The following is a 70,796-nucleotide window of genomic DNA, read 5'->3' on the forward strand; positions in this document are numbered from 1 at the left end:
ACTTGAACTCGGACCATCCGTCTTGGCAGCAAGAGCCTTTGTGCTGAGCCATCCCACCAGCACCCTGCTTTTCCTGAGGAAAAAAAAATCCCAGCACTTGGAAGGGAAAGACAGGAGGATTGCTGGGAGTTCAAAGCCAGCTTGGGCTCCCTATTAAGACTGTATTTCCGAAAAATACTCCCCCGACCAGGTGTGATGGCCAATCCTATAATACTTGGGAGACAGAGGCAGGAGGATTGGGAGTTTGAGACCAGCCTTTGAGTATGTGAAACCCTATCTCAAAAGAACAAAACAGTGGGGCCAGTGAGAGGGCTCACGGGGTGCAGGCGACTGCTGTGCAAGCCTGGAGACCTGAGTTCGATCCCTGGAACCCAGGTAGAGGTGGCTGGAGAGAACCAAGTCTACAAAGCTGCTCTTGGACCTATGCAACACTTGTGTGTATGCACGCACATACATACACACCGAAACAACAGATCACAAGATTCCCTGAAAGATAAGCTTTCTAGAGTCTAGGGCCAGGTTTGCCCTCGACCGGAGATCCTACCTCTGCTGGGGTCTTCACCAATCACACCCCACTCCTCCAGTAACGTTGTTATCCATTCTGGGTATCACCTGAGATCAGTTTCAGCGGGTGTCCGTTAATAGGACCGTGTTTATTTCTTTATTCCATTCTACAAGTATTTATTTTATGTAATTCTTACTTCATATAATTATATATATGAAATAACTTATATCAACATAATTTAAAATATACTAACTTTAAATTTTATTTCATATACTTTTAAAATATACTAACTTTAAATTTCATTTCATATACTTTTAAAAAATTAATAATTATTTTGGCTTTTCTGAGTCAGTGTCTCAAGTATCCCAGGCTTACCTTGAACTTGCTAGTTGAGTTTGGCCTCCTAATTCCTTGGGGTTCCAGGTGTGCACCCCCATACCTCGCTTTCTTAGAAGTGTGAACTGGCATTTTAACACATAGAAGAGATGTCTTTAGTTCCCCGTTCCCTTATACATCCAATTACTGATTTAAAAAATCATTTGTACAAAATTTTTATTTATTTTACATATATGAATGTATGTCTGTGTGCTACATATGTGCCTAGCACCCAAGAAGGCTAGAAGAAGGGGTCAGATTCCCTGGGATTGGAGTTACAGGCTGTTGTGAGCCACCGTGTGGGTGCTGGGAACCAAACTTGGGTCCTCTGAAAGAGCAGCCAGTGCTCTTAACTGTTGAGACATCTCTCCAGCCCCACTCAGTTTTTCAAAAAAAATTTATTTTTATTATTTTAGTTATGTGTGTGTGGGTATATGAATATAAGGACTGTTGTTTTGGACACCACAGGTATTGGATCCCATGGAGCTGGAGTTACAGCTGGTTATGGGCGTCCAGATGTGGGCTCTGGGAACTGAATTCAGGTCCTTTCCAAGAATAGCATGTGTCCTTAGCCACTGGACCATCTCTCCAGCCCTTTTAATTACTTATTTTTGTTTCTGTGCTATAGCCTCCCTTCTTAATCCCTATTAAATGTTTTATTTTATTTTCAGTGCTGGAGATAAAACCGAGAACCTTGTGCATACTAGGGAGGCGCTTTACTGTTGAGAGCTCTATCCTCAGACCCTCACTGGGGATTCTAGACAGGGGCTCTACCACTGAGCCACACCCCAGTTACACTTCATGCCTCTGTATTAAGCTGGAACCCCACAGTCTGATGCAAAGCCTCTTTAGGAACTGGCTCTGGCCCATCTATCTCAGCGCCCCCTTTACCCTCCCCTCTTCTGTCCTACCGCCTGCCTTTCTTGGAACACCTCCTTTTCTGGAGACACTCCTCCGAGGTTACTCCTCCCTCCCCAGCTTCCACACTTAGGGAGCCCACACTCCCAGCATTGTTTCTGTACCCTAAGGGCCTATCTGAAGTATGCTGGGGAGAGGGCACACCCTGTGGATTTTATTGATGTTGATAACTTGCCACCCAACTCTGGTGACTCGTGAGCTCCGGGTCTTAGTCTGCCACCCAGGACCGTGAACCCCTCCAGGGCAGGGAGTCGATCTCTGCATCTCTCAAACTCAGCACACAGTAGGTCAATATTTATGGACTGAATGAAGAGTCATGTTCCAGGTCCGTGAGTTCTGCTACCCTGTCTGCCTACTGTGTGCACGGGTCTGTGCCAGTATTTGAGGACCTGACCAGAAGTGGGAAGGAAGACATCCACGGTGGGGCTTGACATTGATCAAGGTGACTAAGCAGCAGGTGCTTCCTACCTTACCTCAGTCTTCAGACTTCGGCAGCGTCCTGTTCTATAGCTAAGAAGGGGGAGTTCTCAGAGAGAGGAGGTAATTTCCCCAGGGCCTCATAGCTGCCATTCCCAGAGCTAACATTTATACACCAGACTGTGGAATGCCTTTGTTCACACACCAGGCAGGCCCTGCTTCAACTTCATCTCCAGCCGCGAGTTGAGCTCAAATGAACACCCAGGGCTTCCTCCAGCTCCCAGATCTCGGTGGCTTTGCGTGACTTTTCATTGAGAACAACACTGCTCCCAGACCCAGCCTCGTTGGGTGTTTCTCTTCCAACTAAAAGAGCAATAAAAGACTCCGTAATTGGAAGACAAAGGCGTCTGCCTGCCCAGCCCGCCCTAAGGAGCGGACTGCCGGTAACTTGGGTGTGATCTCACCCGGTGATTCAGACTACAAAATTACAACCTTCCGTGTACAGGTGTGTGCAAGCCGCCAGGCGGGTGAAGAGTGAGCCAATGCACATTTAATACAGACAGTAAAAGCCAGACCTGTGGTGGGAAGTCGCAGTCACACACAATCCTTCTCTCCTACCCAGCCTGCCCGCCCCAGGGAGGCACTGCTGGAATACACAGTTTGCACGGTGGCATGCCCGGAGGATTTTAATGTTGGCATCTTGCCATCCATCTCTGGTGACCTGTGACAGCTCTGGGTCTCTGTCTGCTACCTGGGCAGACTGCATCTCTCAAACCGAGCACACACTAGGCCAACATTTATGGAATCCCTGTGGCATGCTAGGCTTGAGGAAGGTGTGGGAATTCTCACTTTCATATGGCGGCTGTATGTTATAGCTGGATGAAGGGCCTACCTTGAGGTCAGTGGAACAAGGCCTAAGAGGTGTCTGGCCATCTTGTTAGTATCAGGAAGCCTTCTTGAAGGAGGCAGGCTCTGGAATGGCACCTTTTGCCTGAAGGTTTATTTGTATTTTTTTTCGGTCGTGTGTATGTGGTATGTGGTATATGCACATGCGTGCAAGAGCTCACATAGATCAGAAACTGCTGGTGTTCAGGAGCTGCAGTGACAGATTTATTGTATTTTTATTTTTATTTATTTATTTGCGGATGTGAGTGCTGGGGATTGAACTCTGGGTTTTTGCAAGAGCAGAACACTGCCTAACAGCTGAGCCTCTCTCGAGCTCCTGGATCCATGCATCCCTTTGACTCCATCTATCCCATCTGAGTTGCTGCTGGGAAGGACAGTCACTAGATCACTAGATCCCGCAGAAAGCCAGAGCCACCTCGATGGGAGTGGGGCTTCTCAGCCGCCGGTCAAAGATTCAACTAGAGCCTGGAAACCAGCTCTGCCAATTTGAGTTGAGCCTTTTTTTTCATGGCCTCTGCGCCCCTGTCCCCATATCCAGCTGTCTTCTCCTTTGGCAGAATCCCCGCCTCCGGCAGTGAGATGCTCAGGATTGAACTATAAAATGTTTGTGGCCCTGAGCTCCTGAGAGATTTGTTGTTGATTTGAGACTGTACCATGGGCCTTCCTAACTTTTAGGGCTCCCCAAGCCCCAAGACTGTGGATTTTCTTTTTTCTTTTTTTTAGTGATTTACCTGTTCCATAGTTCCATATTGCTGTTTCCCTCTAATTGAAGAGTAAGTTCCTGTGAATCTAAGATGGTATCTAGGGATAAACAGACCACCAGATAAATACCAGAGTGCATTTATGTTTATTGACATGGCAGGTCACCAATTTTAATATCACTATAGAAGCTTGAATATGTAATATGATTCCATGGTCAGACTCCACATGGCTATTAACACACAGACTCATCCACTGAAATCCCAGTTCTGCCCGTCCACCACTCCCTAGAGAAACAGTTAATTAGTTTCTTGTGTTTCCTTCCAGGATTTCGTTATGCAAATGAATAAAGCAAGGTCTATTTGCATACATGGCTATTGTTTTGTTCCTCCTACCAAACACTGTATCTGGGAAACCATTGGGCATTGATACCAACAGAGGTTCTCCTTCCTCCTCCCCCTCCATCATCCTTTCCCTCTCCCTTCTCCAATTCTCCTTCTTCCTCCACCTCTCTCTCCTCCTCCACCTCTCCCTCCTCCTCTCTCCCTCCTCCTTCCCCTCTCCCTCCTCCCCTCTCCCTCCTCCTCTCCCCTCTCTCCTCTCCCTTCTCCTTCCCCTTCTCCTCTCCTCTCCCTCCTCCTTCCTCTCTCCCTCCTCCTCCCCTCTCCCTCCTCCTCCTCCTCTTCCCCCTCCTCCACCTCTCCCTCCTCTTCCCCTCTCCCTCCTCCTCCCCTTATCTCCCCCCCCATCCCAACAGCTGCCTACTATTCCACACAGCCGCTGGACCACACTCTAGCTTGGCCCTTTCACGCACATTTCTAAAACAGCTGGAATGTTGCCAGGCTTTCTGTTGGCACGCCTTGCAGCTTCGATGAATAAGCTTGTTCCTACATCACTTCTCAAGCGCGCGGGGATGTCTCTGGAGCAGATTCCCAGCAGTGGGATCGCCAGGTCGTGAAGTGAACACGTCTGTAACTCTGATAAGAATTACCCAATCATTTTTCATTTTGAGCGCTTGTACTGTTTTGCATTTCACCAGCGACATGGGAGAGCATCAGCCTGTGTTGTCATGCTTGTTTTTCTTTTGGATTTATGCCTATCTGATAGGTGAGAAATGGTTTTTTGAGATAGTTTTAATTCATCTTTCACTCTCTTGGGGTTTTGTTTGTTTGTTTGCATAGGACTTTGTGCTGTGAGACAGTGGCTCTACCACTGAGCCACACCCCAGCCCCTCACTGGGGGATTCTAGGCAGGGGCTTTACCACCGAGCCACTCCCCAGCCCCTCATCTTTTTCTCAGTGTGAGTGAGCTTGAGTAATCAAATATTTAATTCCTGCCTACATTTCTTTCCTTTGGAATGTCACAGTCATTTTTTTTTTGCCTGCTCATTTTTCTTTTCTCCCTCCTTCCTTCTTTCTTTTCTTTTGGTGTTTTTTTTTTTTTCTTTTTGAGACAGGATTTCTCTGTCCTGAAACTTGCTTTGTAGACCAGGCTGGCCTTGAACTCACAGAGCTATGCCTGTCTTGGCCTCCCAAGTGCTGGGATTAAAGGCGTGTGCCACATAAATTCACCCTTGGAGGCCAGAAAAGGATGTCCGATCCCTTAAAGCTGGAGTTACCCACAGTTCTGAGCTGCCTGATGTGGATGGGATGCTGGGGCGGCGGAAGGATGAACTTCTGAAAGAGTAGCAAACATTCTTAACTGTTACCCACTTCTCTGTGTCTTAGGGTTCTAGTGTTTCAATAAACACCGTGACTAAAATCAACTTGAGGAGGAAAGGATTTATCTCACACATCCCAACCACAGTTCATCCCTGAGGGAACTCAAGGAACGAATCTGGAGACAGGAGCTGATGCAGAGGCCCGGGAGAGGTTCTGCTTACTGGCTTGCTCCCTAGGGTTCCCTCAGTCTGCTGTCTATAAACTCTGGATCACATACCCAGGCACCACCTCCAGTGAGCCGGGCCCACTCATACCAATCATCAATCAAGAAAATGCCCCACAGACACATCCTCTGGCCAGCTGAGTGCCTTTTTCCCAGATGACTCCAACTTGGGTCAAACTGACATGGAGCTAGCCAGCACACCCGTAGTCTTTTCTTCTTGTCCCCCAGACATTTTTTATATATGAGAGAGATGCGATTCGACTGGGGTGTGAGCCGCGAGGATTGTGTCCTCTGACTCTGCTTGCCGGGCTCTTTGTCACATAAAAGATTTACTGTTGTTATTATCCTTATTATCGTAATCGCTCATCTCTTCTGTTATGGATCTTCGCTGGATGGCTTTTCCGTGCCGTCATTGTAAAGGCATCCACCCGTGTTTTCATTCTTCTATGCTTTTAACGTTTACCTCTGAATCATGGCTCCTCTCGCAGATTGTCCCAGTCATCTGGGGAGGAACCGGCACCGCTTCTCTGTTTTATTTTTTTCTTTTGACACAGGATCTCACTCTGTAGCCCATGTTTCCCACAAACCCTCCTGACTTAGCTTCCTGAGTGGTAGGACTGTGTATTAAAATGTAAAAAAAAACCTCTGTGTTTTTGTGCGCGTGCGCGCGCATGCGTGTACGTGCATGTATTCATGCGTGTACACGAGTATGGGCGTGTTTGCTTACAGTGACATACATGTGGAGATCTGGGAACTCTTCTACCTTGTTCAATGCAGTGTCCATTTGTTTGCCAACTTTCCACAAACAGGAGTCTCCTGGAATCAGGGAATGGGAGCCTCGGGTTGGGAACTGGCTCTGTAGGGTTGGCTGTGGGCAAGCCTGTAGAATATCTTCATGATTGATGGCTAATGTGGGAGGGGCCTAGCTCACTGCAGGGAGCGCTGTCTCTGCTGTCTCTGGGCGAGTGGTCCTTGGTTTAAGAGAGCAGGTTGAGCAAGCATGTAAGCTGCATCCACCATGGTTTCTGTTTCAGTTCCTGCCTACAGGTTCCTGCCCTGACTTCCTTCAATGACGCTGGACGCTGGAAGCTGAAATAAACCCGTTCCTCCCCAATCTGTTTTTGGCCATGGTGTTTATTACAGCAACAGAACCCTAACTAGGACCGGCAGAGTCTCTCGTTTGCTGATGCGTAGAGTAGGCTAGCCTGGCCCACGGCCTTCCAGGATTCTCCAGTTTCTCAAAGGAAATTGGGATTCTGGGCGCTGCTAACTTGTCCATCTTTCTACGGGTCCTGGAGACTCAAATTCAGGTCTTCGTGTGTGCACAGCAAGTGCTTGATCCACGGGACCATCTCTTGAGCGCTATCATTTTGTTTTGTTTTGTTTGTTTGACCGGAGATCTTGATATGTAGTCCAGGCTGGCCTCTAATGTAAAATCCTCTTGTCTCAACGTCCTGAGTGCTGGACACTGCAGGTGCAGAACCATGCTGAAATGAACTCAAAACTTCGAAGAGCTTCTGAAATTGTCCCAAACTCTCCCCCTCCCCCACCAGCCACCTCTCCCACAACAGAGCCATCAAGGCAAGAGTCACTGGGTCACCAGGTTGGTTGCAACTCAAACACCTCTTATGGGTAGTGAAGTGAGTTGTCGCCTCCTCTGGGAAGCCTTCTGGGACCTCTCCTTGCCCTCCAGGCAGAGCAGATAACTTGTTCAGCAGTCATTACTTACAGAGCTGTGTCATCCCTGGGTGACTGTCTTGGGCTTGGCTCTGCCTCCTCATGAATCAGTCAACACGCTTCTTACTCATTTATAGGGCAATAATTTGGCTACAGCCAGGGGTGCCATGAGAGAAGTGTTTGATTTCTTGTAAAGTGTCAATCAATCAGTCTGTGGATATGTTCTTATTTGCATTTGTGCACATGCATGTTTAGGTCTGTGCAAATGTGCATGCGTATGGGACTATGCATGTGTGTGTGGGTGGGTGTTTGTATGTGCATGTGTGTGTATGGCGTGTGTGGCGTGTGTGTATTGGTGTATGTGTGCACGTGTGTGGTATGTGAGTGCATGTATGTGTATGTGGTGTATGTGTGTATGTGTGTGTATAGCGTGTGTGTGTGGTATATGTGTGTATGCATGTGTAAGTGTATAGTGTGTGAGTTTGTGTGTATGGTGTATGTGTGTATAGTCTGTGTGTGGTGTGTGTGTGGCGTATGTGTGTGTGCATGTGTGTATGTCATGTATATGTACATGCGTGTGTATGGTATATGGTGTGTGTGGTGTGTGTGTGCATGTGTGTATGGTGTGTGCAGTATGTGTGTGTGCATGTGTGTGATGTATGTGTGTGTGTATATGTGTGTGGTGTGTGCATGTATGTGTGTGTGTATGTGTCTGTGTGTGCAGAGTACGTGGAGGTCAGAGTTCAAGCTTGGATGTTGTTTGTCAGGAAAGTGTTTTCAGGAGAGGGTCTCTCACTAGCCTGGAACTCACCTGGCTGACTAAGAAGCCCCGGGGGGATCCACCTGTCTCCATTTTCCCCAGCATTAGGATTACAAGCAGGTACCACAATACCCATTTTTAAAAAATGCTGTGGATTCTGGGAAGTGAACTCAAGTCCTCACGTGTGCAAGGCAAGCCTTTACTTACTGAGCTATCACACACACGCTTTTCATTTCAAAAAAAAAAATTTGACAGAGATTATTATGTAGCCTAGGCTAGCCTTAAACTCGCTATGTAACCAAAGGTGACCTTGAACTCCTGATCCTCCTGCGTCCACCTCCTGAGTGTTAGGATTACAGGCTGCTCCATCATGCCCAGTATGTGTGGTGCTGGGTTGGGAACCCCAGCACCTCCCACTCTAGTCAAGCATCCTGCCAACTGAGCCACCTTCCCAGCCCTCCACAGACATTTTCTGAGTTGCTTTGTGAATTTTGGCTCTAGGTCCCCTCTCTCTTCCCTGCTGTCCCTCTTCTTTTGGCCTTGACGATGTGGGACTGCAAGCCAGGCCTGCCCACTGCATCTCAAAGGACTGAGTTTTGAGACTAAGTGTGCCTGAAGACTCTCTGATCCGATGGAGAGGCTCACATCACTCTGTGGGGGAAGATGCTCCCATAGAATCTACAGAGGCTAGCAGAATCCAGCTAATGTGGTCACAGCTGTGAGGAGATGGGTGAAGAGGTCTTGAGGGGTAATGAGCTCCCTGTCATGGAAAGGGTACACAAGACTCAGATATGTGCTTCTTCCTTGGTGGAATCTGATTATTATTTCCTCCTCCTCTTCTCTCTCTTCTTCCACTCCCCCTCTTTTGAAACAGTGTCTCAAGCATCTCAGGCCGGCCCTAAATTTGCTGTGTAGTCCAGAACGACTTTGAATTCATTATCTTCCTGCCTCTGACTCTCTAGTACTGGAATTTCAGACTGTTCCACCACGGCCAGCTCTTCCTTTTGAGCCCAAGTCTCCTTATGGAGCCCTGGCTGACCTCTAATTCATCAAAATCCTCCTGCTCCAGCCTCTTGAGTTCTGGAATTATGGGCCTGCACCATCACACCTATTTCCGTTACCTTCTCTGTCCTCTGAGAGCTTGAGGCACAACTGAGCGTCAGACTTGAGGGGCCAGACGAGGCTGTGCAACACAGACACGAACAGATCAAAGGTGCAGACACTGGAGCCCTTGGGACCTGGGTTTGCCTCCTGGTTCTGCTGCACTAGCGAGCTTTGTGTCTTTGGGCAAATTACTCAGCCTCTCTGAGTCCCAGCCCATCTGCGTTGCCCTTACCACTTTGTGGCTGAGATGAAATGAGAGGATGGGTGTACAAACCGATGTCTAGCCTGCTGTACAAACCGGTGTCTAGCTTGCTGTAAGTGCTCTATAAGCAGAGTTGCTGCTGCCGACCTTCAGAACAGACACCTAGTAGCTGACCCACCTCAGGGGTGTGTGTGTGTGTGTGTGTGTATTAATATGTATTTATGTTTATATGTGTGTGTTTGTCCTTGTGAGTACTTGTGTGTGTGGGGTGCACAAACCTGTATATGGGTGTGTGCATGTATCTGTGTGTGGGATACATGCATGCATGTGCCTGTGTAGGTCAGTAGACAACCTGGGCTGTTGTTCCTCAGGTGCCTTCCACTTTTTGTTTGAAATAAAGCATTTCATTAGTCTTAACCTTAACCAAGGAGGCTAGGCTAGCTGGCCAGTGTGTTATGGGGATCCCCCTGTCTCCTCTCCCCATCTCCCCACCACTGGGGTTACAAGCATACATCACTGCACCTGGTTTTTGTTTCTTTTCCTTTCCCTCCCTCCCTTCCTTCTTTCTTTTCTTTTCTTTTCTTTTCTTTTCTTTTCTTTTCTTTTCTTTTCCTTTCCTTTCCTTTCTTTTCTTTCTTTTCCCTGGTTTCCGGGAATCCAAACTCAGTTCTTCGTGCTTGTGAAGCAGCTGCCTTACCTCCCGAGCCATCTCCTCAGCCCTGACTCCCTTTTTGCCCTTCAGGGGCGTAACTATTCCTCTCTCTCTCCGTGTCCCCTGCCCCTACCCCATTAGAGCCAGACTGTAAAATCTCCCGGGGAGGGAAGCTGGTGACATCTTTAGTGGTAACATTTGGGTGAAAAATTCATGACAATCAGTTACTCGAGGAAGACGGCGGAAAAATGAGCCATTAGCGAGGCTCAAGACCGAGGCTGTATCGGCTGCGAGTCCACAAATCTATTTTATGGGACCAGATCTATAGGCTAATAGGAGCTTATCACAGACTCAAGGAAAAGCCTGCAATAACGTGACACTCCTTCCCCACCTCTCGGCCCCACCAGGCGTCCTTCTGGAAAATGACTACCGTGGCGTGTCAGTGTCCAGGAGACAGAGATAGCAGGTGAGAACTGGGGCAGTTCAGAGCCAGGTTGGCAGTTCAGACCTGTAATCCCAGCCGTTCAGGAGGCCAAGGCAGGAGGATTGCAAGTTCAGAGCTAGCCTGGGTACAAAGAAATACTCTATCTCACTGCTTCCAAATATATACATACAGGCACACGCACATATACCTGCATACACGTGTTCACACACCCAACATATACATCCACATATCCACCCAACCATATGTGTGTGTACACATGTATGTATACATGTATGTACGAATGGGTATATGAACACATGTCCAGAACCTGGGGCCTAAAAACCCATAAGGCAGTCGTATGCGTCAGTTTCTTCTTTTCTTTTTTCGAGACAGGGTTTCTCTGTGTAACAGCCCTGGTTGTCCTGGAACTCACTTTGCAGGCCTGGCTGGCCTCAAATTCACAGAGATCGCCTGTCTCTGCCTCCTGGGTGCGGGGATCAAAGGCGTGAGCCACCACAGCTCCTGTTTGAGTTACTTTTACGTCACTATGGCCAAACACCTGACAGAAACCGCTGAAGGGTGTTCCTCCTGATGAAACACTGTGTGAAGGTGTACTTACTGCTCTAACTGGCCAACTGAAAAGCTGAATGGCCCAGAGCTGGGCAGGAGGGTGTAGGCGGGATTTCCAAGGCCCCGTTGAGATGCCAGGAACCATGGAGAGGAAACAGGGGGTGCAAAATGGAAGAGAGGTAATGGGACATGATAGAACGTAGATGAAAACAAATGGGCTAATTTAAGTTATAAGAGCTAGTTAGGAATAAGTTATAGGCCAAGCTTTCATAATTAATAAGAAGTTTCCACGTCATTATTTGCGGGCTGGTGGCCCAAAGGAAAGTCCAACCACAAAACACCATGACCAAAAGCAACCTGGGGAGGAAAGGGTTTATTTTAGCCTACAGATGCACTACAGCATGGGGGGAAGCTGGGGCAAAAACTCATGACAGGAACCTGGAGGCCGTGGAAGGATGCTGCTTTTGACTTTCTCCCCATGGCTTGCTCAGCCTGCTTTCTTACACAACCTAAGACCACTTGCCCAAACGTGGCAATTCTCCTAGTGAGCTGGGCCCTTCCATATTAATCATCAATCAAGAAAATGTCTGTTCTCTGGGCAGTGGTGGCACATGCCCTTAATCCAGCACTTAGGAAGCAGAGGCAGGTGGATCTCTGTGAGTCCAAGGCCAACCTGGTCTACAGAGCAAGTTCTAGGACAGCCAAGACTGTACAGAGAGACCCTATCAAGAAAAAAACAAAAGAAAACAAATGAAAAAAGAAAAGAAAAAGAAAAGGAAAGAAAGAAAGAAAGAAAGAAAGAAAGAAAGAAAGAAAGAAAGAGAAAAGGAAATCCCCCCAGATATATCCACAAGCCCGTGTGATAGAGGCGTTTTCTCAGTTCAGGTCTCTCTTCCAGATGACCTTAGCTGTGTCAAGCTGGCAAAAGAAGGTTAAATCAGCACCAAGTTCACGCTTTGAAAGGAGGCAGCCGTTGCTGGGGAAATGGATGCTGGTAGCAGTGTGAAGCAACCTGCTCATAGTTAGGTGAGACAGGGTCATGGAAAACTCCTATAGGAAGTAGAGCTCAGGTATAATTCTCAAATTTCACCTACCCTTAGAGAGCTGCTCCCAACTACCCCCCCCCAGACAGCACCCCCTTCTGGAGAGGACATGTTAGCTCCTGAGTCTGGCGGGTTCATTTCTCATTTAGACCAAAACAGCAATCAACACTGAAGGCTGGGGTGAGCTCCATAAATAATAGCCGGCCATGAGTCAGCCCGGTGTAATTGTTGTGTGGCCCCAGGCTGCTTGCCTGGTAATTGGATGTCTGAGTTCCTAGTAGGCAAAGCAGAGGAACGTGATTGGTCTTTGCACCTAAGGATTCATGAGGGGGCCATGCTGTGACTGAGGAAGCTGACAGGTTCCAGGGACTTAGTCCAGGGAAAGAAGCCTTGGGGCATCCTGATAGGCGGGTACCAGGGCAGATGGAGGACGGTGTTCTAGATGATACCCAGGTCAAACGAGGAATGTCAAGAGGACAAAACCAAAATGATTTCTTGATCAACCTGTATCCAGTCTCCAAGTCTCTGAAATGCTTACCGAGGGGTGGTAAGAAGGAATGTTTGATTTCAGGGACCTGATTCTCCAGGCTCGAGGACATTAGGGGACAGCAAGAGAAGAAAGAGGAGATCTTAAGCTGACGGTTTGCCCCAAGCCAAGGTGTAACCATATCAGTGTGGCCATGGGGCACAGGCACATGTACACGGGCTCTGCAGAAGCCAAAGAAGCTGACTGCCCCCCCCCCCATACACACACTTTTTTTTTTTTTTTGACACAGGGTTTCTCTGTGTAGCCTTGGCTATCCCAGAACTTTCTCTGTAGACCAGGCTGGCCTCGAACTCACAGAGATTCACCTGCCTCTGCCTCCCCAGTGCTGGGATTAAAGGCGTGCCCCACCACTGCCCAACTGACCGAGCCTCTCTTTGCTCTGGGTCCCCTGCAAGCCCCTCTCCAGCCTTGACAGTCATGATTGTCTGCCCCCTTCCTCTTTGCACCCCACACCAACTCTAACCCTCTCTTCTCTGTCTTTTCCCCTCATTTGCATATGATGTTTGCCCTGGTGGGACCCCATTTCCCATGAACGCCCTCCTTCTGGCTAACTCTCCACGTGACAGTTCAGAGACCATTTGGCTGCTCAGCCTCAGCCTTTGCTTACCTTTGGTTGAGTCAGATTCTCTTCATGTGACCCAAAACATCCTTCCTGCCCTCGGGGAGCTATGTGGCTCTGGGCTACAAAGGCCTATGTTCTTGCCTGCACGTAGGTTCCAATGCATAAGTGTCAATAGCCTTGCTGGCTTAGATTCCAACGTGCTTCTGGGGCGCAGTTTAGTGTACCTGGGAGCTGTATTTTTGTAGTTTTTAGAGGTACCCTTGGAGACCAGGAGAGGACATCAGATCTCCTGGAGCTGGAATTACAGGTAGATGTGAGCCAACTCAAAGTGGGTGCTGGGAACCGAACTCAGGTCCTCTGAAAGAGCACTACACGCTCTTCACCACTGAGACATCTCTAGCCCCAGCCTGGGCCCTGTTGAATGAAGAGTGAGGGTTCTGTCCTCTCTTAAGTGTTCACACATGACAATTACCAGACCCAATTTGGCACACCAAAGGCTTTAGAATAACAAGGTCATCAATGAGCCTTGGCTTTCAAGATGGCTAGCTCTAATTGTCAGTTTGATACAATAGAACTAACTGGGAAGAGAGCCTCATTGAAGGATTGTCCTCCTTGGGTTGGCCTGTGGGCGTGACTGTGGGGGATTACCTTAATTGAATCCATCAGTGTGGGCACTGTGGGCGGCACCATTCCCTTCACAGCGGCTCCTGAACTGTGTAAGAGCGGAGGAACCCAGCTGAGCATAAGCGAGCGAGCGCACGCACATTTCTCTCTGCTCTCGACTGTGGATGTGGTGTGACTAGCTGTTTGAAGTCCCTTGCCTTCCCCAACACGATGGACCGAAACCAGGAACTGTGAACTATAATAATCCCTTTCTCCAGGAAATTGCTTTTTGTTAGGGTAGTTTATCAGAAACGAACCTAGGATAACCTCTCAGCCACTGGGTTGGCAGACACTGTAACCCCAACACCATGGACAGAGCAGCCTGAACAAGGGGTGGTGAGGAGGACAGAGTCTTCTCTCTGGGTACCCCCATAGTTGAAACTGCCACAGAACAAACACAGGTGAATTGGCAGAAGGACTCGAGCCAAAGAAGTACTGTTTGGGGTTCATTTTAAATTCTGACTTACTTTTTAATTAAAGAAAATGTTTGTGTGTGTGTGAGCAGTAGCAGTCCTGGCTGTCCTGGAACTCACTCTGTAGACCAGGCTGGCCTCAAATGCGCAGATTCAATTGTCTCTGCCTCCTGAGTACTGGGATTGAAGGCGTGCACCACTACTGCCTGGTCCAGGGAAACTCTTTAAAATTTGGTCTCCTCCAGGGACACTTTGGGACCAGACACTCATATGGCAGATGTCAAGGGAGCTGGATGCCGGGACTGGCACATTCTCCAGGCTTCTAGAAGGAAAAGAAGAGCAAGGGAAGTATGGTCATCTTTCTTGGACATGCTGGACTGGTGACCTGGCAGCAGATGGCCAGGCCTCAGGTGCTGGTTTGCTTCGTGGCTAGTCTGGCTGGGGTGGAGGGGGATGAGGAAGAAGATGCTGCCAAGAAGGAGGGAGAAGGGGGAAGAGGGGACATGGCGGGAGGAGGGAACTGGAGGGAAGACTGAATGGTCTTCACAGTGGGAAGATGCCCCTCTTTGTATTTCTACACCTTCCTCCACGCTCTGCCACACAGCCTGCCCACCCTGGTATGAATGAAGCTCTGAGCAGAACCCAGAGCTGCCCTAAGGGCACAGACTCCCAAGGCCAGAGCAGACCTCACCCCTGCCTCCCCGCTTTCCTGTGGTTCCATTCTGGACCTGCTCTGTGCTCCAGGACTCTCGGTCAGAGACCTGTGGGCGTCTAGAGTCCTGCAGGGACTGGGCATTAGGGAGGCAGCCTGAGCTGACCCCGCCTGACCCAGTGTGACCCAGCCCTGCTGACCCTCACACACTCAGGGACATTCATCCCTGGTGCCATTGTTCTGGTGACAGCAAGGTAAGGCTGTCTGTCACTCACAGCTAATAAGGCAGGGTGATAGATAGGGTCCATCCCTAGGGGTGAGTCTTATGGAAGGAGATGGTGGGGGATACATGCTAAAGGTGGCGTCTGAAGTAGTCTAAGGACTGTATTGCACATATCTACATGTGCACATGTGTAGTTTCTTAATTTCAGTCTTCTGCCCTCCCGCTTCCCATTCTTTCACTAAACCTCGCTTTGTGTGCAGCTTCTGCTGTGTGATGCTGTATCAGTCACTTGACCTCTCTGGGCCCTGGTTTCATCACCTACACTAAGGCCTTTCTAATCTCACCCATGTCAGTTGAGTATGTGTGACATATCACAGGCTTTCCCAAGTTCTAGCATCATGGTTCTAACTTTGCCCCAGAGCCTGTCACTGACAGCTGGCCTCGCCTGCCATGTACCCAAGCCAAAGACTATGTTGGACCTTTTTTGACTGGGGACCCTCTACCATCGAGGGTCCAACTGAAGCTTCACTTAGGAGTCAGTCATGAAAGATTTCCTGTCGGAGATGATGCTGGACAGAGCCTGGGGTGAGGAGGAATAAATTAAAGCTTAATCTCAGCCCTGGGGGGCAGTGGGAGGCGGAGCTCTCTGAGTTCAAGGCCAACCTGGTCTACAAAGTGAATCCCAGGACAGCCAGCAACACAAAGAGAAACCTTGTCTTAAAAAAAAAAAAAAAAAAAAAACACCAACCAAACAACAACAAAAAATTAAAGCTGCTCTCTTGGGTGGGGCTAGCAGAGTGTGGATCTGTGCCTCCGACCCTTTAGTTTGGCGTAGTGGAAACTGTGGATCTTCCCGTCCCGGGGTTGGGCTTTGAAAGCATCACCCCGAACCAAGAGGGCAAAGGCAGATGCCAGGTACTGCTGTCCCAGGGGAGCAGAAAGGAAACGGAGTCCCTGCTGCTTCCTGAGCCCTCCCCTCACCATGCTTGGGGCAGGAGTCTCCTTTATTCTGTGAACGTGCGCCGATTTTTTCACTTATTTATTTTTGAGACAGGGTCTCACGCAGTCCCGAACTCACCTCATAGCTCAGGCCGCCCTTGAACTCCGGTTCCTCCTCGCTTCCGCCTCCTGGGTGCTAGGATTATAGTCAGCTGCCACATGCCTGGCTGCCTCGATCCCACTTTTAACGGAATTAACTTCATTTTCAGCGCCGTGCCGCCGAGATAGGATCCAGGGCTTTGCGGTGCCGCGCAGTTGCTCTGCTGCTGAGCCAGGCTATCAGCCCCCCACTAGGTGGTTGTAAGTAGCGGCTCTATCAGTGAGGCCCGCCCGGACCCTGCCTCTGTTCCTTTCTAAAGATGAAGAAGAAACTAAGGAAGGGGCAGACAGGGTGTGAACCGCTTAGGTGGGAGCGACCCTAACCTAACCTTGTCCCCGCTTCCATTTATCTGCCACTATAGAGGCAGGCGACTCGGGCCTTCGATGGAAGCTGAGGCTGGGACACGTGGGGATTGAGGATCTGGGGCGCTGTGACTTGGGTCAACTTGGCTGAGCTGGCCCTGCGGTCCACTCAGATCCTCGTTAGCGGAGCGCCACCTAGTGATGTTTGTAGGAACTGGTCTGACTTCCAGTTTCTTAGTCGCAAGGTAGAGAGAGGAGCGGCAGGGAGAGCTGGGAAGGGGGTTATCCCTCACCTGGGCTGTGGCTCCTGATACCCAGAGGCCAAAATAAGGAGGAAGAGGGCTGCAGGGACGGCAGGTGTTAACTAGACTTTGGTTCTTGGTCCGACCATGACTTTAGTGTCCCTGCTATCTGCTACTCTGTTCTTAGCTTCCTTTTGCAGAAGTCTCCTTGAAGGCAAACCACGGTGCAGCTAGCCATGTGGGGCACAGTTGTAATCCCAACACCCAGGAGGCAGAGGCAGGAGGATCAGGCGTTCAAAGTCATCGTTGGCTACATAACGCATTCACGGATAGCCTGGGCTATGAGACTTCGGCACAAATGGGACACGGGAAGGAAAGAAGAGAAAAAGGAAAAAGAGCGTTGACGCAGGGAGATTGCCTGTGAGTGTGAATCTGGTTATAAGTGTGTGCACAAATGCCTGGTGTTAGCATGTGTGTCTCTCTGTGTGTGTCTGTCTATCTGTTGTGTGTTTTGCCGGAATGTAATCTGTGCAGCACTGTGGATTTTGTGTGCGTGATTGTGTGTTGCGCCTATGTAAAGGTGAACACGTGTGTGCTTGTGTGGAGGCCAGGGGTGAACTTCTGGTATTCTTCATGATGCAGTGAATCTTCTTTTTAAGACAGGTTCACTCACTGACCTAGAGACCACGGATCTGTCTGGGCTAGTCAGCCAGCATGCGTTAGGGATTCGCTAGTCTCCCAGGGCTGGATTAGAAGTGTGTGCCACAACACCTGGCTTTTTGTGTGGGTTCTGGGGTAATATTCTGGCCTTTGTGCTTGTGTGGCCAGCGCTTTACCAATAGAGCCGTCTCCCAAGCCCCAGCAATGAGTTCCTATGGTTTTCTCCAGCAGTGGTCTGCAGAGGAAACCACTGAGTCATCTGCCAGGTGCCCATTGCTGGAGAGCAGTTGTGAAGCACACCTGTGGGTGTGTAAACATGCACATGTGTGGCTGTGTGCATGTTTTGTGTTTGAAAATGCCTGGCAGTACATGTGCTTGTGTGTGCATCCTCTGGGGGTGTGCACTGATGTGTGTGGCATGCTTTGAGTGTGTGCACACAGCTGTGCATGCGTGAAAGCATACAGCTTGTCGGTGCATGTCTTGTATGTACATGCGTTGGTATGTATACTTTGGAAGTTTGCACTCACATGTGCACACACGAGGGTACATGTGCCTGTGCTTGTGTGCTTTGGATGTGGGGAATCATGAGCGTGTGTATCCGTGAGTTTGTGTATGCTTGTGTGTGTGTGCACTTGTATGTGTGAGTGTGTTTGTATTTGAGTGTGTGCATGCTCTGAGCATGTGCACAAGCATGAGTGGTGTGGGTGGGTGCATGTGTGGATGTGTGCACACTTTGATTGTATACTTGATGTATGCATGCTCTGAGTGTGTCCATGCATGAGTATGTTTGTGAGCTTACACTTATTTGGATGTATGCACTGTGTGCTTGTCTGTGCAAGCCTGTGTGTGTGTGCAAGCAGGTGTGTGCTTACATTTTCAGTGCGTACTTGTATGAAATTGTAATAGCATTTCCCCAGACTGCTTCTGTCTCCCTCAGCCCACCTCCACTTCCCACAGGGTGGTGGCCTGCATGAGGCAGCTGTCAACTGTCCCTGGGAGGAGGCCTCTGTGTGTGTGTGTGTGTGTGTGTGTGCTCGCGTGCGGCTGTGTATTGAGATTGGCAGCCTGGCACAAGTCACCGGCCAAATTAACTCAAGTTTCCTTTGGGGAAAAATATCATCAGTTATTTCATTTGGGTCCATTTTAGCGAATTAACTTGTCTAGTATTTCCTTCTTATTTGTTTTATTGGGCAGAGCAGGGGATGTGAAAATAGGAGGGGCCCAGCAGGGACCAGAACCCAGGCGGGGACAGCTGCTGGGGGAGCTTCCCCTGGGGTGTGTGACTGAGCTGGGCTGCGAAGAGAAGTGGACCTGGGCCCAAGTGGGGTCTGGCAGCAGGTGGGGTCTGCTCAGGGCCTGGGGTGGAGCCTACACCGGAGACAGACTTCAACAGTCGTGTGTGTACCCACTTGGAGAGCAGATAAAAAGATTTCTAAGGTCCGATGAGGCCTCCTGAGACACATCGACTCTTGGCCAGAAAAAAAGTTCAGAAGATTCTGTCAGGGCCACTCTAGGTGTCTGATCTCACTGTGGTCACCCCCACAGGCACTGAGCGGCTCAGGCCTGCCTTCGATAACCCTTCCCTCTCCCTCCCACCTTCCCTTCTTCCCTCCCTCCCTCTCTCCCTCTCTCTCTCCTTCCCTCTATCCTTCCTTCCCTCCGTCCTTCCTTCCCTCCCTTCCTCCCTCCCTTCCTCCCTCCCTCCCTCCCTGCCTCCCTCCCTCCCTCCCTCCCTCCCTCCCTCCCTCCCTTCCTTCCTTCCTTCCTTCCTTCCTTCCTTCCTTCCTTCCTTCCTTCCTTCCTTCCCTCCCTTTTTCCTTTCCTCATTCATTCAACTTAGAAAGAGGCTCTCGATGTATCCCAGGCTGACTGGCCTCCAGCTTGCCACATAGTCAAGGACGACCTTGAACTTGTGATTCTCCTACCTCCTGCTGATGAGGTCACAGTCGTGTTCTACCACACCTGGCTTATGCCATGCTGGGGATGGAAGCCAGGGCCTCATGCATGCCAGACAAGCACTGTACCCGCTGAGATCCAGCCCCAGACTGCTCTTTCTCTTTCTGTGTTCTGACCCTCGCTCTGTAGTTCGGGCTGGCCTCACGCGTCACCCACAGCTGGGCCCAGGTGCCCATCACCACGGACGTCAGCTGTGGATGTTAACGGCGCCCGTGACTCTCGAGCTTTGTTTCCGAACAGAAAGCAAGAGAAACATCCCGGCGCTTGCGCAGGAGCTGGCAGCGGCGTGTGACCGAGTGGACACCACCATCGGTCCATCTCACAGCTGTGAATGTGGAATCTGGACCGGCATAGTGAGCTGCAGGGGTGTGCAAGTCCCCGTTGACCCCTCCTGTCTCCACACCCCCTCTTGTGTGTGTTGAGACTGGCAGCCTGGCACAAGTCACCGGTCAAATTAACTCAAGTTTCCTTTGGGGAAAAATATCATCAGTTATTTCATTTGGGTCCATTTTAGCGAATTAACTCATCCAGTATTTTCTCCTTATTTGTTTTAATGGGTCGAGGGCGGAATGTGGAAACAGGAGGCTCACGCCATGGCCTTGGGGGCAGCCTTCCCAGCTTTTCCCTCACGACAAGCCCTCATCTCTGTCGGGAACTTGGGGGAAATGCTGCTTCTCTTGGGCTATGGGGATATAAGCGGGGTTGCATAAAGCGTGAGGACCTGAGTTCAAACCCTGAGCATCCACGTAAAAGCTGGACAGGGTAGTACATGTCTGTAACTTCAGTGTGTGTGGGGGGCGGGGGATGAGAGAGAGGAAATCCCTGGGGTTCTCTGGCCAGTCAGTTCTGGCAATTGGCTAGTCCCGGGCTCAGTGAGAGACCTTGTCTCACAAAATAAGATGGAGGAGCAGCGGGACGCCCAGCAGGTAAACGCGTTGGTGACCTGATGGTGAGTTTTTATCTCCAGGATGAAGTTGGTGAAGGGAGAGAGAACTGACGTCTGAGAGTTGTACTCTGACCTCCAGATGGTGTGCTTTGGCACGTACACAGCATAAATAAAAAGGCAATAAAAATATTATAAAATAATAATGTGGAAACACCAACGTCGACCTCCGGTTTCAATTTCTTTTTCTCTCCAGCTTTAGCGTTTGTTGGGAACTCACCGACAGAGTCCTGAGAAGCCAGCAGGATCCTGGTTGTTTGACCTGACAGCCAGGTCCTTCCAGCTGGCCTCCTTTGGACCACGCAGGAGCCCGGGAGGTGTGGCCAGATGACCTCCTGTGACCTTGCGCGGCTCAGGCACCCGCGTCTCCCCTCCCACTTCCCATTGAATCTGACTCGAGACTGTCTATTTTTTCGCCCACTACCTTTCAACTCAAGTTATGGTTTTATAAATAATATATACTGCAAGCCGGGCTGGGGAAGGACGTTCATTCTGCCCTGAAATATTTATAGCCCACAGTGTCTGCTTTCTTTGCCTCGGAGTCATTTTTTAGAGTGGCGGGTGGAGAGAGACCGCGCCAGGCACATCCTTGACAGCGGCACCTGGAGGAGGGTCCTTTCAGCCCAGCTTCGGGCTGATCTATCCTGTGGCCCTGGAAGGGACGCAGCAGTTGTGCCTGGGGACACTTCCTTGGCCCAGAACTCTTAAATCATCTCAGATGGCTCAGCGCTGTGACAGACTTAGCGCCGCTGTCCTGGGGATGGACGGGCTTTGTAACATGTGTCTGGAATAATAACACAGTGCATCAGGAGTTGGGATCCGTCTGGAATCCTGAGTCCTGTCCTGGCAGGTGGGTGCTAGAACTAAGTACTTTACAGAAGGGGAGAGGAGGCAAGCACAGAGGGCAGGGCACACGTGATGAGTAACAAAGCTGCGTGTGTCTGTCTGCTTTCCTGTGGGGGTGACTACAGTGTGACTGGACACGTATGCTATCCCTGATGGAATCCCTTCTTGTTTAATGTTGTTTTCAGTTCTAGGGATTGAATCCAAGGCCTCCCTATGCTAAACTATTAAACCATGCTTCTAGCCCCTCACTGGGGGTTCTAGGCAGGGGCTCTACCACTGAGCCACACCCCAGCCCCTCACTGGGGGATTCTAGGCAGGGGCTCTACCACTGAGCCACACCCCAGCCCCTCACTGGGGGATTCTAGGGAAGGGCGTGGAGGCTGAAAAGGTGCTGAAATAGTCAGGAAGGCACTGTGGCCCTCTCAACTCTGTTAGCCACTGCTGTGTGGGCCTGAGGTATTTACCCTGGGCAGGTGGCACAAGTGTAGTCCCAAAATGTGGGAGGTTGAGGCAGGGGGATCATGAGCTTGGGATAAGGAAGGAAAGGAGGATGAAGGAAAGGAGGAAGAAAAGATAGAGGAGAAAAGGAGGAGGAAGAAGAGAAGATGGAAGAGGAACAGGAGGAAGGAGAGGAATGAAGAGTTTTGTTTTTTGATACAGGGTTTCTCTGTATAACTCTTCTGGCTGTCCTGGCATAGCTCTGTAGACGAGGCTGGCCTCAGACTCACAGAGATCCACCTCCCTCTGCCTCCCAAGCACTGGGATTGAAGACATATACCACCATCACCATGGCTGTTATATTTAGCTGATGGGAACCCAGGTGTCCTCTTTTCTGACAGGCGGTCTGAATGTAGGCAGACCCTGACTCAACCCTCCAGTCCTTCTGGGGTACCTTGGAGTCATCCTTCCTCCATATGTCTGGGAAGAGGTGCAAGCCCCACCCACACACCTCCAGATCTGGTCACACCCAAATAAAGAGGAACTGAAATGAAGAAGCAGAGCCCCTGAGTTCCAGAGCGGGGGTCAGATGGATCCACAGGGAGGGTCACTTTAAACACAGGGCGTAAGTATGAGTCTCCTGCGTGTGCGTGAGGAGCCAAACACTCGTCACAGAAGATAGTCGCAGGAGAACTGAAGATGGGAGCGTGATTCCACCAAGGCGCGGTGTACGCATCGCTAGTGGATACCTGCGTGGGCTTCTCAATCACGGGAGAAATTAATAACCTGAAGCTGGAGACAGAGGCTTCCAGAAGGGACATGATGCCTGTCTCTCTTCTTATAGCTCTGTCTCTCCTCCCCATTTCCTCTCTCCCTCTCTTCCTCCCTTCCTTCCATGCTCCTCTGTGTGTTTGTGCGTGTGTGTTCTGCGTACATACATAAGCACATGGGGGCCAGAGACCTACCTCTCTCCAAATTATTTTTTGAGACAGGGCCTCTCACCAAACCTTCAGCTCACCAGTTCGGCTAGACTGAGCAGCGGGATCTGCTGACCTCTACTTGATCTGGGGCTATAGATGTGCCCCCATGTACAGCGTTTTACCCAGGGTTGGGGATTCAAACCCAGATCCTGAGGCTTGTGTAGCAAGTGTTTACTGACTGAGCCACCAGCTGGACACAAAGCAGGTTTCAAAGCATCTACTGCTGTTCCAGTTCTCTGGAGGAGAGGCGAGGGCACGGGAGTCAAGTAGATAACCACCATATAAACAGTGCTTATGCACTGTGTAGATTCAGTATATTTCACAAATAATTTCACCAAAAACCTCAGACACAGAAGCAGGAAGGTGGCCCAGTCAGCGAGAATAACGAGTTTCTCTCTAAACAAATAAATTGGGATGGCACCCAAATCAGTAGGAAAGACGAATCGGTCCTTTTGAATTTGGGCTTTTCCCCCAGATAGCATTGACTTCTGCAGACAGTGTAGGCAATATCTCCACCTAAGAGCTTCATTTCATCTTAAGAGTCTCTTTGAACTAGGCATGGTGGAGGCGCACTCCTACGTCACCACGGTAGGCGCTGGGAGATGCTTCCGCTGGTAAAGTATTTCTTTTGCATGAGGATCTGAGTCTGATTCCCCAGAGCTAACTTTGTAAAAAGTTGAATTTTTTTCATATATATAAAAGCATGATAGCACACACCTTTAATCCCAACACTCAGGAGGCAGAGGCAGGCAGATCTCTGTGAGTTCGAGGCCAGCCTGGTCTACAGAGCAAGTGCCTGGACAAGCTCCCAAGCTACCCAGAGAAATCCTATCTTGAAAAACCAAAGCTTCATTTCCCTCTTGGTGCCTAGGTTTTGGCCACAGGTCCTATTTTTCTTTCTTCTCCGTCTCGTTGCTCTTATCCTATTAATTTTCTCAGGACTTTTTTTTTTTTTTGGATGGGGGAATTTCTTATCTTTTGCTGGTTTCCTGCCAAGAGCTCATTGCTCCTGGGTACGTGTACAGTCTCCAGTCACAAGCATCCCGAGGCAGGGAACTCCTTCCTTCTCCACGGCTTCCTTATTTGAACATTTCCTTCCCCGAAGCCTTTCACCACTGTTCAGAAATCTGGGACAGAGACCAAGGCCCAGTGACACCCTCTCCTTTGGCAGATGTTGACAGATAACAGCTGGATCCTCCTCACAGGAAAAAGGCTTCCGTGTCTCACACCTTGTTACTGCTGTTCACTCCAAAGCCGGTTCGCCTCCCTCCTATCTCTGCAGCAGCGTGAGGACTTTGGAAACTTGGGGAAATGTGTGTCTAGGACTTTGGGTGGGCTCAGATGAAAGGCTGACGGGCCAGGGGAGGCAGCTCAGTCAGCCATGTGTAACGTTCTTTTTATCCCCATATCTCACATTTAAAAAAGACAAACAAGCCAGGCATGCTTGTTTGAGATTGTAGTCCCAGAGCCTGCAGACAAGCAGATCCCCGGGGCTCACTAGACAGGCAGGAGATGTGGCTCAATTGATAGAGTGCTTGTCTAGCACACGCAAGGTCCTGGGTTCGATCCCCAGCGCCCTATAAATTAGTTCTGGTGATTCAGTCCTCTAACCCCAGCACTTGGGAGACGGAGGCAGAGGGATCAGAAGTTCTAGGTCATCCTTAGCCACAGAGTCAACGTAAGGGCAGCCTGGGTTACATGAGACTCTGTCTCAAAACAAAAATGAAGCAAACTAAGGGTGGACAACATCAAAGGAATGACACCCAAGGGTGGCCTCTGGCCTTCACCCATATGCACACATATGTGTACTTGCACATACATAAACAGGTATGTACAGAGAGAACACAGACATACACATAGAGACAGACAGACAGACAGAGACAGGCAGAGACACACGCAGAGGCAGAGAGTGTGAGATGGGGGAAAGGTAGGAAGCTGGACCTGGACTTCTGAGGGATCTTGAAACAATAGATAAGGCAGAGTGTGGTCTCCGGGTTCTATGAGGCCCAGGCTGACTTTGCAGACTTCTGAGAGGTGTTACCCGAGGAGGAGGAGAGTAGAGGAAGTAGGTCATTAAGGGTGGGTCTTCAAAGACTTGTCTGCCTGGAATTCCTCACTCACTGTTGCTCCTCTTTCTGCTTCCTGTTTTTCATGAAGGGTGCAGCTTCCTGGGTTTTCCATCACATTACTCTGCCTTGCCTCAGGCAAGACAATGGAGCCGTCTAACAATGGACTGATTCCGTGAGTCAGAACAAACCTTTCTTTGTTTCACATGTTTGTATCAGGTGTTTTGTTACGACAATGAAAGGCCTAACAACGTGTTTGGAAACTTCCTGGTCAGAGGACTGTAGACGTAACTTGTTTCCCTTCCTGTCTCCATTTCCTGAAAAGATTTTTTTTTTTAATTTATGGGTGTGAGTGTGTGTCTGTGTATGCCGTGTCTGAAGAGGCCAGAAAAGGATGTCAGACCCCCTGGAGCTGCCTGACTGTGGAACTGAACCAGGGTCCTCTGGAAGATCAGCAAGCACTCTTAACCACTGAGCCATCTCCTCAGACCTAGTCCCCCATTTTTAAAGACTCCAGAATGCTGACAGCTTAAAATACTCACACCATGTTGTTCACAGCAAAGACATCGGCTTGTGTTATGTTTCTGTCCACTCTCTTTCTCATTTTTCCCTGTCTGCATCTGTCATTGGAACTCTTCCACTGTCGTCGTTGAGAATATTTGCCTTTTTAGCCTTAAACTTTCCTTAGCCCCGTCCATAGGCTGAGTAGGAAAACTGGAACTAAACAACGTGTTTGTTGCTGGGAATATGTGAGTGCTGCCTACTGGGAAACTCGGTGGTCTGTGAGCATGGTTTGTTTTGTTGCTGTGGCCTTTGAAGGGCTCTAGCAGGCCTGATCGTGGCAAGCATGGCTCTGGCAAACCTTGCCCTGCCCCCATTCCCTCTGCCTTGCTAAACCATTAGATCGTGTTTCTAAAGCTAGCCACCAAGGTCTATCCCCTTATTTGGCTACTTCTTCCTCCTGAGGCTGACCACCAAGATCCAGCTATCAAAGTTCTGAAGTCCAGCAATCAAGGGCCCTCTTTTGGCTCACCTAATTAACATGTCCAAGCAAAACAAAACAACTTGTTGGTGTTAGCCTCTCCCACCCTGGAGGTGGCAGTAAATATTCCTTCCCCCTCTTCTTTGTTCCTTTTTCCTTCCCCCTCATCCTCTATCTCCTGTCTTTGTCTCTTATTCCCTGTTCTTTGTCCCTCTGGGGCAAACAAATCTTTGTGCTGAGAACTTGGCCTTGGTATGTCTTGTGCTAACGCTGGTCTTTTCAGCTTTTCCTCCTGTTCTTATTCATGACACAGATTCTAAATGTTCTTTTGCTTCGATTAGTTGCCTTTTAAGTTGTTCTAAAGTTTCAGGAAAAGTATCAGATCTATAAAATCCTCCGTCCTCCCTGGACTCTTTCTCACTGCCGTTTTGCTCTCATGTATCCTCTTTGCTAATCTGGATCCTGTCATCCAGGGCTACTCTTTGTTATTCCCCTGGGCTGGGCCACTTTTGTGTGAATCCCATTTCCTTCTCTTTCTTGAATTGTTTATTCTTTCCTTCCTCTGGAAGGAATTGACAGGTGTTTTGAAAGTTTGCAAGTCTCAAAATCCACCTGTGGTGCTGGCTAATTTAGTTGGGTATAGAATTCAGGGTTGCTGGCTAGTTTAGCTGGATATAGAACAGGCATACGCTACTATGTCCCACGACTCTTCATTTTTTTCCCCTCTCCTTCCACGTGATTCATATACCCAAGGACCTGTTGGAGTCCAGGAGCCTCTACTGTGGAGGGTCTCCAACCAAGTATCAGGTCATTTGCAGATCTTGCTAGTACATGGTTTTCAGACACAGAAAGACAAATACCATGAAAGACAAGTATCACGTGTGTTTACTTGTATAGAAACAAAATAGTTGATCTCAGAGGAGAAAAGGTATGATAGTGATTGCTGAAGATTAGAAAGTGGCTAGAGAAAAGAGAAGATTGAATACCAAAATATATTTCCAAAATACAGTCAAATGGGAGAATAAGTTCTGGTGCCCTACAGCACAGTAAATTGACTATCATTTACAATGACTTATATATTACATGTATAGAATATTATAATATATATGTAAATGTTCTGATATTGATGGTTTAATATATGCACAGTTCTAAATATACAATATACAGGCTTGTGCATGTAGGGCTCTCATGATTATTATTATTATTTTTTTTTTTTTAGATTTTTGAGGCAGGGTTTCTCCATAGCTTTTTGGTTACTGTCCTGGAACTAGCTCTCGTAGACCAGACTGGCCTCGAACTCACAGAGATCTGCCTGCCTCTGCCTCCTGAGTGCTGGGATTAAAGGCGTGCGCCACCACCTCCCGGCCCTCTCATGATTATTCTTTCACTGGGACACCTCTGCCATCTTTACTCACCAGCTACTGCGAGAGTGAAGAAGGTTCATGAAGGTAGTCTGCCTTGTTTGGATAGGAGAGTGGGGATACATTAGGGTATGTATGGAGAGCCGGATTAAAGAGGCAATGATGTTGGCATACATTCTAGAGCACAGAGAACTCCTGGAGCCTTAGTTTGACTACTTCAGCCAAAGCCTTACCTGGAAAAGAGTCCAGATGGCTGGGAGATCCATCTCTGTGCATGGTGGTTACCTACTCAGAGTGCAGCTGGACAGCTGACATCCCAGGGTGTGTGAACTTGGCTGTTTTATGGTAAAAATAAATGTTATTGTAAAACATTGCAGGTCCCCGAGTAGCAGCAGTGGGCAGTGGGAATGAGACTACGGTGGTCCACAAAGGCAGCTGGTCCCAGGCAGGTAGATAGAGGCAGAGATCTATTAGAGATCTATCACCATACAGAGTGAGGTTGGATATTTATTTAGTGGGGTTATGGAGGGGAAAGGGGGAAGGGGAGAAGGGAGAAGAGCAGAGAGAGAGAGAGAGAGAGAGAAAGAGAGAGAGAGAGAGAGGAGGAGGAGGAGGAGGAGGAGGAAGAGGAGGAGGGAAGGGGAAAAGTAGGGAGAAGGGAGAGAGGAAGAAGCTGCCTCTTTGGGAGAGAGACAGAAAGGAAGGAACTCAGGCTGGAAGTGGAAGGAAGATCTGCTTGCCTCAGCAGACAGGGGCAGGAATGGGCAGGGCTTGTCTCTTAAAGGGACAGACAGACCATTACATTCTTATCTCTTTTTTATAAAAAAAAAAGGTGGGAGGTTAGCACAACAGGTTAAAGGAATTGGGATGGTGGATTCTCAAGACTGCTTTCTGCTTATTTGTGGGTGTCGTCTTGTGGGGAGGGGCCTGAGAAAACTGGGTGCTGGTCACATCCTGGCGTAGCTGGTCTCTTTGCTCCTGTCTGGTGTTTGTGGTATGAAAATGTCTGGTGTCTCTTATACCTGTTTAAGGTATTGGCAGAACAGAGGACAAAGTTAAGCTTTAGGGCCAGGGAATTGAGGGGGGTGTATTTGACCTGTTTAAGGTGGGTCCTTCAATTCAACTCCCTGGAACTCACAAGAATTCTTTTGGCTTGTGAAAACATCAGAATGACTGTGACAGATGTTTTTGCACAATGAAAAGTGTTTTTAAGACTATGGAAGGTAGTTTGAGAGAGATTTGATATCTAGTACTTGTTGAAATTTATTTGGTGAGACTGTCCTTTTAAACAACAAAACCTCTCATCTGTCAAACTGCATCAGAGGTCTTTGAGAAAGATAAAATTTTACTTGAGTTATTGATTAAAAAACAACAGAGAACTTACTTGGTTGGCACCTATGGTCGCTGAGGGTCATATATGCCTTTTGCTGTTTAGCACAGGGCCTGCCAGGCTCCAGATGATCCCGTGGGCTAAGAAATCTGTTAGAAAACAGGCCTACCTTGACCTGAGCAGCTAGGCTGTCGATTCCAGCAATTCTGTCCGCTGACTGGTGATCTTCAGTTTAGATGAAAGGCAGTTTTGCCCAGTGATCAGCACTTGACAGTTGAAGCGAATTATGGATGGACATTGCTTTTTGCCCATTTCTTTTCTGTCTTCTTTGGAGGAAGTAGAGTGCTGCTGCTAGGAGCCAACCTGTCTTTTTTTGTTATGAAAAGTCTTTTAATAACTAAATAGTTAAATGCCATATTCCCCGGATCGCTGAGCAGTCGAGGGCTGTTTACTGGGTATAGATGAGCTATAACTACAGTATAGGAACTGCCTGGAGAGCTGAGACCAAGCTTGACCATACCAGCTGTCAATTTAACACGTAAAGCAGGGATGGATTAAGAGACTTAAAAGTACATACCAATTTAAAATATGAGACTTATTGTTTTGTAGTTTGGAATGAGATACAATGAACAGACAATTATAACATTTAACAGTAAACATAGGTGTATTTAAGTTACATGTATGTACACATAGAATGAACAGGAATTGGGCAAAGTGGATGCTTTTGGTGGGTCCTACCAAAGGCATGCCACTGCACAAAACACACATGCAACAGAGCCAGCACCAGGGAACCAGGCAGGAAATACCTCATTAAAGATGGCAGGACTTGGTCACCTGACCTGGTGGTGAAGTCACCTTACCTCACTTAAGATGGTGGTAAGATCACCTGACCTCAGTCAAAATGGCAGCAGTCACCTGTTGCATGAAGAAGCCAATTTTTTTGAGACACATGAGTTTTAAACATAATAACAAGAGGGACCTAGAGGTGTGATCTGCCCTGTTGCTGAGCCATCACGCCACAAGCTGCGGTGGGGAGCTAGAATTGAAAACAATTGCCTCATGGACTTGCCTAATCTTGTCATTTCCATGGGACCAGCAGTAGCGGTGGCAGGGACAGTTTGAGGAAAAGCAGAGCCGGTGGGACACCAGCAGAGCATTCATAGGCAGGTGGCTGAAGTTTGAGGGTTTACACCATAGCTGAAAGTGTGAAAACCCGCAAAAAGACCACAGGGCCTATAGCAGGACGGCTCGTCTCCATAAGCAGGGTGTTGGTAAAACGGCGACACTGCAAAGCCTGTAGGAATGTGTCTCTTCTTTGTAGGCGGGGTGTTGAAGCCTGACTGACTCCGGTCCGGGCAACTCAGAAGCTAGAGGCTGCTCTGAGCAGTCTCTCATGGCGGGGACCACTTCTGAGTGGTCCAAAAGAAAAGAAAAAAAGAAAGGAGACAGAAAAACCCAAGGGACTGGGGCCCCAAATCGCATGCACCACATGCACCATACAGTGTGCAGTGCTAGCATGGGAGGCCATCCTGCTTAGTCTGGTCACGTTTTCAGCTGTGGGAAGCAACCAGAGATGAATGTCAGTGAAGGGCTCAACTGTAGCTGTGAAGGCTGTGGTTGGGGGATGGAAGGAGAGAACTCACCACCGAAGCCACTAGTAGATAGAACACAGAGCTGTTGTAAAGAAACCTGGTTCCAGAGCCCAGGGTTCCACGTGCCCTCAGCAGGCCCTCCCGCGGGCAAGAGGGAACATGGAGAGAGCCTGGCTGAGTCCTGAGCACCAAATGTTATGGCAAAAATAAATGTTATGGTAAAACGCTGCAGGTCCCCAAGTGGTGGCAGTGGGCAGCAGGCACAAAACCATGGTGGGCCACAAATGCAGCCACAAAGGCAGCAGGTCCCAGGCAGGGAGCTGCACAGCAGGTGAGAGGCAGAGACATGGACAGGTATGCCATGCAAAGTGAGGTTGGATATTTATTTAGTGGGTTATGGAAGGGAAAGGTAGAACGGGGAGAAGGGAGAAGAGCAGAGAGGGAGAGAGAGAGAGAGAGAGAGAGAGAGAGAGAGAGAGAGAGAGAGAGAGAGAGAGAGGGGAGGGAAGGGAAGAAGTGGGGAGAAGGGAGAGGGAGAGAAGCAGAAGCTGCCTCTTTGGGAGAGAGACAGAAAGGAAGGAAGATCTACTTGCCTTGGCAGACAGGGGTGGGAGTGTGAGGGGCTTGTCTCTTAAAGGGACAGAACAAACCATTACAGGCTGGATACCTATATTCTGTAATCCCAGAGGGCCATGTCCTTCATATCAAGAGTCACCACGGTAGGAGCTGGGAGATGGTTCTGTTAATAAATAATTTTCTGTGCAAGCATGAGGACCTGAGTCTGATCCCCAGAACCTATTTTTTTTTAAAGCTAGATTTTAAAAAAGCAGGATGGTGCAACACCTTTAATCCCAGAACTCAGGAGGTAGAGGCAGGCGGGATCTCTGTGAATTCAAGACCAGACTGATCTACAGAGTGAGTTCCAGGACAGCCAGGGCTACACCGAGAAATCTTGCCTTGAAAATAACTCCCTGTCCCGCAACCAACCAATTAAAAAACTAAAAAAAGTTGACTGTGGTGGAGTCCTCTTGTAATCCCAGAACTTGGGGCAATGGAGTCAGGCAGATCCCTGGGGTTTAGAAAACAGCCACCTAGCCTACCTGACAAGTTCCAGGACTGAGAAACAAAACAAAACAAACAAACAAAAAAAGTGGATGGTGTCTGAGGAAAAAAACACACCCACATACACACGCACTCACATGAACACACACACACACACACAGTCATTATTGTATAATGGATCGGGAAGTATGGGAAGCCATGGGTACTCCCTGTGAGCCTAGGTACTCCGGGGTGTGTGTGTGGGGGGTGGTCAGAGTTCTGCCCTGGTGTAGTGGGTGGGGTGGAAGCAGATTCTATACCATGTGACTCAGGGCTGTTATGTGGGTATTTATTGGAACAAACAGGTTTTGTGTGCATTTCGCGATCTTAGCATCTTTAATTTGTCGCACAACAAATTGGAGAAGATTTAGCATGTATTTAATTAATTTGACGAAAATAGTTCAACAACTGTAAACAAGGCTGAGCAGAGACACTTGCATGTTCCCTGGAAAGCAGAACCTTGGCTCCTCCAGAGAGCAGAGAGGGCCGGGTCTTGAGATGGATTACTGTGCCTGTGTTGGCTCTCTGTGGAGGGGGGCACAGGCTCAGCACTAGGGTGTGGCTAGGGAGCTGGGATGGAGGCTTAGGTAAGTCTTGGTAGCAGGTCTCCTGACAATCCTGACCTTCTCATGAGGAAGTGATAAGAACCCCTGTTGGACCTCCTGGGTCCTGGGCATGAGGCCCAGTGTAACTTCCTGAGCCCAGATCGAGTTTGGGGACCCGTCTCTGGCTACCCGACCTAGGCCCCCCTCTGCCTAGACACCACTAATGTGGCAGAAGATTATTGGCCCTTGTTCCTTGATCAGCGTTGGCCCATCCCAGGCTTCTCCACCCCCATCACAACCCTATGTAAGTCCCTGCTTGATACCCTTAAACAAGTCTGCTTTGAAAGACTCCTGATTCAGTGTGTGTGTTTCTCCCTGGTTCCCCGGGTGGGGGGGGGGGAGGCCTGGGTCACGACACTCACCATCCCCTTCAGCCCCACGGAGAGTCTGGCGGGTCCAGCTCTGCCTGCCCCTCCCCCCTCTTGCTGTCAGAGAAGCCCGCAAACCCCTACCCCACCCCAGATTTCTGGCGCTTCCCGGAATCAGTAGCTAGAAATTCCTAGAGTTCATTGAGCCTCTGTCCTTCAAGGAGAAGTTTCCCCCCAAATAGTCCATATTAATTGGGGATTGAGTTTGGGGGTTGGGGAAATGGCTGTTCATAAAATGTCTGCATGACAAACATGAGGGCCTGCGTTTGAGCCCCAGGACCCACATAAAGAATTGAGCACAGTGGTACACTCTTGTAATCCTAGTGCTGGGGAAGTAGAGACAGGATCCTCGGGCTCACTGGCCAGTCAGTCCCTAGTCTCAGTGAGAGACCCTACTTCAAAAGCCAAGTTGGGGCTTGGGGAGTGGCTCAGCAGTTAAAATGCCTATCGCAGAGTATGAGGACCCGGGTTCAGGTCTCCAGCACCTTGTAAACAGCTGGGCATGTGGCATGCATCTGTAACCTCAGCGGCAAGGGGTGGAGACTGGAGGACCCCTGGGACTTGCGGGCTAGCCATTCGAGGGTCTTGGGTGACCTCCAGGTTCAGTGAGAGACACTTAAAACAAAAACAACTACAGCAGGGCTGAAGAGATGGCTCAGTGGTTAAGGGCATTTGTTGCTCTTGCAGAGGACCCAGATTCAGCTCCCTGCATCCATATGGTGGCTCACAACCATTCATAATTCCAGCCCTGGGGGAATCCAATGCCCTCTTCTGACATCTGCAGGCACTAGGTACACACGTGATATACAAACATACAGGCAGGCAAAATAGTCATAAAAGTAAAATAAGTCTAATAATAATAATAATAATAAAGCAGAGATTAATAGTGGAGACATCTGTCTTTATGGGTGAGCACCTCTCCCCACACAAAACAAGGTGGATAGCTCCAGAGGATCAGCACTTGAGGTTGACCGCTGGTGTGTGTGTGCGCGCGTGCGCATGTGCTTGTGCCCAAGAATGGTATAAACAGTGGGGGAACTTGGCATATAAGAAGTCCTGAGATAGAAGATTATATATATATATATATTAACTTAAAAATTATATATATAATATATAAACTATATTATATATATATTTCTACAATGGCCTCAGTTCCTCTTTTTTCTTCTCTTCACGCCTTTAGGCACTTGCCTCCTATCTTGTATCTTTAAAGCCCCAAGACAGCTGCTCCATCCACATCTCAATTCCACACACAAACAACGCAAGCTAAGACACACCTTTCTAGAAACAGCATGCCATGTCTTTTTACATGACATAGGCAATGATTTAATCACCTTGTCTCTGTCGTCATTGGGGGTGAGGGCTGTAGTAGCACTTTTTGGGGTTCACTAGGTGCCCAGGATGACCTTGAACTCACCCAGGCCTGCAATTTGTTCGGTAGCTCAACCTATCTTAAGCTTCTCCGACCTCAGCCGCCTGAGTAGTTGGGATGAAAGGCTTGGACCACCAGGCAAGACTCAAAAAACAGAAGTAAAAGTGGGTTGGGGGCATGGCTCCGTTAGGTAGACCACGTGTCTAGAATCTACCAGTGAGGAGCTGGGGGTGTGGCTCAGGGGTTAGAGCCCTAGTATTAATAACCCCGAAAGCTAGCTAGGGCTGGGGCAGGCTAGTAGAGTCTCTGCAGTTTCTGTATTAATCCAAACTGTTCCCAGGTAAAAGCTGTGTGCTGGGGATGCGCGCCTTCTTTGTTCTCTCTCCTGTCAGGCCCCAGCTTGTGGTGGGAAGCTGGGCTCAAAGAATGGCTAGAACGGCTTGGGGTCAGGCTGCAGGAGGCGTCTGTACCTGGGGAGAGGAGTCTCACCTGTGGGTGTGAAGGGGCTGGGTGGCTAGGCCCAGAGTGTGTCCTTCCCCATACCTGGCAACTTGGCTAGTCGCTCAGTCAGGAGGGCGGATGTGGCTCAATATAATTATAGTTTGTTCGGTTCATAGACTGTCAGCTGGGGGCCCCCAGGGGAGGGTGGGAGGAGGCTTTGGGCAGCATAAAGCTCCCATTAGTACAGCAAATTGGGCCTGTTTGGCAGTCTGTAGGTCTTGGGGAGGCCTCAGACCCGGCCCTGACTGAGCTGCCCTGTGTGGAGGATGCTTGCAGGGTTGGTATTGATTGAGATCCTGGGTTGTTCGGCTCCCTTTTGAGATGGATGGGCTTGGTCTGCACTAGAAACACCGTGGCCCCTTGAATGCACCCACCTATATTCCAGGCCTCAGTTTCCCCAGCTGCCCAAGGAATAAGGTTTACCTGGCTCTTGGGGGAAGAGAAAGAGAATCAAGATCTGGGTTTGGCGGTACATGGCTGCCCTCTCAGCATTTGGGAGGATGAGGCAGGAGGATGGCAATTTCTGGTGGATTCTGGACTACCCAGCGTGAGATTCAGGCCAACCTGGGTTATATAACGAGACTCTGTCTCACAAAGCCCCAAACTCAAGTCTAGGGAGATTGTTCAGTTGGTACCGTGTTTGCCCTATAAGCACTGGGGCCTGGGTTTGATCCCTAGCATCTCTTATACCCAGATCCGCAAAGCCCCCCAAAAGCCAACAAAGAGACCGAGCCAAAGCAAAGAGCCTTTATTTTAATCAAGTTTGCAAACTTGGACTTTCTACATGTCCAACATATTGGAATAAACGGAGAGCCCTGAGCTCAGTTAGAGTTGCGTTTCTATAGTAGTAAAGGTGGGGGTGAGGGGTTTCTGAGTTCAGGACCCCTGATTGGTTGACATTTGTCTAGGGGTGTCCTGGTGAGTGGGCTGGCAGGTGATCCTATCTACAGCGGTTGGAACATTAGGAACATTAGGCATTTCCTTTGGATGGTCTGTTCTTGGGTGGTGCTCGGGAAATCTCAGTTTGTGGTCCTTCCTGCAACCAGGTATTGCTTCAGGGTAAACTACTGAGACCCAGGCCTCCATTAAACTTATCTATGGCTGAGTCCTCCTCTTGCAGGTGATAATGGTTGGAAGTAAAGAACTTCCTTTGGGTGGTCTCTTTTTATTTAGCTTAGCATGGCTGGCCCTATAACACCCACATGCAAAAGCTGGATGTGGTGATACCTGTTTGTAACCCCAGTGAGAAGGCAGAGATGGGGTGGGGGTGGGGAATCCCTGAGGATCCCTGGAGTTCCCTGGGGCCTGTTCTAGCCAGCCTAGGCAAATGGAAAAACCAGGCCATTATAAGACCCTGTCTCAAAGGACAATGTGGACAGGAATGGCACCTAAGGTGGTCTTTTGACATTCATATGCACACACACACACCATCTCTGTGAGTTAGAGGGCAGCCTGATCTACCTGAGGAGTTCCAGGACAGCAAGGACTCCATAATGAGACCTTGCTTCTTTCATAAATAAAAAAGTAAATAATTTGAAAAGAAAAAGAGGAAAGATAGGAGACAAGATCTCAGGTAACCCAAGTCATTGTGTGGATGGAGATGAACCTCTGATCCTTCTGACCCCACCTCCTAAGTGCTGGAACTACAGGGGTGCAACCACTGTGCTGGGTCTACATGGTGCTGGTTATCAACCAACTAGCGTTCTGTGCATGTTAGGCAAAGACACTACCCACTGAGCCACATCCACAGGCCTGATGGGAAATACTTCAGATTGAAACCTTAACAGAGCCGTATATGGTGCTTCATGGCCTAAAGCCCCTGCACATGGGAGGCAGAAGCAGGAGGATTATAAGTTCAAGGGCGGCCTGGGTTACACAGTGAATTGATGCCAGCCTAGGCAATTTAGTGAGATCCCGTCTCAAAATAAACAAAACCAAAACAAAATGAAATCATAACAGGACTAGACCCCTCATTCCCACTCTCGGCTCTTTGGAAGCACAATCTCTCTTGGCTTTAGAGAATGTCATTACCATCAACTGTCTCTCAAGTGGTAGTTTCCTGTTCTTCCTGGGTTGGCTTGGCCATGGGAAGATCCTGAAGAAAGTCCCGAGTTTGAATTTCTACTCCACAACCTGTCGGATCTGTGAATCTGCATTGCTTTCTAAGGGTATGTGAGTCCAGGCTGGCCCCAGCCTTCCTTGTTGCTGGTACCATCGCTGCTTTGGCCAGCGAAGGAGGGCAGAAGTATCAGCGCGAGGTTTCTGAGGCTCTTCCAAAGTTGTGTCCTGGGACATTCCTGCTACAGCCCTGGGCCGCCATAGGAGAAGCCTGACTATCAAAAGGCAGCCATGGGCTGGAGAGATGGCTCAGCGGTTAAGAGCATTGCCTGCTCTTCCAAAGGTCCTGAGTTCAATTCCCAGCAACCACATGGTGGCTCGCAACCACATGGTGGCTCACAACCATCTGTAATGAGGTCTGGTGCCCTCTTCTGGCCTGCAGACTTACACACAGACAGAATATTGTATACATAATAATAAATAAATGTAAAAAAAAAAAGAGGCAGCCATGTTGTAATGGAGCCCAAGTCACAGTGTTCTGGTCAACCTACAGTATCTTTTCAGCCCAGAAGACAAACAAACATGATGCAGCCTATAATGATTGATGTTGATGGTCTACTTGACAGCACCTAGAGTCGTTAAGGAATATCTTGTCCTTGTGTGTCTGTCTGTAAGGAAGGTGGGAAGAGACCCCTGACTATGGGTGACACCATCCCATGGATTTGTGTCTTATACTGAACAACACAGGAGAAAGTGAGCTGAGCACCAGCATCCTTCTCTCCCAGCTTCCTGACCGTGGATGCCATGGGACCAGCTGCCCCTCCCCCCCCACTCCTGTAACTATGTCTTCCTGACCATGATGGGCTGTATTCTCAGTCTGTGAATCCAAATCAACCCGTCTTCCTTCCTGAAATTCTATTTTCTCACACCAGTGAGAAAAGTAGCTAGTTCATACTCCCAGGTGGTCTCTGCTTCCCGTGGGAGGTTTTGAGCTTAGGCCCGCTTTCTTCTCTAAGCCCCTTCTGACTTTCTAACTCACAGCCCCTGTAGACACCCCAGGGCTGTGAGTTGATTCTATCTGTCTGTCTATTTGAGATAGGATGGGCTTGAACTCTCAATCCTCAGTCAACGGGGTTCTGGGAATTGTAGAATGGTTCTTTACAAAACCATAAACCATTGCCAAAGCAATGATACTGTTTTTTTCTTTTTACATCTGTTTATTTTGTGTGCATGTGTGATAGAGATGGGAAGACAACCGTGGGAGTCAGTTCTCTCCTCTCACGATGTGGGTCCCATGACTTGAACTCAGGTCATCAGGCTTGGTGGCAAGCACCTTTACCTGGTGAGCCATCTCTTCATCCCCGAAAGCAGTGACATCTGCGTATGATCTGTGAGGGGTCTGGATGTACAGATGTTCTCCATCCCCCAGGTCTCTGAGGCCCTGCATAGGTTGATCGTGCAGTTGGATATACCCAGGTTCTAGTCCTTATGTGACTACAGATCTTTCTTTCTTTATGTATAACATGGATGAGGTCATTTGTCACCGTGTAGGGTTGCTAGGGAGTTCAGAGAGGCATCTGCCTATGGAGGTTCCGTATAAACCTAATCGGAAAATTGCTCGCCTCGCTTCCTAATGCCCTGGGTTTGAACTCCAACCGTGTATAACCCAGGTGTGGTTGCACACACCTAAATCCCAGCACCCAGGAGGTGGAGGCAGGAGGATCAAGAGTTCAGGGCCATCCTCAGCTACTGGGAGGCCATGATACTGGAAGTCCTGACAAAACAAACAAATGAGTAAGAAGTCCTGGCTGCAGATCCCGTGTGGTGTTTTTGGTGGTCAATGGTAGGAGACAAGATTGCCTATGGCCATATGATCCTTACAGTCTGAACGCGACACTCTCCTGCCCCAGGCCTCCATGTTTGAACGCTCATTCTCCATCAGGAAGCGATGTTTGGGGAGGTTCTCAGACTTTCAGAAGGTGGGGTTCATCTGAAGAAAGCCATCATAGGAGTGGGCCTTGAAGGTTATGCCAGGACGGTGCGTCCGGTTTTGCTGTCTCCACTCCCTGGCCCACCACAGTGTGAGGACAGGTCCCATCAGCCTGATGGACTGGACCCCTCTGAAATCCTGGGCCAAATGTTCCTGCCATACCTTCTGTCATGAAGACATGAGACTAATACAATCTCGTACCAAGATGAACAAGTCTCAGGTTTCTCACACTTAACCCCTCTGCTCCATGCCTATCTTGAGGGCGAGGCAGATGCAAACTGTGTTCACTGTGGCCTGCCTTTCTGGGGAAGGATGACTCCTTGGACATCCCTGTCCTTCATTCCCAACAATGAACCATGGTTTCCTTGGGACCACCACCATGGCTCAGGGGACACAGTGGGCTGCTTCCACAGTAAATACCCCAAAGTCATGAATGGTCATGTTTCTGACCCCGTGATAGTTAGGTTTAATTGCAAACTTGACACAGCTTAGAATCCTCTAAAAGCAAAGCCTCGGTTGAGTAATTGTCTTGATTGGGTTTGCCATGAACGTGTCTATAAGGGATTATCTTCATTATTAATTGATGGACGAGGGCCCAGCCACTGCGGGTGGCACTATGCCCTAGGCAGGTGGTTACGTGAAAAGTGATATAACTGCTGTGCTGGAGAGAGGTGGTTCAGTGGTGAAGAGCCCATGCAGCTCTTCTAGGGGGCCCGAGGCCAGACTCCCAGAACTCATATAGTTGGTTCACAACCTCCTGTATCTCCTGCCATCTTCTGACCTTTGTGGGTTCTAATAAACATCCCAGACACACAGGCACTATCTGTCCTCTCTCTATCTATCTATCTATCTATCTATCTATCTATCTATCTATCTATCTATCTCCCAGTTCCTGGCTTGAGTTCCTGTCCTGACCTCTCTTGATGATGGATTGTGACCTGAAAGTATCAGATTAGACAAACCCTTTCCTCCCCTGGTTGGTTTTTATCAACGTGTTTCTATCACAGCCTCAGAAAGGAAACTCTGAGCTCCAGATCTGTCCTATGTTCAGAGAAGACATCTCCCATAGTCCTGGGCTGCCCCTGGGAAGCACCTGGGCTCCTCATCCACCTGAACCGGACTAGGAGTCAAAGACTAGATCTTGCAAAGAGCTTCTCCCACACAACAGTTTGTATCCAGGTAGAACCCCAACTTACAGCCTAATAGTCTTCCTTTTTTTTTCTTTCTCTCCTGACCTTCCTCTCATCCCAAAGGACATGGCTGCTCACCTCCGTCAACTTCTAATTCCCAGGCAATGTTTTGAGGACAGCTGGAGAGCCCTCTGCTTTTCCCCGAAGCCCCTGGTGTTGCTTCCTTCCCAGCTGCCCCCCTATCCTCACCAAGAAGCTTCCTCTCATTAGAACAGGCAGCAAAGCCTTTAAAACCAGAAGAATGTCTCCCAGAATGCCTCACACCTGCTTTATGGCTGTGGCCACACAAGGGTGAGCCAAGTCAGGGCATACACACTACAGAAACACGCAAGGGGAGTCTGTTCAAAGGACCTGTGGCTCCAGACATCCTGCCGTAAAAATAGCTGTGGGCTGATGGCTTCAAGGGGGAAGGGGCAGGGGCGGTTTACATCATTTGAGCTCCTGAGGGAGTCTAAACCAGAAGAGATGGCAGTTGATGCCAGGCCTGGGAACTCTTCTCTGGGTTCCTTGTGGGATGGTGTGTGTGTGTGTGTGTGTGTGCAAGTGCATGTATTCCTCAGTAATTCTACATCCTATTTTTCGAGGCAGGCTCTCTCCCTTGGCCTGTAGCTTGCTGATCAGCCTGGCTACCTGTCCAGCAAGTCCGAGGCTCTGCCCGTCTCTGTTTTCCCGGCTGGGATTGTGAGAATGCTCCCATATGCCTGGTTTGTGTGGGGATCAAACCCAGACTGAGTCATCTCCCCAGCCCTGTATTTATTGCTGTGGTTTGTATTTTGAGGCAGGGTCTTGCAATGTCACCTAGGCTGGCTTTGAACCCCCGATCGCCCTGCTTCCTTGGACCCTGGAGGCTTCTCTTTCATTATCTATGTCTCCCCATTTAAACATGACCCCTCATGCTTTGTAACTTCACACCTTTGTTGATGTGCTAGAACATTCAAAAACTTGCCTTTTCTTTCTAAGCCCACAAACGAAACTCACCATGTCCTCAGTATTCTAGGCCCAGTGTGGGGACATCCTCCCAGGGAAGCCCCTCTGAGTGAGTTCTCTGGTTCGGTTACTCTCAGAGCCACACTGGTGTTATTCACCCGAGGGCTTGGTGACTCAGAAAGTCCTCAACAAATATTTAATGCTTGGATAAACTCCATAGGCACCGTCTAACTAGGTCACTAAAATGTTCCCAATCTTAGGGTCATTGAGCGTGAGTTCCAGCCCAGCAGTCCGTGCAGATGCTCAACTGAATTGCTGAGAAGACAAGCTTGGGAAATGCGCTCCCTGTCGCAGCGGGTGAGCAAGGAGAGCCCGCTTGAAAGAAAGTCCCCAAGGGCGCTGTGCCGGTTGCTTTTCTCCCCAGGGTGACACCGTTTGGAGAGGAAAGATTGATTATGCCTCAGAGATTCAGGGGACGCAGGTCCATCAGGGCAGGAAGGCATGGTACGCGGACTGGCTCTTCATGAGGTGGAAACTTGTAAGGGGATCCTCTCACGTGGCACCAGACAGGAATCAGAGAGCCAGATAGGGTGAGGTAATTCCAGCACTCGAGAGGTTAGGAGGTCAAGTCATCCTTGGTTACAAAGCAAGTTCAAAGATAGCCTGAGCCACATGAGTTTGGCCCGTGGGCCTGTTCTGGTTTCCTCTCAGTTTCTGGTACCAACTTGGGGAGGAAAGGGGCTGTTTGGCTTACATTTCCAGGTCACAGTTTATCAACGAAGGAAGTCAGGGCAGCAAACTGAAGCAGAAACCATGGAGAAGGATGCTTGCTTGCTAACTCACAGGTTCATGTTCATCCAGTGATCTTATACAGCCCAGGTTCACCTACCCAGGAAATGGTTCCACCTGCAGTGGGCTGGGTGCTCCTACATCATTTCATAGCCAAGACAAATCTCTACAGACTTGTTCTCATCCAATCTGATCTATGCAGTTCCTCAACTATGACTCTAGGATGTGTCACACTGACTGTTAAAGGACACCAAAAGTAAACAGTAACAAAAGGAAGCCGAGGGCGTGGCTCAGTGGTAGAGCCCCTGCCTAGAATCCCCCAGTGAGGGGCTGGGGTGTGGCTCAGTGGTAGAGCCCCTGCCTAGAATTCCCCAGTGAGGGGCTGGGGCGTGGCTCAGTGGTAGAGCCCCTGCCTAGAATCCCCCAGTGAGGGGCTGGGGTGTGGCTCAGTGGAAGCGAGATCTCTTTAACTGTTAACATCCTCCTTCCCTTCTGTCCTTGGCACAGTTAGCTTTACCCTCAACAGCCAGGCTCCATACCCCAGTGCTTCCACAACCTTCCAAACAGCTTTGCACACACTGAGGCCCCAATAATAGCAGACTCAGATGGGTTCCTTAGGCTCATTGGCTCTTGCAGAGCAGAAAGTCTGCCGGACAATTGACATATGGAAGGCTGTGTGTGAATAGCGCCCTGGAAGCCCAGCATGCTGCTACAGAGCTGTATCCCCAGTCTTTCTCCTCCTCCCCTTCTCTTCCCTCCTCTCCTAGTCTTCCTTTTCTTTTTTCACCTTGAGACAACATCTCACTAACTCAGGCTGCCCTGGCACGGAACTCACTATGCAGCTTAAGCTGGTCTTGAACTCAGTCTTCTAATGCCATGGCAGGTGTGTGCCAAGCACGGCAGGAAGATTTTTAGCATGGGGGGCGCTGGCTGAGGTTGAGGGTGGGGAGACTAGGGTCGCTTGTTGATGGCAGGGAATTAGGAGATAATTCAGTGTTTGCCAAGCAAACACGAGACTTCAGTTGGATCCCCAGCACTGATAGGTCTGGACGAGCAGAGACAGGAGGCTCTCTGGGCTCGTTGGCCATCTTGCCTAGTCCAGTTGGCCAGTTCAAGGCCAGTGTGTGACTGTTTCAAAAATAATAGGTGGTCAGCTCCTGAGGAACCCTCACAGTTGATGTCTGGTGTCTGGTATACAGACACACACACAGAGGCACGCGTGCGCACACACACACACATACACATGCGCGTGCGCACACGTGCACAAGGGAGCAGGCATGGAGGAAGAGTTGAAAGGAGGAATCACCTGTTCCAACTGGCCTCGGTGTGGTCTGAAAAACACCTGTCTCTTTCCGGGCAGACATCCCCGGACACCTCACTGTACTCTCTGGCATTTGCAGGGCTCCAGCTAGGATGGAGCTTCGCTGTTATTCCCAATGGCACTCCCGTGGGCAGCCTGTGATCACTCTGCTTGCTCAGAGCTGTCCTGGGCTTTTCAAAGTTAGAGGCCAGATGCAGTCATCGTCCCCCTCATGGATCCCAGAGCCAAGAGGAGCCAGGGTTAGGCTTATGGCCCGGCGAGGAAAGACAGTACCCCGTGGCTGGCACAGAGAGCAGCCACCTGCGCCATGTGTGCCCTCAGAAAGGAACCAGCACCTGCTGCAGTCACACGGCCTGTCTACCCACCCATCAGTCTATTGTGGGCAAAGCTTAGATTCCAGGGCTTCTTCCATAGCCAGGGTCACCTTCAGCGGGCCAAGCCTACTGAGGGCCTGTGGAGTATGAGGTGGCTCTTCTGGGGTTCTCTGATGATGCCATGGAAGGACCTGGCCAGTATAGGTGAAAACCCAGCGAGGAACGGAAATGTGACTCAATGTTAGAACACTTGCTTAGAACCCCAGCCAGGGGAGAGGGCGTGAATCTGCAGGAGAGGACCTGCCTACAGCTCCCCACAAAAGGATGGAAGCATGGCTCAGTGGTAGAGCCCCTGCCTAGAATCCCCCAGTGAGGGGCTGGGGTGTGGCTCAGTGGTAGAGCACCTGCCTAGAATCCCCCAGTGAGGGACTGGGGTATGGACCAGTGGTAGAGTCTCTGCCTAGAATCCCCCAGTGAGAGGCTGGAGGTGGGGAACGCCATAGAAAGTGAACAGAATCTGCTTTAGTCCCAGAAGATTAAGATACAGGCACGAGGAGAGGGTTGTTTATATGGATAGAATCTTCTAGAAGTTTCTTTATGAATCTGTTTGAGAGGGCCTCTCTCCTTAGCTCACCTCCTTTTACCAGCCATACCAGTTGTGAGGATGTGACTATGTGACTTGGCCCACCGGTCCCTCAATTTCCTCACCTGGCGAGTGGGTTAAAGTTTGACTCTGGTGGGGTATGGTAGCTCCTGCCTTTAATCCTAGCATTTGGCAGACAGAGGCAGGCAGTTGGTGCTCTGTGAGTTCAAGGACAGCCTGGTCTACATTGTGAGTTTCAGGACAGCCAGAACTACACAACGAGACTCTGTTGAAGGAAAGAAAAGAAAGAAAAAGAAAAGAAAAGAAAAGAAAAGAAAAGAAAAGAAAAGAAAAGAAGGATTAACTCTGTCTCCGAAGATCTGTTTTAGAGCCTGGTGTGACCTCCGGGTTTATAAATATCAGGCACTCTTCATTTGATTAGTATCATATTCTCTCCTCTCAAGGCAGGGATCAGCCGTACCAGGGCCTGCAGGCTTGAGGCCAGCTCCGGGGACAGCTAAGCTCTCCAGCTCTTGGGGACCTGGCAGCCAATCACATGTGGTTTCCCCACTCAGCAGCCAACTCGGCTAGCTGGAGTGGGGCTGCCTTTGAGAGTGAGCGGGGGCCACCAGGGCCACACTGGACACCTGAGGAGGCTGCTGGCAGCAGGTGTGAGCTCTGCTTGGCTCAGGGGGAGAATTCTTGGACAGAGCCTCATCCGGGAGATGGGTTTGTATGCGTGTGTGAATAAGTCTTTGTGATGCTCCCTCATCAGGGCCAACTACGCGCTTCTTTTGTTCTCTCTGTAGTAGTGTTCTTTCTCAACACTACTCTGTGTGTTTTCTTTTGTGCCCTCGCCCCACCCTGTGTGTGCGCGTGTATTGTACTAAGGATTGAATCTAGTACATGCTAAGCAAGTCTTCTACCATTGAGCCACACCCCTAGCCCCTCACTGGGGGATTCTAGGAAGGGTTTGTCTGCTGAGCCACGCCCCCAGCTCTCACTGGGGATTCTACACAAGTGCTTCAGGGATGAAGTACCTTTCTAGTTGCCCTTTCATTGTTTTGGGACAAGATCTCATGTAGCCCAGACTGGCCTTGGATTTGCAATACAGCCATGACGACCTTAAACTCTTGATCTTCCCGCCTTCACCTCGCTCTGCTGGAGTCACAGACATGCACTAGCCCTCCTAGCTTCACTTCGTACATTTTCAGGTTCTGAAGAGGGAGGGACCTGGGCCAGGGTGGATGAGGATGGCCCTCAAGCCCCAGAGCAATGTGGAGCCACCTTTTCTGCATGTGCAGATTCAACCAAATGTGTTCAGAAGTTTTAGGCAAGGATAAAAGGTGTGGACAGGAGGGAAATCTTTGCCTGCATCTGAAGCTTGTGAGTTCGATCCCCAGCACCAGACATTAATCAGTCAATCAATATATCACACAGAAGTACCTAGCTTCTATGCTAATAACACATCCTCTATATAAAGGATTTGAGTATCTGTAGATTTGGGGGGTATGAGGTCCTAGAATTCCAAAGGGTGACTGCAGTCATGTGGGTTGAGAGACCCTGGGGGACCACACCAGACCATACTACAGGTAGCAACATCACAACCTCTCCCATCATGCCTACGAGAGGGCTGAGCATCCCAGAGGATGGTGTCTCACACAGAACCCTGAAGCTCACGAGTGAGTGTCTGGTACCAGCTGGGGCGGTGCCTATACTTCCAGAAGCTCTTCTGACCCTCCTGGGTCCAACTGGTCCCTGGCATTGATATATCCTTCATGTCCTTGGCCACCTGCCCCCTTCCTGGTCCATGGTCTGTTGCTGAGAGAGAAAACAGTTGGCTTAGTGATGTCGGAGATCCCCATGGCTTAGACAGTCTCCACACTGGTGGCCTCTGCCACCCACTCCCCACAGCCCCAGGGAGATGCCTGGCTTGAATGCCCCTCATCCTGTCCTTGGTCACCTTCCAACCTGTTGTCTAGGGCTGGAACAGTGCCTGGCTTGGAGGTGCACTATTTAAAGAGCCACCCGAGTCGCCTTGTCTCCAGATCTGCTGCAGCACTCAAAAGCACACCAGACCATGGTAGGCTGGGGCCACCTTCCCTGCACAGTCCCCATGGGGCTCAGCACCTCAGCTTTGGTCCCCTTCCTGCTTCCCTCCCAGCTCCAACCTCAGTCCTGGCCTCCTTGCTCAACTCTAGTCTCATCTTTGGGAGCTTGACTTTGTGTATAATTCCGAGCTTTTCTTTTTCAATTTTCACCTTGTTGCTTTCAGTGGTTCCCTCAACTGGCAGCTACGGGCGGACTGACTTTGATCCTCAAACTTGGCCGATCCTATGTTACCTCTGTTGGGTGACAGTGTCTGGGGTGTCCAGTTTCATCTGTGTGGCTTCTTTTTGTATGTGGTGTGTGTTTACATGTGTTCTCATGTGTGCAACTGTGCGTGCACCCATGTGTAAAGGTCAGAAGTCGCCTCCAGTGTTGTTCCTTAGGTTCATTCATCTTGTTTTTGAGACAGGGTCTCTTACTCTTAGCTGGAGATTACCAATTGGGTGAGGATAGCTGCCCTGTGAGGTCAAAGGATCCTGTTCCCTTTCTGCCAGCACTGCACGGCTTCTGGTTCTCACACATGCAAGACAGTCACTCCTCAGAGTTAGCTGTTTCCCAGCCTCTCATCCACGCGGGTTCTGACTTGGTGATGTTCTTTAATTCCACAAGGATGGAAGTTGGGGGATAAGGAAGAGAAATGTGGACAGGGATCAGTGCCCTGGTCTTACTGGCTTCATAGACTGTAGGGTTCCTGCTGTCTGCTGGGCAGAGGCTCAGATTGCAGTAGGCTGGAGGTGTGGGTCTCTCTCAGGCCCTGTGACTGTCCCCTGCCCCTGTGACTCAGCATCTGTCCTTCCTTCCATCACCTCTTATTAATGGCCTACCTCCTATGGGACTATAAGCTCTTTGGAGACAAGAAAGGGGGTTGATTCCTCTCAGGGTCCTGGGGACCAGACCCAGGCTTTGACTGGAGGTTGGCAGGTGTCTTATAATCATTCTGATGTTTTGAAGTTGGCATTGTTCTTGGTTTTATAAGTAAAGGCATTCTGGGGTGTGGCTTAGTTCAGCATCCCTGAGGTTTTGTGCTCCATCCTCAGCACCACACCAACTGGGCACGGTGACACATGCCTGTCATCCCAGCACTTGGGCGGGGGAGACATAAGGATCAGAACTTCAAGGTCATCTTTTGCTACATGATGAGTTTGAAGCCAGCCTGGGCTTCATGAGACTCTGTGTACATAAAAATAAAAAGTTAATATAAGTAGGGAAGTGGAGACTTATAGAATGTAAGTGTCTTATGTACGCTGGTGCACCTGTGCGCATGTGCAGAGAGGACATCAGGTGTCCTGTTCTGCCCCTCTCCACCACATCCCCTTGAGACAGGACCTCTCACTGAACCTGGAGTTTGTCCAGCCTCAGCAGTCTCTTGTCTCCGCCTCCCCTAGCATTGGAGTTCCAAGTGTGTGGTCAAATGCACCTGGCTTTCCATGTGACTTGGGAGGATTTGAACTCAGGTCTTCCTGCATCTCCAGGAAGCACGCTTACCCACTAACCCATTGCCCCAACCATGTTAACTGAGGTCTGGGTGACCCTGACTTCTTGGGAATGTTCCCTTTGAGCGTAAACTTTCAAAGGTGTATATGAACTTAAACTTCCAAGCCAGATAAAAGAAGCTTTGCCTTGCAGAGCTCTAGGCCCCAGGAGGGTCTGTGACCAGGTGGACTTGGAAGGCCAGGGTGGAGAAGGCATACAGAGGTGTGTGTGTCTGTGTGTGTCTCTGTGTGTGTCTGTGTCTCTCTGTGTGTGTCTTTGTGTGCCTGTGTGTGTGTCTGGTATGTCTGTGTGTGTCTTTGTGTGTGTGTGTCTGTGTCCTTCTCTCTTTCTGTTTCTTTGTGTATGTGCCTCTGTGTGTGTCTCTGTATGTCTGTGTGTCTGTGTCTCTCTGTGTGTATGTGTGTCTGTGTGTCTGTGTCCTTCTCTCGCTCTCTGTTTCTTTGTGTATGTAACTGGGTGTGTGTACCTGTGTGTGTGTCTCTGTATGTCTGTGTGTCTGTGTGTCTGTGTGTCCGGGGGGTGGCTCGCAGTCCTGAGGATGAGTAGAATGTCCTGCTGATGGAAGTGATCATATTTTATTAATCAGAGGGAAGTGAATATGTAATTATGTGAGATGAACTCCACAGGGGAGTTCTTTTCTTTATGATATCTGAAGGAATTTATAAATATTTCCTAGGCTTACAGCATCCCACGTGTGGCCTCTTTGCCAGGCACCCCCTGTTTCAAAGGATTATTCGAGATTAGCACCCAGTAAAAGCTGATTATAAGCCACTGGGTTGTTGCTCCTGACTTGTGCCCAGAGTGGAGCTGGGGGACCACACAGGCGCTAGGGTGGCAGAAGGGACGCTGCAGAAACCCCAACTAGGTGGATAGATAATGCTTAGAGGAGGAGTGGGCTGCTGGGGGAGGGGTGGCGCCCAGACCCGTGTTCCTCTCTGACATCAGGGGTCAGGGGCTAGGGAGAACTGTGTTGGTAGCGTGCTTGCTCTGTGAACATGAGGTCCCGAGTTTGACCCCCAGAACCCAGGTGGAAAAGAAAATGTTGGATGCGATGACATGGGCTCGCAATCCCAGCGCTGGAGAGAGGTAACAGCACTGGAGAAACAGAGATGGGGGGTCCCTGGGGCTCAAAGACCAGCCACCCTAGCTGAGTAGCTAAACTCTGGCCAATGAGCGATCCTGTCTCAAAAATATAATTGAGAGGCGGCTTGGCAAGTAAAGGGTGCTTGCAGCCAAGTCTGATGACCCTGATGGTCCTGGTGCCCACACAGTGGAAGAAGAGAGAGTGCTGATTCCTGAAAGCTGACCTCTGACCTCCACACACACTATGGCACGTGCCCACACACATCACAGTACACATCTCATTCTGGGGTGACAGGAGCAGATGTTGGGGTTAGAAGGCGTCTCAAAGTGGGTTTGGGGTGGGGAAAGGACCCAGGTGAGTGGCTGGGGAGCTGTGAGATCCTGTCCAGGATGAATCTTGCAGGACCAAGAGCCTAGACAGTGTGCTGAGAATATTCTGGAAGTTTTTACGACTAGACAAGGCCAGATTCCAGCAGAGTCGGGGGTTATGGGAGTGAGCTCAGGAAACTCCACAGAAGGTCTGAGGACAGAAAGTGCTCATTTGCATCTGCCTCCTTTGACAGCCTGGACGTGGGTGGGTGACTGGGGGAGGAGCAGTGGCCCCACCCTGCTCAGTGGACACTCTGTAGACTTCTTGCCTGAGCTGAGAAGGTGAGACTAATGTGCTTGTTACTCCTCTCATACTGGGACAAAATGCATGACAAAAGCAAGCTAAAGGAGGCAGGTTTTTTTTTTGGCTCCCAGTTTGAGGATACAGTCTGTCACTAGGTGGGGTTGTCATGGCAACAGGAGCATGAGGCAGCTGGTCACGCTGCATCTGCAGTCAGAAAAAAGACAGGTGAATGCTGGTGCTCAGTTCAGGACCCCAGGCCGTGGGATGATGCCACCCACATTTAGGGTGGGGCTTCTCACCTCCATTAACTAGTCTAGAAACTGCCTCACAGACATGCCCAGGGTTTGTCTCCATAGTGACCCTAGGCCCTGTCAGGTTGACAGTCATTAGCTGTCACAACTAATTGTGAAACTCGGTGCCCCGCTCCAGCCGGCTGCTGTGTGAACAGGGAAGAAGGACGGTGGTACCTGGACCATGGTGTTCTGGGACCCGTGACTGCTGACCTCTGGAGGAAGCAATGGCCACAAGGATTCACCTCTTCTCCACAGGCACCCAGAAGAGCCCGGAAAAGAGCAGAAGGCACAGCCAGTTCCAATGTCTTCTCGATGTTCGACCAGTCCCAGATTCAGGAGTTTAAAGAGGTTGGTCAGTGGCCCTGGGGACATTGGGCACCTGTATTCGCTACTTTCTTTCTCCAGCCACGACATGCCTGGAAAAAGCAACTTAAGGAAGGAAGGGCTAGCTCCTGCTCACAGCCTGAGGGTACTGTCGGTCAGGGTTGCGGAAGGTGTGGCGGCAGGAACGTTAGCTGCTCACACAGCGTTCAGTCAGAAAGCAGAGAGAGATGAAGGCTGGTGCCCTGCTTGTTTCTCCTTTTCATTCAGTGAGAAACCCTGCCGGCCCAAGAGAAGGTGCTGTCCTCACTTAAGGTGGGCTTTCCCTCCTGAGTTAACCCAGTCTAGAAAACCCCTCACAGACGCGCCCAGAGGTGTTTCCAAGGTGATCCTAAATCTAGTCAAGTCGTCAAAAACAGAGACGAACCATCATAGAGGATTACTGGGATTCTCAGAGGTTGTCCACAGTGACTGCCCACGCTGTTATCATTCTTCAAGGTCTTCGTGGCTGCCTGCCCACACTGTTATCATTCTTCAAGGTCTTCGTGGCTGCCTTTGCGCCTGCGGAGGTGGCTCGCTGCTCTCTACCTTCCCTTTCTGAGCCTCGATTTCCCTCCCCAAGCTTCAGTTTCCCTCGCTGAGCCTCGGTTTCCCTCTCTGAGTCACTGTGCTCTTGAAATGAGACAAGGAGTGTGGAGTCCTAAAGCACTTAGGGTAGAGGCTGAGAGAGGGTGGACTACAGTTCCCAGGATGCTGTGCGCACTCAACTATGTTGGGGCTCTGAGAAGCTGGGGGCTCCTCATTGAGGGTCCTCCTGTCGTGGATCTGGAGAGAAGGGGTGGGACTGGCTGGTCTGGGTTGGCCCTAGTGGCTCACGGTCCACGTCTTCATTAGGCCTTCACTATCATGGACCAGAACCGGGATGGCTTCATCGACAAGGAGGACCTGAGGGACACCTTCGCCGCACTGGGTGGGTAAAGCGGAAGCTGAGGCAGTTTGGGACCTTGGGTTTTAGAGGGAGCTAATGGTAAGCCAAAGCAGCCACAGAGAGGGGCACAGCGGAGGGGAAGGTTTCCACGGGGCAGGAGGACTTGGTGGCTAGGGAGGACAGCACGAGATAATTTCTGACAGTGTGCAAAGGCCCTGGGGCACTGAGAGGATGTAAGGCTGCGGTAGGACGTGTCTGTAACCCCAAAACTCGCACACCAAGGCAGGTGGAGTTCGGGTTCACGGGTAGCCTGGACTACTTGGCCAAACACTGACTCAAAATAAAATAGTAGCGAGCTGGGGTTGGGGAAAACCTGGAGCTGATTATCTAAGGTACCAATATGGGTGGAGTTTTGAGGTCCTGGGAACCTGGGTGCCCACTGGGACCACGCAGAATCCAGGGTTCCCATGTCCAGGAATGCATGAGACCGGAGGCTCCCTACGCACTCCCGCTTCTACTTCTTCCAGCCGCGGTTTGCTTGTCTGCTCATTTGCTGTTGTGCTAGTCTGTGAACAGGAGATGCAGAGTGGCTCCCTCTGCTTTCTGGGAAGATGGATGGATGGATGGATGGATGGATGGACGGACGGACGGACGGATGGACGTATGGACGGATGAACAGATGGATGACGGCTCTGCTTTCTAGGAAGATGGATGGATGGATGGATGGATGGACGGACAATGGCTCTGCTTTCTAGGAAGATGGATGGATGGATGGATGGATGGATGGATGGATGGATGGATGGAATAATGGATGGACGGATGAACAGATGGATGGACGACTCTGCTTTCTAGGAAGATGGATGGATGGGTGGATGGATGGAATAATGGATGGACAGATGGAGGATGGATGGATGGATGGATGGATGGATGGATGGAATAATGGACGGACAGAAAGGGGGGGCGAGGGTGGAGGCAGCAGCCTGCAGACTCCAGTGTTCTCCCTGAAGTTTCCCTAGTAGATGGGCAGTGCCCGCTGGAGGCAGGTGGGGCAGCAGAAGCAGGAGACACTGAGGCTGCCCTTGAACTTGTGTCTTCTCCCTCTCCAGGTCGCATAAATGTCAAGAATGAGGAGCTGGAAGCCATGGTGAAGGAAGCTCCAGGGCCCATCAACTTCACAGTCTTCCTGACCATGTTTGGGGAGAAACTCAAGGGTGAGTGAGGATTGTGGGGGCCCAGGGGAGGGCTGGGAGCGGGAAATAGATACACCCACCCGCTTGGCCCTTATGTTATATAACCACGGATGGAAACATGGTAAGATTCCCAGATACTGTCCCCTGGCTGTACACATTGGCCCGGACCCTGCCTCAGTTTCCACCTCTGTGTGCACAGTGGAGAGCGCTGTGATTGACCCCTCCCTTGTGATCCTTCTGCCCAAGTCAGGACAATACCCACCCACCCACTTCTACTCCAAGTTCCCCTTTCTACCTGTCAGATCTGTCATCCTCCTGTTCTAATCCCGCCCCACCTGGGATCAACTTGTGGCTGACCCCACTGCTAGGCTTGTCTTGTTCTGTTCTTGAGTCACTGTGGTCTCCACGGAAAAAAGTAGGGAGCTCTTCTCAGTGTTGAGGAGTCGGAGGACGTTCACTGAGTTTGTGGTGCCTGCCCCTGGTACCCCAGCAAAAGAAAAGTTGAATAGATCCAGTTCTACCTGCTCCATATTCTTGAGACACAGCTCCAGGTCTGGGGATAGAAGGTGGGTCATCTCTGACCTTTGGCTCTGGGAACTCTCCTGCAAACACATCCCTGAGCTCAGGGGTGGTGGAATGGGACACCCTGGGCTATGGCTGCCCCTAAACTTTAGCAATAAGATCTGGCCTCCCTCACAGAGTGAGGCAGTGAGAATGAGTGGGCTAATTTGTGTTCTGTATTTTAGTAGAGCCCCTGCCTAGCATATTCACTCAGAGCTGGGGTGTGGCTCAGTGGTAGAGACCCTGCCTAGAATCCCCCAGTGAGGGGCTGGGGTGTGGCTCAGTGGGAGAGCCGGAGGATGGTGTCTCTAGCCCTGGGTGACCTATGTACTGAAGATGAACAGTAGTTCATTTATGGCCTCTTTTGGGTGCTCACAGAAAGGGGCACCACTTTCAGCTGCGATGACCTGTTTTACAGACAAGAGATTGAGGCACGAGGCTCACTTAGTCTGTGGCTAAGTCAGACTGACGACCGAAGCCCTGCTGGGGACCTCGAACTGCATCTTGTTCTCATCTTTGCTGGGGTTCCAGGCCTGGGGCTCCAGCTGGGCCTGTCATGCAAACTTGTCTAGGGCTGCGTGAGAGGCTGGCAGCAGGGAGGGCAGTGGGCTGGGACGGGCACCATCGCAGCCGCAGCCGTTAATTGAGACAAGGAGATGGTCCTTTGACTGCCCACAATGGCAGGGAGCCACCACACAGGGCTTTTTATGGGTCTCCCAGGCCTCAGAGAAGAGGCCCTCTCTGGGGACAAGGCAGGGAGTGGCTGGCTGACTGAGGTGAGTGTCCCACAGCCAGGCCAGAGCTAACAAGATCCAACACTTGGTCCCCAGGAAGATGATGGGGGCCAACTGTGGACCTGTTCCAACTTCCCTGACTCTTTAGAGGGACACGGGGTTTAGCTAATTGATAGATTTGGGAAGCGGTGGCCTTGGAGGCTGGGACTCCAGCCAGCCCCTATCAGCATCCCTGCACCTCTCTACCTTCAAGCTATCCTCGACTCTGCTGCTAAGCCCACCTGGGATGGACTCACTGGCTCTAGTTATTATTCAGAGGGGACCAAGCCCTTATTCCCAGGTGACAGCCTGAGAGAGAAGACACACAAGGCTCTGACCCATTCTGATAGGGGACACACTCATCGGCCTGGCACATTCTTACAGGAGAGAGACACAGGTCCCTCATGCAGTCTGATGAGGGAGGCACAGAGCCCTGACTTAGTCTAATGGAGGAGACACAGACAGGCCTGATTCATTCTGATAGGGGAAATAAGTGGGCTCTGCCCCGGTCTGATGGGGAGACCCAGAGAGCTCTATGTCCATCTGGTGAAGCCCAGGCTTGGAGCTGGGCTTAGAGCGGGGATGGATTGGTAGCTCTGATTCACTGACTTTATTAAAGTCTATCCGCTAAGCTGTGTGGTGGCACATACCTGAAATCCCAGTACTTGGGAGGAGGGAAGCAGGAACATCAGGAGTTCAAAGCCAACCTCAGCTATACAGCAAGTTCTAGACCAGCCTGGGCTAGATGGCCTGTAGTCAAAAACAAAACAAAACAAAAAACCCCACCACAATAAAAAAAAAAAAACAACAGCAGAGCAAAACAAAATAAAATTCCAGGCCATTAGCAGTGACCAGCAAGCTGGTCCTGTATGTAGTGTGATAAAAAGACCTTTGACCTCTTGGCAGTGCAGAGCCTTCATGGAGGGAAGGGCTTTCCAGGTCCACTCTGAGCCAGGGTGGACCAGCATGATAAAGGCCTGACCAAGGATGTCAGGGCACCTTGTTGCTATCCAGGTAAACCCTGAGCCACACCCCAGCCCCTCACTGGGGGATTCTAGGCAGTGTCTCTACCACTAAACCATGCCTCCAGCCTCAGATTCATTTATTTTGGTAACAACTTTCTTCAAAGCCACAAATGTGGTACAAGAGAAACTGAAGAGCCTGGCGGTTTTACAGAAACCTAGGTGCACTGCGTACATTTAGTTGCAAACAGCCTGCTCCATTGCACATAGATTCCCTGGCAGAACATTTACTGCAGAGCATTCGCTGTGCTCCTCACTCTCCTGAAAGTGGCCCCCATTTCACAGATGAAGAAACTGAAGCCCAGGGAGGTCAGGTGACTTGTCCAAGGTCTGAGAGCTGATACAGTTGAATGACCAGTGAGGTCTGGGGGTGAGGGAGCAGCAACCATGAGATTCAGTCTCGACTCAAGTTGTGCGCAGAGGCTGCAAGTTAAGGGAAAAGGACCTCTGATCGTGGGGCTGAGGTTGGGCTTCATTGGTGAGGTCTTCAAGATCGGGTCACCCGAGGTAGAGAGGTGGCCCATGGGCTGGGTGACAATACAGCCGGAATTGTTCCTCTTGTGCCACTTCTGTGGCTTTGAAGGAAATTGTTACTGAAATAAATGATTCAGAGTCTGTGGGGTGTGGCTCAGTGATAGAGCCGCTGCCTAGAACCCCCCTAGCGAGGAGCTGTGGGTGTGGCTCAGTGGAAGTTGGGGTCGTTGCCCCTTTTTCCTGCTCAGCTTGGCACCACCTCTGAGAGGCCCTCACTACCCTTTTGTTCTCCCTGTCCTGTATCTGCGATCTCTAGGCACGGACCCAGAGGAGACCATACTGCATGCCTTCAAAGTGTTTGACACGGAAGGAAAAGGCTTTGTCAAGGCTGACTTGTAAGTTCTCAGCTGAGGCATGCCAGAGTGGATGTCAGGCCTGCCTCGTTCCCCCTCAGAACTCCCCTGAGCAGGGTTAACATCCATCCAGTGGCTAGAGGCCACAGCCAGGCCAGCACAGCTCCCTCCCTCCCAGGCCTTGGTGCCCCCGTCTCTCTGTGTGTGAGTGGATGGGCAGTGTGGCATGGGCCAAGGAATGCTTCTGAGTGTTGGGGATGGAGAAGAGTGGGGGCCTTGAAGGATGCGTACAGGTTGTCCAGTGTAGGGCAGGAATGGCATTTCAGATGTGAGAAGAGAGCATGAATCCCGGCTTAGTGTGCTTGGACTACTAAAGTGGCCTGGGGGGAGGAGTAGCCTGGAGCCTGGAAGAAGCAGAGTGGGGGCTATGGCCCGTGGATATGGGGGTGGAATGGGAAGGTCTGGACAGCAAAGATCCAAAAGCCAGGGCCAGTGGAACACCGAGCTCGAGGAGAGGACAGTGCCAGATGGGGACATCAGGGCCCAGCTCAGCTTGGGACGCCTGGGTAAAAAGTGTCCATGGGAAGCTGTTCTGCAGGCCATCGGGCTGCCATCACAGAGGTGGATTCAGCTGTGGTGGCCTGTGCCGCACACACACAGGAGGCACAAAGAGCCAAGGTCAGGCTCCCTGGAAAGTGGGTTAACCTCCAAGCTGTCCCTTCCAAACCTGGCTGGTGAGATGGCCCCTCCTTAGCCAGGATAGACGGGTACCCAGTGACAGCCATTCTTTAGGAGTTCAGGTGTTGATGGGTCTGGCCATTCACAGGAGCTTCCCCCAGCAGGGTGGAGGAGAGGGCAGATAAAGTCTGGTGGAGACACACGTGCTCGTCCCTTCTTATATACTGTCTGCAGAGGCTCTGAGTCAGGCTTCCTGGAGTGCAGAGGGACTACCAAGGGCACATCAAACCAAAACCCTATCTTTGGGATCTGTGGCTCATACTTGACTCTAGAGGAGCCAGGAAAAACCCTTGGCATGACTGGGACTCCCAGGAATATGAAGATAGCACTGAGGTGGGCGAGTTGAAGGGGCACTCATTCTGGCAATGGAAGGAACAGTCCTGGTCTGTGGGGACATAGAACACAGGGCTGCTGGCCAGACAGGCCACAGAAGTGGATCTGGTTGAAACAGAGTCTCTGCAGAGTCCCTCGCTTTGGCAACCTGGAAACTGTGACTGTCCCATAGTAACAAACAATGGAAAATGTGTGTTGCTCCCTAACCAGGCAGGGCCTGCCACCGCCGGCGCCGGAGCATGTCCTGAGAGCAGAGGCTCTGCTGAGCTCTCTGATCCCATGCTTGCTCACAGAGCCGCCTGAAGCTTGCAGGCCCCTTCTCAGTTCTCATGCAGAACTGGGTGCTGGCCCCACCTCCAGTAATTTCCCCCCTGGATCCCAAGGAGACAGCCCCAACCCTGACACATCCTCCCTCTGGGATGGCAGGCAGATTGGAAGCCCTCCCAAGCTTCGGTTTTCCCTAGATAAAGGGGATTCTTGCACTAGTAGCCGAGGAATCAAGTTCTAAAGAGACCCATGGGAAGACTGGGCTGCAACTTCCCGTGATGCTCTTGTACGTGTGACGTAGTCTGGGAAATGCTGGTCAACTGACAGCCAAAACAAGCTGGAAGAGGCACCAAGGAGAAGCCAAGGTAGGGCCAGGCTGGTCGTCCCAGCTACTCTGAGGTAGGAGAGGCAGGGCCAGACAGAATGAGTTCAAGACCGGCCTGGGAAACTTAGTGAGTCGTCTCAAATCAGAAAGTAAAGAGAAACCAGGTGGTGGTAGTGCAAGCCTTTAATCCCAGCACTCGGGAGGCAGAGATAGGCAGATCTCAGAGTTTGAAGCCAGCCTGGTCTACAGAGTGAGTTCTAGGACGTCCAGGGTTACACAGAGAAATGCTTTATTGAAACAAACAGCAAAAACAACAACAGAAAGCGAAGAAAGAAAAAGGAAGAAGAGAAAAGAATAAAGACAAAGCAAAGAAGACCGGGGACATAATTTGAGGGTAGAGAATCTACCTCGAGTGATCCAGTGAGGGGTTGGGGTGTGGCTCAGTGGTAGAGCACCTGCCTAGAACCCCCCAGTGAGGGGCAGTAGAGCATTCCCCTAACATGGCCCAGGTCCTGGGTTCCGTCCCTTGATAAAAGACAAAGGAGTCCGCGCCCCGCCCCCCCCAGCAGTCTAGGTTGATGGTTAGCAAACCCTGGGCATTTCAGTGGCCTTCAGGTCATGTTGGAGTCTCAAAATTATTTCCTTCTGTCCCCCATGGTTGCTAGAAGAGTACAGGTTGCCAGAGAAGCAGTTAGGACTTAAAGAGATGCTTTGGGGCTGGGAGAATCAGCCCTAGGCTGGGGTCCCCTAGGCCAGAGCTCCCCTAGGAACCTCGTGGCCACGTGGCCACCGGGCAGCTCTTCCACAAGACCTGATGGCTTCTCTCCACCACCAGCATTAAGGAAAAGCTCATGACCCAGGCTGACCGCTTCAGTGAGGAGGAGGTACGTGTGGGCTTTGAGGGGATTCCTATAGATTTCCTGCTCGGATTCCTCTTTCTTCCATCTTCCCCATCCAACCTGACACTCTGCTCCCTCTCCCAGGTCAAGCAGATGTTTGCAGCTTTCCCACCCGATGTCTGTGGCAACTTAGACTACAGGAATCTGTGCTATGTCATCACACACGGCGAGGAGAAGGACTAGAAGACGCCCCTCCTCCGTACCTGGAGTCAGCCAAGATTGGCTGGGTGGGGGGACCAGCGCGTGGCTCCCGTTGCTAGTGTGTGCAGGGAAAACAGTCTCCATCACCCCCGGAGCCCAGGGCTGAAGTGGGAATAAATAGCACAGAGATGTCCATCTGGGTGATGTTTGCGTGGTTAGTGCTCTGGTCGGGAAGACAGTGAAACATTCCCCTCCTTGCTAGTTTTTCCAAAACGTTTGGGCCTCTAGTTCTGCTCAGCTGTTCCTGATGAGCTGGGTTTAGAAGTAATGGATGGTTTTAATGCCCCCCATCTGGCCCACAGGGCATTGTCTTCGTTGATGGGGGTTTTATTGAGCACCTAGCGTCTGTGAGGCGCCTGCATGAGACAGGGTTGCTCATGTGCAGTAGGGTCATGAGGACCACGGGGAGAAAGATCCTCAGATGGACCAAAGCTGGGATACGAGTGGGGAGGAGGGTGGGATAGAAAGGGAGACACGAGGCAGAAGTAGGGGGCACAGGCAGAGTTGGAGAGGAGGAGAGATCCACGCGGAGACATTTAAAGGGTAGGCGGAGAACTCTCCATCCTCACACATGGCATTGAAGACGGACTAGCCCAGGCTAGAGGGGACTTCGCTGTGATTAGAAATGCCTGCCCACCAAAGACACCACCAAGAATGCAAAGAGATCAGGCAGAGGCCCGGAGATTCTGGGGGCACATAGATTTTGACCAAGGCCTCGTATCTCTCCCATCCCCACCGTGTGTGTGTGTGTGTGTGTATGTTATTTTTAACCCTGCATAGTAACAATGAAAAACATCATAGTTATTTTAAAAAATTAATTTAGTATATGTATGTATGTATGTATGTAAGTAAGCATACATGTAGAAGTCACAGAGGACACGTGGGGCATTGGCACTCTCCTTCCACCATCTGGGTGCTGGTACTCAAACTGAGGTCTCAAACTTGGCAGCAAGTGCCTTCACATGCTAAGCCATCTCCCTGGCTCCCTACTTCCTACTTTTTTTGCCCCTGTAACAAGACAGCTGAGAAACCAACTTCCGGGGGGAAGGATTTATGTTGACACACACATTCAGAGTGTTCGGCCCAAAGTGACTGCAAGTTTGAGGCTGACCAGGCCTATGGGATCCTGTCTCCAATAAACAAAACAATAGGAGAGGAAGAGCGAGGAGAGAGAGAGAGGGGGGGGGGGAGGGAGACAAGGAAGAAAGAGAGAGGAGGAAGAGAGGGACTGATGGATAGTCAGACAGACAGACTTAGGAAGTATGCAGCCCTTAACCTTCTCACCCCTCAGGGTAGGGGATGAGGGGGGGTTCCCCCATCAGTCTGCATATCCTGGCCTGGGTACCAGCGGACTGTCCACTAGAGGAGGCCAAGGCTTCTAGAAGAGTCCTTGCTTTCTAAGACTGGCTTTCCTGGAAATCGTGAGCTGAGCGCTGTCGATGCCACTGAAGACTTGTCAGACCTGTTTGTCCCATAGAAGGAAACAGGGACAGGGCTACAGGGAGTGGGTGCCTCATGTAACTTCTGACTCCCCTTCCTTGAGATTCCGGCTCCCTGACAGCAGGGCCTGCCATCCTGCAGGGGCCCTGGATCACTAGGGATGCTGGGCAGCCAGTGTAGAGGTCGAAGGGATTCCACAGGTTAGAGAGGAGGTGTATGTGGGGAGGGCACTCACCTTCCTCCTTCCTCTTCTTCATCTGTTTACAGTACAAAGTGCAGTGGTCATCAATAACACCTGTTGAACTGTGTGAGCTCTTGAGGAACTTAGTAAGACCCTCACAATGCAGGGAGTTGTTGCTCAGTGGGAGATTGCCTGCCTAGAATCCCCCAGTGAGAGGCTGGGGTGTGGCTCAGTGGTAGAGCCCCTGCCTAGAATCCCCCAGTGAGGGGCTGGGGTATGACTCAGTGGTAGAGCCCCTGCCTGGTAAGCTTGAAACCCTGGGTTCAGTCCTCAATTCTGCAAAACAACAGCACAAACAGTTTAAGAACTTTCTGGACTCCTACTTTTCCTGTTCCTTCCTCTGGACACCCGGTCTTTGCTCGTGGCGACTCCTCTGTTTGGAACTCTCTCTCTGTTACTCCAACCTGGCTATGGCCTCAGCGCAGTGACACGGGCTTAAATCCCAGACACAAGTCTCTTTCAGAATACCTGATACTCAAGCATTCGTATTATTACTTGTGTGTGTGTTCATGTCCACACACCCGTTTGCTTGCTCCTGTGTAGTTCAGAGGACAGCTTATGTGGGTTGTTTTCCTCCTCTGGGATAGAACGCAAGTTGTCAGGCCCATGAGCAGCACTTTTCCCCACTGAGCCTAGCTGGTCCGCCAGGTATTCTTGCTGGGAATTGTAGGTCCAAAAGAGTGGGATTCAGCTAGGGTTTTGCTCACCACAATGTCCCTAGACCCCTGCAGTAGACCTGGTGTACAGTGGAGTCAAAGTTCACCAACTCACGGGGCAGTGGTGGCGTACGCCTTTAATCCCAGCACTCGGGAGGCAGAGGCAGGCAGATTTCTGTGAGTTCGAGACCAGTCTGGTCTACAAGAGCTAGTTCTAGGACAGACTCCAAAGCTACAGAGAAACCCTGTCTCAAAAAACAAAAACAGCAACAACAAAAAAAGTCCGCCCAACTCTAAGATCCCCAGAGAATCAGCCTGAAGCCCCAAGTCTGATGGAGACCACTCTATGTGGCCAGACCTGGTACTGTATTTTATTTCAGGACTGGACCCTCCCTAGGCCTCCACCAAGCTTTCCTGACCAGTCTAGTCTTCAGTCTCCCCATAAGAAGATTGGACTCAGGTGTCCCTTGGCATCTTAGGGACAATCAAAGACCATTTTTCCAGTTTCCAGTTTTCTTACAAACTGGCCAAACTGGATTTCCTAGCATGCTTGGTAAACCCTGACCAGGTAGGTGATGGGCTACAAGCCCAGGCAGGTCTTCGGGTCCCCAGAGAGCTGGGGCAGGGAGCTGGCCCTGCCTGGGCCCTCAGCCGGCTCCCCCAAGCAGCTGTATCTCATTGAGGGTAATTAGCCCAGCCAGACGCCTGGCTCTTGGCCTCTCATTTTCCACTCAGGATCCATCCGCCGGGGGGGGGGGGGGGGCGCTTCGGACAGTGACCCCCACCTATAAATCAAGAGGGGGTCGCTGTTAAAAGAATGGGGACATTCTTTCCACCAGTGTGGCTGGCTAAATTGCCTCCAAGAGCAGATTCTATCCTGGAACCCACTCAAGAATGGTCAAGGCCTTTGAAGGCCCTTCCAGGATGAACCCCAGGGGTTTGAAGCTGGCTGAGCAAGCGGGAGTCTCTCTGGGGCCTTTGCTGACTACGGAAGGTTGGGGCCTAAGGACAGAGGGATAACAAGGTAGAAGAGGGACAGACCTTGCTTGACATGAGACACCTCCATTATGGGGTCGCCATAGCAACTTTGGAGGAGACTACATCTCTATATTTTTGATGGTATAGGAGATGGAATTGGGAGTCTCTAAGTACTAGGCTCTATCATAGCTCAAAGAAAGTGCTCTGTCATTGAGCCACACCCCAGCCCCTCACTGGGGATTCTAAGCAGGTGCTCTACCACTGAGCCACACCCCAGCCTCTCACTGGGGATTCTAGGCCAGTGGTCTATCAGGGAGCCATGCCCAGCATTGGCTGGGGCACACAGGCTTTCTACCACTACCTCTCTCTCTCTCTCTCTCTCTCTCTCTCTCTCTCTCTCTCTCTCTCTCTCTCTTTCTGTGCCTGGGCTGCATGATGAAAACCTATTTCAAAATAAACAAGTTTAAAAGCTAAGTAAATGTAGGGCTAGGAGCTCATCTCCGTGGAAGGACATCGAGGACCCTGGCTTTGCTCACCATCACTTCAAAAAAGAAATAAATTAAAGCAAAGCAAATGTACACCCACAGGTTGATGTTAGTAAAAAGACGGGTGTATTTTTAGTGATAATCAAAAATCGTGGAAGTGGAATGAGGATCACTGAGGTTTTTGTCAGTGAGTTCCAGAGAAGAGGTCCTAGAGAGACTGTGTTAAAGGAGACCGCTTTAGGATTTTCTGGAATACTGATCCCAGAACTGTCATTCTCTTTCCACTGAATCAGCTTTTTAGTCTTGACCCTGAATTTTGTTTCTCTTTTCTTTTTTTTTTTAAAGATTTGTTTCTACTTTTGTTATGTATGTGCATGTGTGTGTGCATGGGTGTGCATGTGTGTATGTGTGTGTGTGCGCGCACACACGCACATGCACATGAGGACGCTGTTATGGGTGCTGAGAACTAAACTTGGGTCCTATGGAAGCGAACTAGATACACTTAGCCACCAAGTCGTCTTTCCAGCTCATTGATCCCAGTTTCTTTCAGCAGTTAAGTTGATCCTGAACCCCGCAGGGGCAGGTCGGAGCTGGGAAGCGTGGCTGCTTACAGGCAGACAGAAAGAGGAACTCCAGCTTATCTGGAGCTTGCGGTCTGGCGCCATCATAAACCCATAGTTAATCTTCCTGGAAGCTAAACTTCTTGGTGACTTAAGTACCTGCTCAGGGCCACCGAGAGGGACATTCTGCACTTGACACCTGGCTGTTTCTTGAAGTTTTCTGAGGCCACGCTCACCAACAGCACCAGCACCCCATAGCCTTTCCTGGCTTGCTGTGGCTCTGGCTCCCTCATGTTGACCCCAGCTGGCTGGGGAGTGAAGAAGGGACTGGGTCCAGCGGCCTGGCAGTGGTGTTGCAGGGCTCATGCAAACCCTTGTCTTTATATCTTTGACTTGCCTGGACTGAGCCCGGCTCAGTTGCCTCAGAAGGCAAGGCTGTATTGATGGTCAGGTAGGGAAACAACCCTCGGACAGTTCTGACACTCCTTAAACAGTAAGATAAAGGCCCTTAGCACCTTTCCACGATCCAGCTACTATCATGGAGTCCACAGCAGGCAGGGACAGAAAGACACACACAGTGGCTGAGGACCAAGGCTCAGAAGCCAACTCAAGACCCAGCTGCCGGCCTCCCGCATTCTTACTCAAGACCTGCTATCTGGGTGTTGGATGCTAATGTCTGTGTTTGGAGAGGGTGGGGCATTGGGACCCAGACTTCTTGGTGCCATGGGGACACTGAATAGGAGTGGCGGTGGGCGGTGGGGTGGGTGCAGGAGTGGGAGGAACAGGCCATGTGGAGCTACCGTAATCCAGAATTTAGCTTCAAAGCCTGTGCCTTCAGTTTCATTGGAATGTCCACCCCCAAGGGTGGAGGCAGGCTAAGTCTGGCTCCCATCAAACTTCAGAGAGTTTCTGTGTCTTGTTTGGCTGGGAACTGAGGAGACTGTATGGCATGGGGGGCCAGATCAGGGATCTCAGTGGGGGCATGTAGGGTCGGGAAGCTCCCGTTCTGCGATCTTAGGCTGTGTCACCTCCAGGTCGCTGACAACCTCTCTGGGTCCTCATATCGCACTCAGAGAGATAGGACGGATGCCCACCCCCACGCCCCCATCCAGCACTGTTCTGTTGGAGTTTGCTGCAGAGCCTGGTGCCTGGGTTGGGGACTCCTGTTGGCCGAGTGTGTATGGAACGCGCACAGACCGCGTTTGTGGCTCCACAGTGCCATCTACTGGACACGGAGCCACTTTGCTTGGCTGCTGTTTCTTCCTGACTTTGAGATGGCGCAGTTTTAAAAGCGTGTAATTTTGAGGGCAACAAGTTTGAATGTGAGTTGCAACTGCCTCAGCTACCTCTGAATCACAGCTTTAAGTTTCCTGTAAAAATGAAAAAAATAGCTTGTGTGCTGGTTTCAGTCTGTAAAGCTTGCCTTGCAAGGGCGAGTCCCATCTCTAAAACTTATGCAAAAAGCCAGGTTCTGAGACCCGTGCTTAAAGCAGAGACAGGTTAAATCTTGGGTCTTAATGACCAGACAGCGTAACCTGTTTGGCAAGCTCCAGATCAATGAGAGCCTCTGTCTCAAACAAGCAAACAAAACAAATAAAAGTGACCATGTTCTTGAGGAAGATCTAAGGTTTTCTTCTGGCCTCTATATGTTCATTCATGCACACTCACAGACATGAACCTTCACATGAACATGCACCAAAATGCAATAAAAATAGTTTGCAGCCGGGTGGTGGTGGTGCATGCCTTTAGTCCCAGCTCTCTGGAGGCAGAGGTAGGTGGATTTCTGAGTCTGAGGCCAGCCTGATTTACAGAGTGAGTTCCAGGACAGCCAGGACTACACAGAGAAACCCTGTCTCAAAAAACAAAACAAGGCTGGGCAGTGGTGGCACACGCCTTTAATCCCAGCACTCGGGAGGCAGAGGCAGGTGGATCTCTGTGAGTTCGAGTCCAGCCTGGTCTACAGAGAGAGTTCTAGGACAGGCTCCAAAGCTACAGAGAAACCCTGTCTCGAAAAAACAAAAGAAAAAAAGAGAAAAAAAAAGCAAAAACAAAATAATAACAAAAAAAAGTAGCTTGCAAGCTTATAGCACGGTCCCTAAGCTCTCTGCCGTATGCATACAGGACCCTATTACATCCTTGATGATCTCCAACTTCAGGGAAGAACACTGCAGAACATTTGTAGATACCCAGGGGATGAGCTTAGGCAGCTCTAGACATGGACAGAAGGCACCGGGCTGCCAGAGCCTGCTGGATGCACACTCCCCCCCAAATTCATCTGCTTTCTGTGTCTTCTCTGGGGTGTCCAAGGGCCAGTGCACACGTCCTGATCTAGCCTCCGGCTTGGGAGCCAAGGCTGCTTCCCACGACAGTGGATACCCATCTTAGTTTCATTTCTGTTGCTGTGGTAACACATTCCGACAAAAGCTACTTAGAGGAGAAAGAGTTTATTTCAGTTCTCGGTTCCCGGTTACCGTTCATCGCTACGGGGGAGTCACAGGGGCAGGAGCGCTTGAGGCAACTGATCTCATCACACACACAGTCAGGAGCAGAGAGAGACACGCATGCTCACGCGCTGTGCTCACACACAGTCGGCTTTGTCTGTTCTCACACAGTCCAGAACCCCAACCAGGGAAAGGTGCCGCCCACAGTGACGTCCCACGTCGACTAACAGTCAAGACTCTCCTCGACCAAACAGACACTCCCACAGGCAAGACACGCCCACAGGCCAACCTAAGGAGGCGATCCCCTACTGAGCCGCTCTTCCCAGGTGACTCTAGTTGCGCCAAGTTGAGCCCTAAAACTAACCTGAACAGTGGGCGTGGGAGGACCCACTTGGACCCAGATTTGTCTCCAGTGGAGCTCAGGGTCCTGAACAACTCCTCTCTCTGCAATTGCTGGCTTCCTGGGTGGCAGTTTAATTCGCAGAGTCCTTTTGGTCACTTCTACGGTCTAAGCCCCGTCCTGCTACTTCTCAGCTGCCTAAGCAGCGCTGCTGCGGGCAGGCCGTGAACGAGAAGGTAGAGGATGCGCAGTGGGACCCAGAATCTCAGGAGAATTCTCATCCTCACCCCACCCCAAGCAATTTGGGCCTCTGCCCCCTAGGGTCCAACTTGATTCAGCTGGGTGGTGCCCTGCCCCTTCTGGAAGTGTCTCCTGCCCCTACCCCAGCTCCTAATCTCCTTCCTGCTTAGCCTTGAAAGGCTCCTGGGACACGATATCTTTTGAGGACCCACTTTTAGTGACCTACTTCCTCCGGCAAAGCCCTGCCACCTATTAGTGCCGCCATCTGGGGATGAAACACTTGAGCCTGTGGGTGGTATTCCCTATTTAAGCTCTAAGACTTGGCTGAGATACCCTGCTGCACGCGAGGCTGAGGCCGTAGGTCCCTGGGTGCTGTCCATCACGTTCTTGCTGAACAGGGACTCTGGTCACAGCAGGAAAGGTGTAGCAACGTAGAGCAGTTGACGTTAGAGTGGGCAGGAAGCGTGAAGACAGAAAATAGACAGTGGTGGACAGGAAGCAGCTAAGCTAAGTGTGTCCCTGAGTGACACACGTTCAGAAAGCATCGGCTGCATCTATCAATATCGCGTGGCGTGGCGCGTGATATGCAGAGTCCCGAGAGCATAGACGATACAGAGGCGCTCATAGCTGGAGAGAAGGAAGCCAGCCTACATACTGGTTAGCCAGGCTGCCAGGGCACCGGCAGCCAGCTTGCCATTGCTGCTGTTATTCAAGAGGCTGAGCAGGAGGCAGGATCCGGGGCTGGACAGTCATGTGTCTAGTGTTGGGCATCTTCCTCAAGGCCCCAGGGATGCGTATTGGTTACGCCGGCTTTGACTCGTCTCTGGGAACAAATAGGAGGTTTATCTTCCAGTCTGCAGAGGTGACGACAGCGGTCACTGATAGTCGCGGTGAAATGTTGGCCACGTGTCCTGTGAGCCTGGAAACGTTAGAGGTTGCTAGCTGGTTCCTCAGGGGTGGTGCTCAGGAGTCATCTCAAGAGGGCAGAGGGAACTGGCTGCTTAGCTACCTGGGTTCCGTGTGTGTGTGTGTGTGTGTGTGTGTGTGTGTGTGTGTGTGTGCGCGCGCGCGCGCGCGCACGCGCGCGTAAATGCGTGTATTATATGTTCTTGTGGGGAGTGTGTGATTGTGTGTGCCAGTGTGCCTACACGTGTATACATATGAGAGTGGAGGCCGGAGGTCAGCCTTGGGTATCATTTCCCGTGCTCTGCCTGTCTTGAGACGGTGTCTCGCACTGGGATCTGTGGCTCTTTGATTAGGCTAGGTTGGGTAGCCAGTGGGCCACAGGGATCTCCCTGTCTGCACACCCCAGTACTAGGATTATAAGCACACAAGTCCATGCCCCGTTGTCTTTTTTTTTTAATGTCAGTTCTAGGAATTGAACCCACGCCCTCATGCTTATAAAGCAAGCGCTTTACCAACCGAGCCATCTCCCCAGCTCCCTGTGTGCCCTCTCTTATGGGTCAGTAGGGGCTCCTGGGATGACCAGTGAGCTCGCAGAAAAGACAGGCCTCTAGCAGGTTCTGGGTTAAGGAGTTTTGCTAGATTCCAGCTGCCCTCATTAGGTCTCGGGGTGCTGGCAGGCATCAAGGGACAAAACCCAAATACATGCTAGGCTAGAAACAAAGTCCTTTAGCTCTCCGCTGGGCCCAGTCTGGGTGGTGTGGATCTAATGGCCCCAGTGAGGGATTTTCTGTTGTCGTTGTATTATTTTCACACTTATGGCTTGTCCATCGTATCTGTGTCTGTGTATGTGTGCTCACTCTCACGTCATGGTACGTCTGTGGACGTCAGAGGGTGAGCTGGTTCTCTCCTCCCACCCTGTGTGTTCCCAGGGATCAAACTCAGATCATCCGGCTTGGCGGCAAGCTCCTTCACCTGTTAAGCCATTTTGCCAGGCTCTCACCAGTGAGTTTGCCAGAGCTGACTGCCTGTCTCTTCTGCACCCCTGAAGGGTCATGTTGGTTATACCCACACCGCCTGTCTCTGCACTCTTTGTCCACAGACCAGAGTGCCGGCCAATTCCAGGAGGCCCCGGGGCCTGTAATTGTGTCCTCAATACTAGGTCATCAAAGACTTCAAGGGGCCACTTTTCTGGTTTCCATGACATCATGTACCTGAAAGTGGCCCACCCCAGCCATGTGCCATGAATGGGCCTCTTGTTCTCAGAAGCCACCGTCATCGGTGCTGGGTTACTGGGAGGTGACTGTTTGCCTCACTCACCCAGTCAGATCCCAGGGGCCAGGTGGGGCTGGGAGTGACTCAAGGTTGGCTCCAAACACGTTCATCAGCTGTAGGGCCTTGGTTTCTCTGCCGTTAGTCTTAGCCGGCGGGTATCGGGGGAGTAGCACTGCAAAGATCCAAGTTGGGAGCCACAACAGGCACCCCAGGAATCTGGGTTGCCAGCTCCTTCAGTAAGCAGCTGAGCCCCAGCATCTCCCCTGGGCACTCGGGGGCTTACAGGGCCAGTGTAAGATGAATAAGGAATTGGTGGTAGAGAGGGAGGCTGGCGGGCAAGCAGAGCGCGTGCTACGGAGGTGGGGAGACAGGAGACGTGGAAGTGGGGAGGAAGCAGGGTGCGTGGACTCTGTGCTGGCCTGGGAGGGAAGTCTTTGTCAAGCTGGGGCAGAGACTCACTGTGTAGCCCAGGCTGACCGCAAACTCTCATTCCTGCTGCCTGAGCCCTTCTCAGTCCTGGGATTGCAGGCCTGTGTCACCACAACTGGTTTGTTTCTGGCTGTTTTAAAAGATGAAAAACATCATGATGACTTGTACAAAAACCCAACAAGATGTCAATTGTTTGAAAAAATCCCATGACTAATATCTTCTTAAGTAAGTAAACACTTAAGAAAATCTGGGCTAGGGGTGTGGTTCAGTTGGTAGAATACTTACCTAGCATACAGGAATCCCTGGGTTCCATCCTGGTACCCCATAAACCTGGCATAGTGGCTCTTGCCTGTAATCTCAGCACTGAGGAGGTGGAGGTAGGAGAATCAGGAATTCAGAGTCATCCTTAGCTCCACAGTGAGTCTAAAGCCAGCTCAGTACACAGGAAATCCCATCTCTCTATCTCTATTAGGGCTGAAAAGATGGACCGAGCGGTTAAGCAGGCTTGCTGCTCTTGCAGAAGACTGGAGTTTGATTCCCAGTGGCCACATGAGATGGCTCACGACCACCTGTAACTCTAGCTCCAGGTGGAGGATTCTAAACTCCCTCTTCTGGCCTCCACGGGTGTCTACACACATGTGGTGTATGTTCTCACAAACAGGCGCACACATACACCACACACACACACATCATCATCATCATCATCAAAATAAGTAAATTTTTTTGTTTGCTGTTGTTTTGAGAGAGGGTCTCGCTGTGTAGCCCTGGCTGTCCTGAAAGTCATTACGGAGGTCAGGCTGGTCTTGAACTCACAAAGAGCTGCTGCTCCCTAGTGCTGGGATTAAATGTGTCCACCACATTTTCTTTTCTTTTCCTTCCTTCCTTCCTTCCTTCCTTCCTTCCTTCCTTCCTTCCTTCCTTTCTTTCTTTCTTTCTTTCTTTTTTTGAGATAGGTTTTGCTGTAGCTTTGGAGCCTGTCCCGGAACTCGCTGTGTAGACCAGGCTGGCCTCGAACTCACAGAGATCCGTCTGCCTTTGCCTCCCCATGCTGAGATTAAAGGCGTGCGCCACCACCGCCTGGCCACATTTTGATTCTTAAAGTGTTGACAATTCCTAACTCTGACCCTGTACAGGTTTGTGAACAGACTCAGGAGCCAGAATCCTGGGTCCAAATACACAAGCTGAGCAACAGAACTTCTCTGCGCTTTGGGATTTTCCTTGTGGAGCAAGCAGCTTCCTCTCTGAGCTTTGGCAGAGATAATCAGAACATGATGACTTGTAACTGACACGTGAGAATGCTTGGCTGGGTCTTTGGAGCAGGGTGGATGGAGACTTGGCATTCTGGGCCCACTCATACTCTTGTCTATGAAGTGGACCCAGGTCTCCCGAGGATTCACTAGGCTAAGGTGTCCAGTGGCAGAAGCACCATCTTTGTCCCATCACTAGGTCCCCAGACAGCCCAGGGCACGACAGAGCAATGTTTAACATATGTTAAATGAATGATTAAAGGCATCCTTCAGTTCCTGGAGCTCTCCAAAAACACAAACAAAGGACAAATTGGAGAGATGGCCTAGGGTAATGGTTCAGTGAGTGCTTTTGAAGGCATGAGAACCTGTGTTCCATCCCCAGAAACCATGTAAAAAGAACAAATCTGGTGACACAGCCTTGGGAGGCAGAGGCCGGAGGAAGATCCCTGGTGCTCTCTGCCCAGCCAGCCTGGCTAAGTGGTGAGCTCCAGGTTCAGTGACTCTGTCCCAGAAAAAACAAAAAGTCAGCAGCCTCTGAGGAGTAATGCCAAAGCTTGCCCTGTGGCCTTCCAACTCATGGAAACTCATGTGTGCCTGTGCATGTGTGCAATCACCCTCTGCACATACAAAGGAAGATAGCATGTACGCTGAGGATGTCCATCTGCATCTTAGGATGCTGACAATGTCCACCTACATCTTAGGATGCTGAGAATGTCCATCTGCTCACCCAACCTGTTGCTACTGAAGCCTGACATTGTCATCTACAAAGTTCACACATACAAAAAATATCGCAGGCTAGAGAGATGGCGCAGCAGTTAAAGCGAGCTTGCTGAGGATCTGGGTTCAGTTCCCAGCACCCACGTCAGGCAGCCCTTATCTACCTGTAGCTCCCGCTCCAGGGGGTCCTACGACATCTTCTGGCCTCTACAGGCACCTGTATTCTTATGTGCACATTACCTACAACACACACACACATACGCACGCACATGCACACACACACACACACACACAACTAAACCACAATGTAAAGGTTGGTGAAAGTTACACGTATGGAAGGCGCAGGCTAAGGACAGGAGTGAGGATGAGGCCAAAAGTTCGTGCCCACAAGGCTGCCTTTTTCTCTCTTGCCTTGCCTTCTCCCGCAGGGCCGCTGCTGTGCACTTGTTTTTCCATGCTGGGCTGACATGTGTGGGTCCTTGCAGGCAGAAAGCAGAGGGGCAGTGAGGGTGTCCTGGCTGGGGAAGGGGAGACTTGGGGCAGCATTTTCCTTAGAAGTTTTTGTAGGGATATTCAAGTCTCAGTTGAGTCCAAACTGCAGGGATGAATCTCACACTTAGAAAGACCCCAAGCCTCCTATCACTGGGGGTGTGCAGCAGAAAGAGCCTTATTCACTCATTCATTCATTCATTCATTCATTTTTATAGAACATTTGATTTTAGGCCCCTCATGTCAAAGTTGTAAGCATATCATGAGGCAGAGATTGACATCCTGGCTCTGGGTTCGAGCACAGTAGTTTCCTGGTTATACTCTTGAGGGAAATGTGTGTGTGTGTGTGTGTGTGTGTGTGTGTGATAGGATCTCATGTAGCCCAGGTTGGCCTCACACTTGACATGTAGCCAAGGACGGTCTTGAACTTCTGATGCTTCTGCCTTTACCTCTTAAGTGCTAGGGTTAAAGGTGTTGCCACCATGCCCAGCAATCGGTCTTGTCTGTTGATTCCTGTCTCCACCCTTCCACACCCAGACAAATACACCCTCTGTATTTGTTATTTTTGCATTGCTATGACCGAATGCCTGAGAGAAGCAACTTGTAGGATGGAGTTAATTTGGATCATGGTTTCAGAGACATCCGTGGTCATTTGGCTCCTCTTGGACAGAGCATCATGGTGGCAGGAGTGTGTGGAGAGAAGCTGTTCACTTCATGGTGGGTAGGAAGCCGAGAGAGACAGGAAGGGGGGAAGTTCAAGGTGCCCCCTAAGACCCACCCCCAGTGGCCTACTTCCTCCAGCTAGATCCTAGTGTTTTAGAAAGAAGAAGGAGGAGGAGGAAGAGGAGAAGGAGGAGGAGGAGGAGGAAGAGGAGGAGGAGGAAAGAGAGAAGTACCACCAGCTGGAAACCAAGTTCTGAACACATGGCTGTGAATTGCATAAGCCTTTTTGAAGGGAATTTCATGTCCAATCACAATATTCTCCTAGTTGGTCATTTGATGGGCAAGTAGATGGATAAATCAGTGGACGAATTTGTGGACGGATGGATGAACAGATAATGAATAGGTAGGTGGACATATGGATCATTGGGTAGGTGTGTATGTGTGTATGTTTGTGTGTATGTGTGTATGTGTGAATAAATACATAATGGATGGGTGAGTGGGTGGGTGGATGGATGGATGGATCGGTGGATGGGTGAGTGGATAAATAATTGGATTAATGGATGGGTACAAAATGGATGTGAGAGGGTGGGTAGATAAACAGAA

At 50.4% G+C, this 70,796-nt stretch overlaps 1 protein-coding gene across 1 annotated transcript; it reads left to right on the forward strand.

Annotated features, from left to right (window-relative positions):
- The first annotated feature begins 23,782 nt into the window (after positions 1-23,782).
- On the forward strand, positions 23,783-57,166 carry Myl10 (myosin light chain 10). Its single transcript, XM_050127904.1, has 9 exons — positions 23,783-23,919; positions 24,820-24,903; positions 40,366-40,462; positions 48,960-49,052; positions 49,920-49,995; positions 51,060-51,164; positions 54,290-54,368; positions 56,825-56,873; positions 56,973-57,166. Exons 1-9 carry the CDS (start codon positions 23,834-23,836, stop codon positions 57,069-57,071), a joined length of 768 nt encoding a protein of 255 aa, XP_049983861.1. The 5' UTR covers positions 23,783-23,833; the 3' UTR covers positions 57,072-57,166.
- The last annotated feature ends 13,630 nt before the right edge of the window (positions 57,167-70,796 follow it).

The sequence above is a fragment of the Alexandromys fortis genome, unplaced genomic scaffold (assembly GCF_014885135.2).
Source record: "Alexandromys fortis isolate MF-2015 unplaced genomic scaffold, M_Fortis_MF-2015_v1.1 scaffold_291, whole genome shotgun sequence".
Taxonomy (NCBI): domain Eukaryota; kingdom Metazoa; phylum Chordata; class Mammalia; order Rodentia; family Cricetidae; genus Alexandromys; species Alexandromys fortis.

Bases quoted from the DNA above. Each gene is read 5' to 3' on its own strand.
- Myl10 (XM_050127904.1), top strand. From the start codon at position 23,834: ATGTTGACAGATAACAGCTGGATCCTCCTCACAGGAAAAAGGCTTCCG. The intron at 40,463-48,959 runs GTGAGCAAGGAG...TCTTCTCCACAG, and splicing joins TGCGCTCCCTGTCGCAGCGG to GCACCCAGAAGAGCCCGGAA. The intron at 49,996-51,059 runs GTGGGTAAAGCG...CTCCCTCTCCAG, and splicing joins GGACACCTTCGCCGCACTGG to GTCGCATAAATGTCAAGAAT.